General features: G+C 34.8%; 2 protein-coding genes and 2 long non-coding RNA genes across 5 annotated transcripts; 2 read left to right on the top strand and 2 right to left on the bottom strand.

Moving 5' to 3' along the window:
• Positions 1-3,979: 3,979 nt before the first annotated feature.
• LOC149414449 (uncharacterized) lies at positions 3,980-9,711 on the top strand. 2 transcript variants are annotated; one of them, XM_089643851.1, is made up of 4 exons: positions 3,980-4,157; positions 4,300-4,498; positions 4,596-4,657; positions 9,656-9,711. In XM_089643851.1, the coding sequence occupies exons 1-4, from the start codon at positions 3,987-3,989 to the stop codon at positions 9,659-9,661; spliced, it is 438 nt and encodes a 145-aa protein (XP_089499977.1). In that variant the 5' UTR covers positions 3,980-3,986; the 3' UTR covers positions 9,662-9,711. The 2 variants fall into 2 exon arrangements, with proteins under 2 accessions (XP_089499977.1, XP_089499976.1); XM_089643850.1 differs by lacking the exon at positions 9,656-9,711 and having other exon boundaries at positions 4,596-4,806.
• Positions 9,712-24,108: 14,397 nt separating this feature from the next.
• LOC149414448 (uncharacterized) lies at positions 24,109-29,947 on the bottom strand. Its single transcript, XR_016304047.1, has 4 exons — positions 29,765-29,947; positions 27,105-27,266; positions 26,601-26,789; positions 24,109-25,277 (listed from the first exon to the last, which is right to left on the bottom strand). It is a non-coding gene; the product is annotated as an uncharacterized LOC149414448 (long non-coding RNA).
• An 8,405-nt stretch (positions 29,948-38,352) lies between these two features.
• LOC149414447 (uncharacterized) lies at positions 38,353-40,835 on the bottom strand. Its single transcript, XM_089644176.1, has 6 exons — positions 40,584-40,835; positions 40,392-40,501; positions 39,985-40,222; positions 39,663-39,734; positions 39,434-39,550; positions 38,353-38,442 (listed from the first exon to the last, which is right to left on the bottom strand). Exons 1-6 carry the CDS (start codon positions 40,665-40,667, stop codon positions 38,353-38,355), a joined length of 711 nt encoding a protein of 236 aa, XP_089500302.1. The 5' UTR covers positions 40,668-40,835.
• Positions 40,836-42,414: 1,579 nt separating this feature from the next.
• Positions 42,415-46,402, top strand: LOC149414446 (uncharacterized). Its single transcript, XR_016304051.1, has 3 exons — positions 42,415-42,619; positions 43,865-44,014; positions 44,113-46,402. It is a non-coding gene; the product is annotated as an uncharacterized LOC149414446 (long non-coding RNA).
• Positions 46,403-60,948: the final 14,546 nt, after the last annotated feature.

Here is a 60,948-nt window from a genome sequence, read left to right as displayed (position 1 = left end):
GCAATCTCCTCACTCTAAACTCGGATAAAACTAAATTCATCTGCTTCAGTGCAACTCAAGCAGGTCAACCTAAAGAGATGCATAGCATTTTTGTACACCATTGCAATGCCATAAATGTATGTAAATGTAGTACCTTAGAATGTGTGGACAGTATTAAATATCTAGGAATTATCATAGACATATTTCTGAGGTGGGATAAACATATAGACTTAACTTCATCAAAAGTCAGGAAACTTACACATCTTTTCAGGGCTATTAGAAATATTCTCTGCATTAAAGACATGAAAAGAATTTACTTTTTCATGTGTAATTCCTTATTAGATTATACATCTTTAGGTTGGGGAGGTTGTACTCAAACAATACTTGATCCCTTATCAAAAGCTCAGAAATCACTTCTTAAAGTTATACTTAAAAAACCGTTCAGATACCCCAGTGATTCATTGTTCGAAGAGTTTCGTGTTCTAGATGTAAGGCAATTATACATGAGGAAAATCATATTACATACCCAAAGAACGCGTCACCAATACACTTCCGTACTCCATTATCACGATACTAGAGATGCTAAGAGGAACCCAGTTGTTCCTCCCACCACTTCTTCATCCTTAGCTCAAATACAATTCTCATACTTTGGCCCTAAATTGCTTAATCTTATTCCCGATGCATGGAAATCAAAAAGTGCTAACATTCTCCGAAATCTGGTAAATAATTGGCTTCTGATCTTGGGGAGAGATGAAAGCAAAAATATGCTAATTAACAGTCATTAAACTTGCTTTTCTTAAATTTCGTTTTTCGAACTACCCTGTATTTTATTTTATATATAACTATATATATATATATATATATATATATATATATATATATATATATATATATAGTTAATTTATGTGTTTACCATTGTTAATTAAAAATCTGCTTATAACCTTTCTTTACATCTTTTTATTTTATTTTTACTTGTTTTAGTTTCTCAACTCTCTTTTAAATTTTTATTTTTATATACCTACATTGATTCTCTAGAGCAGCGTTTCCCAATTTTTTTTCGCCCCGGAACCCTTATCGATCATACTTTTCTAGGCGGAACCCTATTTTTATAAGAAAAAGATAAACTTGTAGTTTGAATACTTTCATGTTTACCATGAAAAGAAAAATCAAAAGTTTTGGGTAAAACTTAATTTAATGTGAAGAGTAATATCTTTTTACATTTTTTTGTTAAAATAGCATTGAAATCAGGCTTTATGCCAGACAGCTGAATACGAAGATCTGGAGCTGCATCCAGTATGTTTCTGTATTTGTTTTTTGTCTAAGCGTAAGCCGAAAAATCAGTTTCACATCGGTAAGTGGTCACAAACGGTAACAAAACTGTGATAGCCTTCTCGACGACTTCTGGATATTCGTTTTTAAGTCCAATCCAAAACTCATCCAGATTAGTTTTTTCTGAATTAAACTTTTGTTGTAAGGAAGAAGAACACATGATATCAATCAAAGCCTCGTTTTCTGTTGCTGTAAGAGTCGACGGTGTCCTGTGAACTAGGAATGGATTCTGTACCCAGTCAATGTCCTGTAGGTTTTTTCAGGAAAATACTCTTCCAGAGATTTGTTGAGGGCCATCAAATGTTCGTAAATGCATTTTTCAACATCTGAAGTTACTTGCAACTCATTTTTTTCCAGAAACTCGTTTAAAAGAGTAAAACATTGGTACTGTTTCTGTTCAACACATTCTATCCAGAAGACAAGTTTCTTTCTAAGAGAAGAGATTTTGTCGTTTATTGTTACTTGCAAATTACATTCAGTTTATCAAATATGTCTGCCAAATACGCCAGTTTCATTCGCCTCTCATTGCTCGTCGTGCAATAGTTGAACAAGACCACTCAAATATGAAGAAAGCGATTCTTTGGAAAAAAATACCACTAGTTCGTTGCGCAATTCAAACAATCTTGATAATACTTTCCTTTGGAAATCCATCTTACTTCCGTGTGAAGAAGAAGTGATTGATGCTGACTTTCTATATCTTCACACACTTTTTTAAAAAGTCTCAATTGGAGCGGACGTGATTTAACGTAATTCACAATTTGTACGGCTTGATTGAGAACTTTCTTTACCTCGTGTGGTATTTTTTTACGACAAGGGTATGTCGATGTAAAACGCAGTGACTGCTGCTGCATTTAGGTGCAACATTCTTATTTCTTGTTACAGTACCTTTTATTTTGCCAGTCAAAGCGGCAGCTCCATCGCTACATACATCGACACATTTGTTCAAATGAATATTATGTACATTCATGTAATTATCAATGACTTTGAAAATTTCTTCTCCAGTGGTGTTGGTCTCCAAAGGAGCACAAATAAACAAATCCTCTTCAATAGATCCCCCGAAGGGGTATCTTACGAAAACAAGCAGTATTGATAGTCCAGCGACATCTGTACTTTTGTCGAGTTGCATTGCAAACATTTCACTACTTTTCAATCTACAAAACAATTCATCTTCAATGTGGTCAGATATTTTATGGATTGGATCAGATATGATATGAACTCGGAACTGCTGCAACTTTCTTCGCTGCGTCTTCGCCAAGTACACACTTGAAAATTTCTGTCATACAGGGTTTTATTAAAGTCTCTGCAATCGTGTGTGGTTTGCCAGCACGAGCAATCCTGTAACTTAACAGGAATGATGCTTCGGTGGCATTCTCAGTTTTAACATATTTATGTAAAATAGCCACACTGGTTTTATGTGCATCTTTGTATCTTTTAAAAAAGTCTAAGCTTTTGTCTTTTAATTGCGGGTGGTTGGTATTAAGATGTCGTTTTAGCTTTGCAGGTGCCAGAGAGCTATTTCATATGATTTTGTTTGCAGATAACGCATTGACCATCCGGATTCTCAAGCATTCCTATAGAAATAAATCCAAAGGACAAGTAAGATTCGTCATATTTTCTCTTTTTTGAAGAAGTGTTGTCCTGAGATTGCCCAGCCCCTTTAGTCGTTGGTGTATTTTGTCTATCCTGCTCAGGACAATATCCTTCAGTATTTACGATATCCTGGAATGAAATAAAAACATTAGTAATGTGACGGCAAGATGCAGTTTGGTGTTGGCTTAAAAGAACAGTCCCACCCCAAATCTTCTTTTGGCACAGTCTGGAATTTGACCCCTTTTTCGGGATGATTCGTGATTAATTTATATCAAAATTAGATGTCATTTGCTGTTTAAAAGGCTAGAGTCGAAACCCATGCGTCAGTTATACTACATTAAAGTAATTTGTCAGGGTTGTCACGGTTGTCACCAATCAAAATAGATTCATGAACTAGGCCTAAATGATTACTATTGCTAGGTAAGTATAATTTAATTACGGATAAATCAACAGCTTCTTCTGAAATACTTTCATTATTTGCTGACGATGAACTTGATGAAGCACTTATGCCACTTTGTAAACGCCCTGTTTTGAGCCAGTTATCCATTTTTTTAATAAAGGCTGAAATAAAAAATAACATGAATATGAATAAATCGTTTTTATTTGTTTTGGCACTATCTGCAATTGGTAACAAATAAAAAAAATACTTACCTAAAACGGATACCGTAAGTGCAAGATTATAAGAACAGGAATAACAATATCACTGGAATGTCACAGTTCTCTCATGTCACAGTCATATACCCGTATTCAGAATCGATCTTTCAAGGTTGCCTTACTCAAGTGTATTCCTTACTCAAGGGAAAGAATCGACCAACCTTACCTTTAACGCTTCAATTCAGAATCCACACATGGAACTTTTTTCATCAAGGTGTGTACCTTATGTCTACGCCGAAATAAAGTTGGGACGTCATCCGAAATTTGTGGATGTTGCGCTATAATAATCACAACACTCCCCGTTTTGTGACAAGTTGTACGTTTATCTATGCTATTCTCTATGGATTTAAATGTCTACGCCGAGTTGCATATTATCAACCCGCTGTCAGACTCCATAAGTTCGTTGTTTCGTGTTTTGTGAGTTTTTTTAAAAAATGAATTCGCGTATTGTGGTCACACCCAATGAGAAGAAATGTTTGGTTGATTTGATATGCAAATATCCAGCCATTTCTTCCATTGCCACAAATCACCAGCAGCTCGGAGATAAGAAAAATGCTTGGGACAAGGTGACGGATGAATTTAACTCGATCGCCGACAATCGAAAGGTATTTATCGTTTGTAATTACAATACCAACCAACCATCACGTCGTTTCATCCACATTCATATATCCATCATAATTTTCTGTTATTCCCACTCCGTAATAGTACCTATACTAGATTATAATACCGTATTGAATTCCTTTTTAGCGATCTCAAGCGCAGCTCAAGAAATGTTGGGACAACCTAAAAACAAAAAGGAAGTTGGTGCTCAAGACGGGAGGGGGCAGACTGTCACCAAGTGCTTCCCAGGAGCATCATCCAATCGACAGCGTGCTGGACTTGGTGACAAATGTCGAAATCATTTTCAGCAACGACAGCGATCGCACTATTTGCGAATCGCCTGATGGTTAGTAGAAAGTTATGTGATATATAATGGCACAACCAAGTTGGTTTAATTTGAAATTCCGAGAGGAAATGTTAACAAAATATTGTATATGTTTCAGATACCGCTGTGCCCAGCACATCTTACCTTGGACTGGTCAGTCGACAGAATTGCCTGTGTTTGGTAAGTCAGTTTTTGATAATGTAACTGATTATTTTGAATTTAACAAAAATGCATGTCTAGTAATTTTTATTTATATTGTTGCATTCATATTTAAAGCTAATAAATAATATAAGTTGATAACTAGCAAACAGGTCTGAAATTAGTTGCCTTTTGAAACTCAAAAATTATTAACACTAAATACATCAATAAGTTCACAGTGTTTGTTTGCGCGGTGGTGTATTCTTAGAATTAGTGAATAAAAAGAGTAGTTAGTATTGAGGTTATTGTTATATTTTAAAGTGTCTGCTTTGAGTTTGTCTGGCAGGTACATTCATATAAATTAATTCCAATAATTCAGGGCTTTCAATTAGAGATTTGATAATTTTGAATAAAAACTATATATAAGTTAGAAGTCTTCTCTCTAGAAGTCTGGTTTGGGTGCGTAAGTTATTGTAATTTATAAATTCGATGGAAATATTTATTTTAAAATTGATGTACCGAAGGAATTTATTTTATACCTTTGTAAGGCATGAGAATGGACTTTGTAGTACGGTGACCATACTGTTGAATTGTATTCTAATTAACTTGGTACTAATGAGCAATATAGATGTTTTAAAGTTAACACATTTTTAAACTTTGCCCCGATTCTCAAAATAAAACCGAGCATTCTCATCCCATCGCTTGTAGTTTTATCGATGTGTAAGTTAAACTGCAGACTCTCGTGGAATAAGACACCGAGATCTCGAATCTGTTAAACTCGAAGAAGATTAGCGCCATTAATTGAATAAGAACCTTTGCAGAAACTAATAATCTGCTCAGTTTGATACGATGGATGCGTTTAAGGCATTAACCATATCATTGGTGTATTATATTAAATCTGAAGATCTGATCTTCCTTTAATAAATCCATCTTGAAGGGGTGAGATTACTCGTTTAAATTGAGATATCAACTTTTCTAGTACTAGGCTTTCGAAAAGTTTGGGTAAAGAAGACATTACGCATATTGGCCTATAATTTGTTACTTCGCTCTTATTTCCTTTTTTGAAAATAGGTGTCAAATGACTGAACTTCCAAAGGACAGGAAACACACCTGATGAGAGTGACTTCATAAATATCTTATGTATGGGATGTGACAATGGATGCATACAATTTACTAGGAATCTAGGTGGAACTTTATCGGATCCTGCAGATTTACGGGAATCGAGACTCGTCAGCTTAGATATAACGTCATCTATAGTTACTGTACAGTCAGATATAACAAGGTTCTCAACCATGTTAGAACAAGAGTACTCACTGTCTACACTTTTACTAACATATACACCACCAAAAAACTCAGCAAACAGATAAACAGTTTCCTGTAGATTTTGTGATAGTTTACAATCGAATGACATAATACTCGGTATATAAGTTGATTTTCTTTTTGGGATTTAACATATTTCCAAAAGAATTTTAAGTCTTCTACGAGAGAGTCTTTGACAACACACACCCCCGCCTCCGAGTCGGTTACACCGGCTGAGAGCAGCGGCGTTAACGTCAAGCAAACCCCCCGCACCGAGCCGCCCTCCTGCCCATTGTTATCATACAGTGCCGCCTTACGCAATAAAAACAAAATTTTAGTCGTAGGAACCAATGACTCGAGTAAGATTAAAGTAATACCCAAACAAAAATTTATTATCGTTTCACGCTTAGATCCCGACACGACGACGGAGGAAGTCATTTCCCATGTCAAAACGAATACAGCTCTCAGCTGTAATGCTGAAAAGTTTATGGCGTTTTCTAAAGAATACTCATCCTTTAAAATAGGAGTCGACGAGCAGAACATAGATTTACTACTAAAAGAAGAACTATGGCCCCGAGGAGTGGTTGTCCGTCATTTTAGATATTATAATAAACGCATTTCAGGTCAAGAAAACGCGAAAAAGCCGACCGAATCAAAATGACTGCTACTATACCAGAACGTGCGAGGACTCAGGTCTAAGATGAATCAATTTCTAGAAAATGTTCTTAACCAAGAACATAAATTCATCGTGATTACGGAGTCTTGGCTAAACGATTCGATATTTAACGCGCAAATTTTCGACAGCAGATACACAGTTTTCCGAAAAGACAGAAGCACTCAACAAACACGAGGTGGTGGACTACTGCTCGCTTTACTAAACGAAGAAAACATGCGAGCCGAACGACTTTCCCATCTGGAAACGGGAGACGAAAATTTATGGGTCAAAGTCACAATTCAAGGCTTATGTTTATTTATTTGTTCTGTTTATATCCCACCCAGTTCAAAAACGCATATTTACACGACTTTTTTCGAAACTTTAATTAGTAACTTAACTTACCTTGTTGATAAAAAAATCTTAGTGATTGGTGATTTTAACATTAATTCTTCACAAAATCCACGTGCAGTGAACACTGAGCTTTTATATGTTATGGAACTTTTTCAATTGAAGCAGTTTAATACAGTACTTAACTCATGTAATCGTACTTTGGATCTAGTATTAAGTAACTTTAGTATGTTTACAAAAAAATCCGATTTCTGTCTTGTTCAAGAAGATAATTATCACCCGACACTTGTGTCAGAAATTAGTCTTGATCATGACAGACCGTTGAAAAGTCGTTGTTTACATTCAGAAAATAACTTTCGTGGTTGGAATTTCTGCAAAGGAGACTTTGAGAAGCTGTACAGCCAATTGCGTGACCACAATTGGCTGGCTATCTTGGAGATCTCCGATGTTGACGAAGCAGTTAAGTACTTCTACGATACCCTATACGCGTATTTTGACAAATGTTTTCTAAGAAAAAAAGCGCCGCGAAATGAAAACTATCCTAGATGGTTTTCGCGTGAGATTATCGGGGACATAAAGACGAAGCTTGTATACCATCGACGGTGGAAACGATCAGGTTTGGATAGTGAACACGAGTTATTCAAATCCTATCGTACAAAAATTAAACATAACATTTCAATAGCACACAAAAAATATATTGTGGAGGTAGAGAATAATGTTAAACACGATCCAAAGTCATTTTGGAAATATGTTTCTGACAAAAAAAATGACAGAGGCCTCTTAAATCATATTATTCTGAATGATTGTACTTACAAAGGAACTGACGTACCGGAAGCTTTCGCAAAATATTTCCAATCTGTCTATAATCCAGAAAAAGCTGATTTTGATTCTTACGTACCAGGACAGATTGGATTGACAAAAGCTCAAAACATATCTATAGAAAACGTTAATAACATGGATTTCAGTTTAGCAATAAGAAAATTGAAACCAAAAACATCATTTGGCCCTGATTTCATTCCACCCTTCGTCATTAAGGGTTGTTCTGAACCACTGTCTAATCCACTTCTACATATATTTAATCTTACGATTAAAAACGGAATTTTTCCTAAACTGTGGAAGCTGTCAAAAGTTACCCCTCTACATAAAGATGGTGACAAGTGTCAGGCAACCAATTACCGTCCTATAGCAATTCTTTCCGCACCTGCCAAGTTATTCGAAATAATTATTCATAAATATGTATATGCCAAGGTTGAACCATTCTTGATCGAACAACAACACGGATTTCGACGTGGCCGATCAACCACTACAAACTTGATGGCATATACTGATTACGTGGCGAGAGCGCTCGATAATAATGAGCAAGTTGACACGTCATACCATGACTTTGCGAAAGCTTTCGATAAGGTTGATCACTTAGTGCTCTTAAGTAGGCTTGAAGAAATTGGTTTTTCCGAAAACTTAATTAAACTCTTTGCTAACTATTTAAAAGAAAGGGAACAATTCGTTTCCTATGGTGGTTTTAACTCTAACGCGTATCCTACAAACTCTGGTGTGCCGCAGGGTTCCAATTTAGGACCCTTATTGTTTCTAATTTTTATAAATAATATTCGGGGAAAAATCAAATTCGTCCGTTTTTTACTTTTTGCAGATGATATTAAACTGTTCTTAAGAATAAGATCATTAGAAGACTGTAAAAAGCTCCAGGAAGATATAAATGCAATTATTGACTGGAGTATTGACAGCAAACTCGGTTTCAACTTCCAAAAATGCTCAGTTATGTGTTTTACGAGGTCACAAAAGATCGTATATTTTAATTACAAAATGAAAGATACATCACTAAAGCATACGGTGACTTATAAGGACTTAGGAATTGTGTATGACGCTCGCTTAACATTTCACGCTCACATTGAAAAGATCTGTAAATCAGCTACAAGAATGTTAGGTTTTGTCATACACAATTCAAAGGAACTGACAAACCTTGCAGTCATTAGGCTGCTTTACTTTAGCTTAGTGCGTAGCATTCTCGAGAGTGGATCTCAGGTATGGGGGCCAGAGGACACTGTCTATGTACTAATGGTCGAGAAAATTCAAAAGAAATTTTTACGATACCTCTATATGAGAGAGTTTGGTTTTTACCCATGGCTGTTTCCAACAGCATTTATCTCGGGAATGCTGAATATCTGCAGCCTTAGTTCCAGACGGGACGTCGCATTATTGATGATGGCTTACAAGCTTCTGAATGGTTTAGTATCAATTCCAGACATTCTGTCAAAAATAGGACTTTATGTCCCGGATAATTTCACGAGAGGCCGCCAACACAGGCTTTTAATTCTTCCCAGGTCCAGAACTAACTTACCAATGGTGATGCCCCTGGGAAGACTCACTAGGTTAATTAACTCCCTTCCAGCTAACTTGGATATTTTCCATATGTCCTACAACGACTTTAAGCGCGAAATATTGTATTTGTTTTAACTGTATACTTATGTATAATTTTTTTTCCATATTTTGTTTACCGCTTTTGCATATGTTTTAACTGTATACTTATGTATAAAATTTTCTTCAATAATTTGTTTACCGCTTTTGCAATGTATTGGTTTTTGTACTGTTTTTGCAAATAAATAAAATAAAATAAAAAAATAAAAATAAAATAAAATATGTCTATACATTATTAGTTGTCAAATTAAATCAAAGGTAATATTTGAGATACAAATATTATAAAAAGTATTTTCAATTTTCAGATATGACAAGAATACCGAGGGAGAGAATACCACTTTACGCATTTAAAGAGTCCATAAAAATTTTTTAAGGTTTTTATTCTCGCGGCTCTATGGACGTTACCCTTGGCTTTACCCATCGATTTATATATTAGGCATGACCAATTACCACTCCCTAGAGACACGTAGAGGTATTGCTTTGCTTAAATATTTTTTCCAACTAATAAACGGTCACTTATCTAATAATGAGACACTGGCCCAATTAATTTTTTTTGTACCAGAGTCTCACTCTCGAGGACGTCATCACAATCTTCTATATAGTAGAGCAAGCCGCACTAATTTATTAATGAACTCACCTGTAGGGAGAGCTACGTACTTTTTGAATGCGGTAGATAAAAAATTAGATTTTTTTTTTGTGTCCTATAGCGCATTTGCGAGATTTTTGGCATTGCATATACACTGCATAAATGGTACAATTATAACGTCTTAGGCTTTATTACCTGTAATTGTTATAAATAAATGTACAAATTATATATATAAATAAATAAATAAATAAAAATAAATACACCCCAGCTGCCAACACGTCGCATGATTCCCAAGAGAGGTGACTATGTTCATATTTTTATTTGCCACGATTCATTAGTAATTTTACAATAAAATAGGCTTAGACAAATTACGCCAGGTATCTTAGCGTAATTATTTACTTAGTTTTTGCCGGAGTAGCCGCTCGCATAACTGTGTCCTGTTTTCGGATTTTTTTTTAATCTTAGACAACAGTACATCACATTGTTCTTCCGAAATTCGCAAATGATTGCAATAGCCTTCGGTATCTTCTAACGCCATCTCTCTCAATATAGTTTTAGAAGCATTCAATTCGTTTCTCCTTATAATCCATTTTCTAGCCCTCATAGGACATTTTTCACGCTTTTTCATATTCTGAAGTTCGTTCCGGAAAAGGTCCAAAATCATAGGGACGCACGCAGCGATAACTTCACTTGACGCCATCTTAACTAACTAACTAACCAACCATCACGCCGTTTCCCCGCAGGGGTAGGCAGAGAGGACGGACCGCCAAACAACTCGGTCTTGGCACACACTCCTTGCCTCATTCACATTCATACATCGTCTCATACATACTCTTCTATTGTTCTGACTCTTGACATGGCCCGACTCAAGTATCTGATTCACTTGGTCGTGCCATGTCTTCCTCGGGCGTCCCCGACTTCTGCTACCATTCACATTTGCATCGTATATTCTCCTTACACTCCTTTCTTCGCTCATTCACTTGACGCCATCTCGATTAACAATATTGGTTCGAATTAAATTGAAACGTCTGAACGATATATTGTTCAACTAAAAACGCCCTTTTCTGAACGGGGCATAACAGAGAGGCTATATACAACCTCTTCCTGGAAAAGTTATACTTCTCAGGAAGCCTAAACCTATTATTTATATTGTTGACTAATCGGGTTTGTAATGTTGTCTTGTTTCAGACAGTGGGCAGGTGGTTCGGGACGAGGCAGAGATTCGCTGCCAGCGATCCACAAATTTGATGAAAAACGATGAAGAATATCACCAAATTAGAATGAAGATTGCCAAGGAACAGAGACAGGCTGCCCGGGAACAGACGGAGATTGCTCGGCAGGCTGCCCGAGAACAGACGGATATTGCCTGGGAGCAATTAAAAGCAGCCCGTCTGTAAACCAGATTATTGGAAATAAGTGTTCAAAAAGCTGAAGCTGAACAAATAATAAAATAAATAAAAAAATGTTAATCTCCATTAGATATTTTATTTATTTTCCATTTTAATTTAACTAGTAATAACATCCGACATGGTGTCATTTCAAAGTACATATTACAAAAATAAAACTTTTCACCAGTCGTTACTTATTTATTTATTTATTTGGAAAAGTTGACAGCAAATCTTTAATTAAAAAATGATACAATAATAATATTATTAATTATGCCAATTATGAACTTTCCACTGATGAATAGTTAATGGTGTTACAATGGTGTACAATGGCATAGAGATGTTCTCTTAAATTAATTTCTTGTTTAGTTAGAAAATATTAAAAATATTAAAATAAAGGAGGGTGGGGGGGAGGAGGGGGAAATATAGGATAAGGATTAAGAGGCAAAGGACGGAAATATATATGGAAATGAACTTCTAGTTTGAGTTTTGTTGATTATTGAGTTTTTGTTTTATGTCGCGTAAAGTCGAGTAAAATATGTCAATATGGTAATAATTTAAGTTAAAAGAGTGTGTGGATCTGTAGATAAATGAGTTTTGTTTGGAATTCGTCTTACAATGAGGGAGATTAAAAGTAAGCGACTGTCTGCTGTTGCGATTGGGAACATGGAATAATAGGCGTTGAAGAAGATCAGGACTATCGATTAAATTGTGTGTAATATTGAATAACATTACCGAATCTGCTATATTTCTTCGGAGAGTTAACGTCTGTATATTGAAGAACTTTGCAGAGTCTGCATTACTGATATGAGATCGAAAAGAGCGGAAATTAAGGTACCTTAAAAATCTATTTTGAACACTTTCAATTCTATTTTTATGTATTGCATAGCCTGGGTTTCACACTTGTGATGCGTATTCAAAGATACTACGAACGTATGAGAAATACAGTGTTTTGAAAGTAGCAATATCTTTGAATTGTTTACAGGAACGGATTATGAAACCCAGCATAGAAGATGCGTTAGTGACTACGTGGTCAATATGTTTATTGAAATTCAGTTTACTATCAAGTATTATTATATTACTATCAAGGTCCTTAATTTCTGATTTGGTACATAAAGGTTGATGATTAATTGAGTATTCGTGTATAAATATGTTTTTGTTTCTAGTAAAGCGTACGATGAAGCATTTGGATATATTTATTTCCAGACAATGGGCATTAACATACGCGTTTAAACGTTGTAAATCCTTTTGCAGCTTGTGACAGTCTTCGATTGATTTTATAGGTGAGAAGATTTTCATGTCATCTGCATATAGGATGGTCTGCGAGTGTAAAAAGCAGTGACCAATATCATTGATATAGATATTAAATAGTAACGGTCCTAACAGGCTGCCCTGAGGAACTCCCGATGTAACAGCAACAGAGTCGGATTTAAATCCAGCAACCACTACTATTTGACTACGGTTGGAGATATAAGAAGAGAGCCAACGATAAAGATTGCCGTGAATACCAATCTTTAAAAGCTTGTTCAACAAGGTTGAGTGATCGACCTTGTCAAACGCCTTACTATAGTCGGTGTAGACAGTGTCCACTTGTGTTCTGTTATCCAAATTATCCTGCAGGTACTCTGTGAAGGTTAAAAGATTTGTGGTTGTAGATTTACCACTAATGAAACCGTGTTGGGTCGTATTCAGGCTGGGCTTAAGAGCAGAATATAGTTGGTCATAGACTATTTTTTCAAAAATTTTGTTAAATATACAAAGTTTGGAGATTGGCCTGTAGTTTTTAACGTCTGTTTTTTGCCATTTTTGAAAATAGGAGACACATAAGCAGATTTCCATATAACAAGGACAGTGCAATCGGTTAGGGAACGATTGAAAATTAAAGAAAGGGGTAAGGCTAGATTGTGTGCACATTGTTTGATAAAGATTGAAGGTATTTCGTCAGGACCGGCACCTTTGCGAGTATCAATTTCCTTAAGGTATTTTAAGACAATTTCTCGTGTCACCTCAATATTGCTTATATTGGATGTATGGTTCCCGACGTCAGTTGGATCAAGGGTAAGTGGATCGGAGGGTTTACTGAAAACTGAACTGAAATATTTTGAAAATAAATTTGCAATTTCCGTTCCATTATTGGCTTTCAGCTCTCCAAAATACATACATTTTGGGACACCTTGGGATGCGTTAGAAGATTTGACGTGTTACATTAGATATGGTGTTATTTACCAGTTCCATTACACATCACAAAAATATAACTTTTCACTAGTCTTTACATTAGCTATGGTGTCCTTTCACAGTTCATTGATTTTGGAAATCATTTCCACTATGAAAAATGTCTTTGTATAAATGAATCTCTAATCAATCTGCCTGATGCTGACTGCACCACCGAATTCACAGGTATATTTCTGCCCTCATGCCGCCCAAAATGCTGGTCGTTTGAAGTTATACACATGTTGTGCAAAATGGCACAAGCAACTATAATGTCAGTCGTATTGGACAATTTATTTTCTAATTTTCTTCTCAAGCACGGAAATCTCCTTTTCCATACGCCAAATAGTCTCTCGACTACATTGCGGGTGGAAATTTGCGCTTTGTTATATTTCTCCTTAGCCTCATTAACCGGATTTAAAACTGGCGTGAAAAGGTAATTTGTCTGGCCATATCCACTGTCCCCGAGGAGAATTCCTGAAATTCTTTTCTGTTCAAACTTTAGGCAGCATGCGCTGTTTAGAAATATCCTGGAATCGTGGGTGGAACCAGGCCACCTGGCGACAATGTCCAAAAATTCTAAACTGGGGCAGAAACTGCTTGCACGTTGATGGAGAACCATCCTTTCCTATTGCGAAAAGATTCCCCTATTACTCGGCTTGGGCTCTTGATGGCAATGTGAGTACAATCAATGCACCCGACTACTCCTGGAAATTGAGCTCTCGAGTAAAAGAGTTTTCGATTTTCAGCGTAGTCCTCAGGCCGTCGAGGAAAATGAATGAACTCCATTAATCGTCGCGCCAATCCCGAGGAAATCTTTTGCACCACTCTGCTGGAGGTTGGTTGGCTTAGGTTATGAAGATCTCCCGCGACAATCTAAAGTAGTAAATAAAAAAGGTTAACATCTTGTTTTCCTCTGTGCATTCTTTGTTGATTTCAAGTCAGTATAAAACTAATATTTTTTTATTTTTTTTTATTTGAATATACAAACACATTACAATAATTTACAAATGTAAATATTTTGAGGCTGATTGCGAAAAAATTAGAATTTTTTAAAATTGCCCAACTCAATTGATAAATTATTTCTCGTGTTTGAGTTGGGGAGTGTTGTGAGTCATTATGGTTTATAGGTTGTAAAATTTCACTAGTTGATGTAGCTAAAAATTAACAAAATAGCTATAAAATTAGATGATAAATTTGATAACACTATATAATTAAGAAAATAAGAAATTTAATTACAAACTAAAAAATAAAAAATATAACTTAAATAATATAATAGTTACTAAACTTAGAAAAAATAAGAAATAAAAATGTACTTATTAGGTACGAAATAATAGTAGGTAGGTACAGTACTGGTAGTAAATTGTTCAAAGACCGAGCTGGCAATCTTGTATGAAATGGGTACTTAATAAAATGCAACTACAATAAACGCATATTAGCACATATTAGGAAGCGGATAATATAACTTTAGAGGATATGTATTTTTTTTTAATATTAAATTTTGTTTATATACATATTTTTTAATTAATCATTAATCAATTTTCCTAAATTCATAACGTGAATTTAGGAAAATTTAATCAATAAAAATTACAAATGAGTTCATATAAACAATTATTTGAAAAATGTATCCAATGAAATTAAAACTTGTGATTACCGTTGGGTTTATCTAAAAGTTGTTTGATTTGTGATTTGAAAGTTTTTTAATTTCTTTCAGTTTTAATTTTATCCGGAAGGACATTAAACAATTTTATACCTTGATAAGTACAATGGTGTTGACCAGCACTAGTATTACATTTAGGAATTTCTAAGTTACCACGTGATCTAGATCGGTTACTTATTTTTGTAGAAATTGTTGAATTGAAATGGTCTTTATGAATTTGTAACAGTGCATTCTTTTAAAAAAAAATTTTTAAGCTAAGAACCCTAAACGAGTCAAACAGCTCCGTGGTTGGAAACATCGATGGTTTTCTTAGGATGACTTTCAAAATTAACCTCTGAACCTTTTCTACAGGTGAAAGGTTAGTTTTGAAAGTCCCTCCCCAACCGATCATACCATATTGTAATATGGATTGGGCAAGAGAAAAATATATAATTTTAATCATATTATATGAAAGGATGTTTCTCAATCTAATGAATAAGTAAATAAGTTTTCTTACTCTGGTTGCCGTATTTTGGACTTGTTCGTTCCATTTTAAGTGTCTATCTACTATGATACCCAGATACTTTATACTATTTTTGCATGTTATTGGTAAACAATTTACATTACCGCATTCTTTTTTATTTTCACATTGTGATGAATGGATTTTAATGGTTATATTGTTTTCGAAATTTTTTTCCTGGAAAGAGAATGGGATAAAATATGTTTTCTCGGTATTTAGTGAGAGACAATTTATGTCGAACCATGTTTTGAGTATGATTATATTTATATTGGCTATCCTCATTGTTTCCTCCCATGGTTTTCCTTTTGTGATAACTGCAGTGTCGTCTGCGTAAGATATGATATCTCCAACAATGGGAAGAGTGAACATTTGATTTACATATATAATAAAAAGGATTGGACCGATGACAGTTCCTTGCAGTATGCCAAAAGATGAGGTTTTGGGTTCACTAAGGGTATTATTGATTTTGACATGTTTAAATCTCTCTTTTAGGTAACTTTGGAACCATGATAGAACCATTCCGTCCAATCCAATTTGTTTTAGTTTCTCAGTGAGTTTTGAGTGCGATATGCTATCAAATGCTTTGCGGAGATCAATTAAGATTCCAAGACACTTTTCTCCATGTTCTAATTTTTGCATTATTGTTGATGTCAATTTAGTGTTAGTAGTAGTGTTGTAGTTTCTGTGTGCTGAGATTGTCCCTAAATCCAAACTGGTTTGGGTTCATTATCTTCTTATCTTTTATGTAGTTGTTGAGTTGTTTTTAACAATTTTTTCATAGATTTTTGCTATATTTGATGTGAGTGCTATGGGACGATAGTTAGAAGTGTTTTTTTCGTCACCAGATTTAAAAACAGGGGTCACAATAGTCAGCTTATAGTTGTTCGGGAATATGCCCTTCTTCAGACTAACATTTATTATATGAGCAATTGGTTTGCTGATTATCTCACGTACAGTTTTTAATGTTTTTACAGTTATGTTGTCGTAGCCAGGGCTTGCTGATCCTTGTAAACTTATTATAGCGTTTTCAACTTCTTTATCAGTTACTGAAGCAAATGTGTGGAAACCTTCTTCAAAAGTTGGGTTTAGCTCTGGTTGTTGAGTTTTTTTTTGTCTAGGATAATATTATTAGCAAGATTAGCGCCGACATCAACAAAATAATCGTTAAAGATATCACCACAAAGTTTTGTGTTTTTTTCTGTGTCAGTATCACAGACATAGGAATTAATAGACGAGAAGATAATGGCGAGGGGTAAAATCAACTCTTGAAGAACGAAGGGAGTAAGGCTGACTGTGATTCGTTAATAAATCAATCTGACAGTAAATAGGCATCTCGCATTATAATATCACCATTTAGTTCTTAAAAGTAAAATCTGCTTTTGAATGAATAGACATTTCTACATGGGAGCGCAAATTACTCGCCACATTATGAACTAATTTGCGATGTCCAAATTCGGCAAAGTAAGACAGCTTCTATTTTCAGAGTCGTAGTTAGTTTCAGAGTATTTAGTTAAGACACTTTTACAAATGTCTCATAATTTACTTACCCCAGTAAACAACGATGAGCACACTTGAGAATCGCTACATTGTGATGTGATAGTATATGTTTCTAAAACTGATCCATATAATACGGTGTGAATAAGCTTAAAATAAAGTAAAATAATGCTTACTTATGGAATGTAATACGACAATTGGGTTTATTCTCTTTTTCACATCTATTTTTACAAGTTTTCATATCACAAGTCAACATTTTGCCGTGTTATTTCGTAAAATGAACCGATAATGCCTCGACCATAGTGCGCACAAGAATGATGACGTCACGTTTTCAAATTTCACTTGAGGCCATATGCGAGCCCAGCCGGCTCAATGGAACCGGTATGGGTAGTGGGGATAATACGCTTTTAATCACTTAGGGCAGGTCTACTAATATTCATATGTCTATGGTCAGTATTGATTCCTTGATGAGTAACTTCTTTTGGAAATTTTTGTCTTGTGCTTTTGTCTGTTATTGTTTTGATAATTTTCCAGAACTCTTTGCTGTCTTGACCAGCATTTTTTAATTTATCACGAAAATATCTTTCTTTAGTCAGTCTCATTAGAAGCGTAAGTTTGTTTCGATATTTCTTGAAGAAAGTAGTGATTTTTTCGTCGTTAAGGATTTTTTTAGACTGGTGATAGTATTTTTCCTTATTTCTGATTGAAATCACTAATCCATGGGTTATCCATGGCTTTATAAATCTGTGTTTAGATTTTGTTTTAGAAATAAGTATTTGTGTAGAAAGGTTTATGTGATTTAAGAAAACAGTTTCGAAATTCTCCGCACAAGTATTTGGATTTTCCCATTCAATTATTGATGCCCAGGTTTCCATCTTAAGATTTGTTTCTAAAGTTTTCATATTTAAATAATTTTTTTCTTGTTTTTTTTTGCCAGTTTTGTTGGGGTTGGTACTTTTTTGTCTATGTTGTTAACAAATATACAGGTGTAGTGGTCAGTTATGCTGGTTTTCCATAATATCGACATGTTTTTTTCAGTGTTATTTGAGTTGCACCATATGTGATCGATAGAGGAAGGGATTTGTCCGCTGATATTTCGTGTTGCATTATTTATAGTTTAGCGAAGTCATTACATTTATATAATCATCTTTCGTTTTGCTTTGTACCCAGTGTCCGATATTAATGTTAATGTCACCAACAATAATATTAAAGGTACTTTTTTGACTCAGTAATAATTTTTCGATTTCTATAATGAAATTTGTGGAATTCGATCCGTGCGTCCGGTAGATGACAATAAAATTAGACATAATGTCGTTCACTTTTACACTCAGTTGTAAACAGTTTGCTAATTGCATTTTAATTTCTGTGACAGCGACATTGTTATATTTGTAACATTAGTGCCAATGGATGGGTGATGAAAAGATTATTGTAATAAATTAATGATGGATCTAACGATTGTGACATTAACTGGTAATTATTACCAGTTAATTATTACCAAATACAATAATCTAGTCATCTCCACAACGCGCACTGAACACAATGTATGTAGGTAGAAATGAGATCTGAGAAGGAAGTTAAATAATAGAAGGTTTTAATCATCAACAGACGCTAATTTATTAAAATAACAATTATTAAAATATTTGATCAATAAAAATAAACATGAGACTCTAAAAACATCTTATCTCCGGGCGTGTCAAGAATGCACGTAATAAAACGACATCTTGATAAAATATGACCAAAGAGCAGGTAAATTTATTAATTTAAAACTTTAAGAATCTTGTAAAGAATGTCTGAGTGGGCGCCAGCATAGTATAAATTAACTATGCATGAAGTAAAATCAGTAATCCATAATTGAATGAAAAGTAACATATTTAAAATAAAAGTTAAAATAGAACTAGACCTTTCGTAACTTGCACAATAGACCCCCATGTTCCAGTGTCGCACGAAACACACCACAGTCTCCGGAGTCCGGCCAGCAACTGCCTCCAACGAAGTCCGCTCCGCAACATGAACTCGAAACAGTAGTGCCAAGCGGAGAAAATTAACCAATGATTATTCTAATCGGGTAAGAACTCGCCGCCCAGAGTAAGCACTGCTACATTACCCCCCTTCCAAAGAAAAAAAAAATTTCCGAACGACAAATTTTTTTATGTTTTTATTTTCTTCTTATGCCTCCAAATCCAAGTCCAATAAGTGGTAAAGAGTCCCAAAATGCAGATAATGCCTCAGAAGATGAATCCAGCACGTTCTGTAGAAGTCCGTGATGTGCTCGCTGAGCAAGGATTGAAGCGCCAACACCAAGGAAGTAGAAGGAAGAATTCTCTCTGATGTAATGTCTTAATGACCTTCTTCTGTCAGCAGTGAAGAAGAATGAACTTGCGTGGCGAAGATAATGAGCCCCGATAATTGTAACACCATTTTCCAATGTTGACAACAAAGGCAATCTTGAGAAGCTGCACCCCCTTTCTGATAGCAGTGAACGGCCAGGTAGTATCCTACTAAACTGTTCCCGTAGAAGAATGTTGCTTCCCAAAGAAACGATCTTGAACAAATTGCTTCCTCGAAGAATTGATAAAAGTTTGTAAATCTTGAAATTTGTATTAGCTTGAGTTATCTTGACGTGAAGAACCGAAAAGTGATGAAGGCGACTGACTTCCTTGAGGCAAGTGAAAAGAAAGGTATGCTATGCTTGAAAAAATGGATTACTGAGCAAGGAATTTATCAACTACTGAACTGTAAACAAAAACTTGAATAAAAATAACAATTGAAATGATAAACTGTATTAAAGACTAACCAAAATTTTTATTAAAAATTTATAAAACGAGTCTAGCTCAAAGAATAAGACAAAAGTGAAAGCTGAGCGCCCAACAAAAATTAAATTTGAAGCTAAAAAAACACAATAAAATGAAAATAATAAAGTCTAAACCCAATTTGAAGTTACTGCCCTCTGCGAGCAGAGATGAAAAATTATTAAAATTATCCCAGAAACAAACCCAAATTCAAAATAAGATCAAAGTGACCGGCTCAAACAGAACCATATATTGATGATACAAAATTGACAAAAATACAGCTAAATCCAAATGAAATTGATGCGACTTGTCTTGAGCTCAGAGAGAAGCCACACCAATTGCATGTGAAAACGCATAGTATTTGTTAAAATTATTTTCTAAGTGATACCGTTCGAAGCAGTCAAAATGAAGGGCGCGGTTGCAGGCCCGGCATCGATAGAATGCTGGATTTTTTTTTACATAGAGTACAACGAATTCGAGATTCGCCACGATATGTCAAATGAAATTCTTGCATTCGACGCACACAATTCCCATCTTCTGTGTCATGGCCTTCTTCCTTCACACGAGAATCTCCGAATTCGGCATTGACCTGATTTGGAAAAGACAATAAAAGAGTACGGGTAACCTCCACACGGAATGCCTTCTGGGAAGGTTTTCTCTGTCGCCTAGTCATCTGGTTTCCCATATCATGCTCGTACTTCCTAAAGAAGCATAGCAACTTCCATTCATTTAAAAGAGTGCTGCTCAGGCAAGATGCAAATAAAGGCCAGTACCACTTCTTTGACCGAATTTTGACCCGATAATTTTGTATACCATTATCATGGAGGTCTACCCCACCCATTCCCAATTTATAATTTCGTGTTGGCACGCTGGGCAAACGAATTTTTTGCATGCTTCCTTCAAAACTTTGCCTTTTTTGTCTTTCTTTTTCTGCTAACTCTGCACTTGACTTACTGGCTCCATTCGATCATAGTTCGTGGCCACTGTTACTTCACGGTTGTCCTAACCAACGGCATACAAGGATTTGGCTTTCTACATCTACCACTACATCAAATTCACCTGCTAGGTAAATGTTCGCTATGCGCAAGGGAAATATAGAAGAAAATGTTACCTTTAGGCAATTACTTTTTTGTCTTCAACTTGCCTGAAGCTTCAAGGTTAGGGAAGCGAACTGGCTTATATATGCCAGTAGCGTACATTCTCTTATCCTTCAGGATACACATCAAATGGTGAGATGTGAAGAAATTGTCCATAAATAACTCATAGCGTGCGGGGAACTCTATATATTCCATCATAGACAGTACGAAGGATAATCTTTGACCTAATACGGGGTCATATGTATCAGATGCTCAGGAATATGGCATTGCTTGGAAACAGGTAGCCTTCGGAGGAAGCAAGACACCAAATCTCGTAGCCAACTTTGATTGGCTTATTCTTAATGTACATCTTGCAATAATGTCGATGGAAAGTTTGTGTGCAAAAACATCAAATGCAAATAAAGATGGAACGTTAGTCATTATCATACCTTAGCCATTCTGTCGGTTATATCTAGATTGTTGTTATCGCAAAAATGTATATAGCGCATTATAAGCTCGAAATGTGGACGTTGGTTCCTTTTTTGATGACGCTTACACCCAAGGTCGGGTCAGACGAAATCTGTGGTAGATGGCAATAAATCAACGAAATCTGTGGTAGATGGCAAAGTATTGTAGCCGGTCAACACAGAAACCAAGAAAACGCTTCAATTCGGATATATCTTACTGGAATTCGGTATTGGTTTTAAATCGAGCGTATTTGATCATCCTCTCAAGAATAAACTGAATCACTTCGTCACTAAAGAATAATGAAAACACTTGAAAAGCATTATAAGACTTCAGCTTTTCGTACATATCTTTATGCATCACATTCAGCGGTTCAGGAACGCAACAGTTTACTGTAGTTTTAATTTTTTGGCTGGTGGTGCATTTGAAATAGATTTTCGCAAGGTAATACGACTCGCACCAGAGGATGTCGAAGGCTGATTCCAGTCAAGTCGTGATATGCCATCAAATCATCGTCAATCAGCTCTTCGTCCGTCTGTTCAACATTCTCTGTTTAAAAATATCCAAAAACTGCAGACTAACTATTATTTTTAATAAAAATCACCCATAAAAACACAACAAAACCGTATTATTTGAAGGCAAGCTAACCAAAAACACATGAAAACACTGTCACAGCTAACCTCCAAACGTTGCGCGCAGGCATCACCTGATTTCAGTGACATCCAGCGGTCATCTTATGCATATAATACTATGTTGAAACAGAAGTGTTGTCGACTATTTCATCTTTTGATAACAATATGTGATTCACACATGTTTTATTTTTTTCCGTTTTAATTTTTTTTTTTCAAAATGGGTCTATTTTCAGGGCTGTAGTAAAAAAATATTAAAAATAGAATAATTAATAAAATTTATCAAATTATGTTAATTATTGAAAGCTAACATACCAATCTGTAAATGCTGCATAACAACTTGGTGGGATTTAGCTTTATTCACAGTGAAAAAAATCATACTTTTCATCTATTTTTTTGATGCCTATAGACATCGTCATGGAGGTAATGGGTTAAACCTATCCGTTTAAGTTCTAAGTACCTTATTCAGATTTAACCAGCATTTTCCATGATTGCAAATCCGCAGGGTAATTTGAATATCTTCTAGTGATTTGGCGGTAAAATTTAAATATGTTATATTTATATAATATGAATAAGATAATATAAGTCACCTACAGTACGCTTCAACAGTGTGGAATCCTCATTTGAAGGAATATTCTGAAGGAATACATCTAATTTATTTTACATTGACACTCGCTTACGAAGTTTTGTTTTCGGTCCCTACAAATTCTGCAAAAACACGATTATTTCCCATTTAAAAAGATTCAAAAGTTTGGCCTTGAATCCATCATAAATAAAACGAGTGGCAGAATATAAATGTCCCCTTTTTTTACATATTTTAAATTAATTTTATCTATGAAATTTTTTTTTTTTTTTAAAGAAAAACAAACATTCCCGGGTTACGAATAACCTGACGATATTTGAAAATCTCTTACTACCACCACAGTAAGCTGAAAATGTTGCTTGTGTTGTGATGGAGGACTTAGCCAGCCGAGGAATTGAACACACTACGCCTGGGTGGGACCCAAACGCGATCTCAACTCGGCCACCGACCGGTCGACTCTGTGTACAATACTAGGAAAGTTTTTTTGTTTGTTTATCATAGTTTGAATAATGTTATCATTGGCCTCAAATATTGTCTTTTTCTGGCTATGGGGAAGGGCTTTTGAGCTACTTGGGCTGACCGTAGCCTTTTCTCCCAGGAAACAGAAGACGCGCTTGGAGATTTTGGGGATCAGGTGGCAGCTGCGATATGTCAAAGGAAACAATTATAATTCTTTAAACAAATGTATCTCTATGGAAACTCGCTATAGTTAACTGTTGTTCCTCTAATCAGGGCTATCCCTAAGCCAAGCGGCGCGTGGCGCAATTAATATTTTAGCGCTTCTTGTCAGAACTACAAGATGCCTAGGCCCTAGGTAGTAGATAGGTGATCACTGTTATCAATTATATTTGGATGATTTGTGTGTATGTTATAAATATTTTAATATGTGCATATCTGTGAGATTTCATTGTTCTTTTACTGCATTCCGATATTTTTATTTTTAAAATTTTTTTTTTTTGTGCCAATGAATGAACAATGTTCGCTAAGTGGAGTTATATTGTATATCGTCAAACTTTTTAATAAATGGCTTTGATATTTCTCTATCGTTACAAACTATCTGGACTGTACGTCCGTTTTATCTGTGGTCGTTTGTGGTTGAGTTGATGACAAACTTTTCCCCCACAAAAAGCCCAAAGATATCGATCTAGATAGTGGTTTATTTATGAACGGAATCGTTTAAGAGGAACCGGTTTCGTTGCTTTCCCAGAAACAAAATATCTCATAATAATATTGACGTCAGTTTTACAACAATTCATAAAAGATTTAAATAAAACTGGGAATATCTAAATATTTATTTCACAAATTCTATCGACGGATGTAAGGGAAAATCTTAAAGAAACGGATGAGAGATTTCGATTTAATGTATTTATTTAAACGCTTAGATTTCCCTTTATTGAATATGAATAGTTGCAGTCGGGACACTAAATCAGTTTTTCTCAAATGTGTGTCGACAAGTGAAGTCTTAGATATACCTTTCTTGAACATGAATAACTGCAGTCGGACATGGAAAAGGTTTTTTCTCCACTGTGGGTAAATATGTGAACTTTAAGCTGTCCCTTTTTTGAACATGAATAGTTACAGCCGAAAACGGTTTTTAACCACTGTGGGTCAGCAAATGACTTCTTAGATTTCCCTTTATTGAACATGAATAGTTACACTTGGGGCAAGAATACAGTTTATCTCCACCGTGGATAAATATATAGATTTTTATGTGTCCCTTTCTGGAAAATGAATAGTTGCAGTCGAGACACTAAAACAGGTTTTCTCCAGTGTGTTTCAGCAAGTGACGTCTTAGATATACCTTTCTTGAACATGAATAGTTGCAGTCGGGACATGAAAACGGTTTTTCTCCAATGTGGGTAAGCATGTGAATTTTTAGTTGTTCCTTTGATGAACTTGAATAGTTGCAGTCGGAACATGAAAACGGTTTTTCTCCACTGTGGGTCAGCAAGTGACGTCTTAGATTTCCCCTCCTTGAACATGAATAGTTGCAGTCCGGACATGAAAAAGGTTTTTCTCCACTGTGTGTAAGCATGTGAAATTTTAGTTGTCCCTTTGTTGAATATGAAAAGTTGCAGTCGCTACATGAAAAAGATTTTTCTCCACTGTGGATAAACATGTGAACTTTTAGCTGACCCTTTGTTGAACATGAATAGTTGCAGTCGGGACATGAAAAAGGTTTTTCTCCACTGTGGGTAAACATATGAACTTTGAGATTTGTTTTTGTTGAACATGAATAGTTGCAGTCGGGACATGTAAAAGGTTTTTCTCTAATGTGAGTAAACATATGAATATTTAGTTGTCCCTTAGTAGAACTTGAATAGTTGCAGTCAGAACATGAAAAGGGTTTTTCTCCACCGTGTGTAAACAAGTGAATTTTTAAATCAGTCTTTCGAAAACATGAAAAACGGCATTTGGAACATGAAAAGGGTTTTTCTTCATTATGGGTAAGCAAGTGCTGTTTTAACGATGAATTTTGAATGCAAGAATAGTTACAATGCGGACAAGAGTGTCGTTTTTCCCCAGGATGCTTCTTCAGGTTCACCAATAAGTCTGAAAAGAATGGGCATAAAGCTTAGTTAGTGATGTACAAATAAAAAATATAAATAAAAAAAATCGGACGAGCATGGTTAACTGATGGTTAATATTATTTTAATAATATTATTAATTTAATAATAATATTAGTATAAATATAATAATATTTTTAATAAATAAAAATTGTTAATTTTAAAAATTAAAAATCAGCTGTGTCGGCCGCCTGTTTAATTTTTTCAAAGCGTAAATATTAATGTAACGATCTATATTAATTAAAATGTCAATAATCGTTTGTTTAATATCTTAAGTCTCCGAAAGTTCTACACCGAATGCTTTAATATTTTGACACAAAGTTGAATTGAATCCTATAATTTCTATCCCCGCTATATCCGATTTTTTGACAAAATGATCTGAGTATGACATCTTGTTCACATTTTTGCGAGCAACAAGAGGAGCCTAAAATTGAGTTTCAAAACCCTCCTTATCATGACCAAAAACCATGTTAAAACTGCGAGTGAGAAACCAAATCCGCTATATCATACAGAAAGTTACTATCAAAACCCGCTATATCGGATTCAACGAATCGCAAGCAGTTATTTTGCCAAAATACAATATGGCCGCCGCTCTGACGCCACGCTCGTGTGTCAAAATGATCTACGCGTGAGTTTCTAAACCCGCCATGTCGGCTCAGTTGACTTTCAAAATCACGAAGTGAGTATCAAAATCCGCTATATCCATTTTATTTATCGAAATTACTTAATTATTGCTAGACATATATAGAAAAATAAATGCTTTTCGAAATTTTATTACTCCAATTCATTATATAAAAAATTGTAATGCATTTACTTATGTACGCTAGAGATGTGACAGTTTTTTGCGGTTTTCTCCAAATCAATGAAAGTTGATATAGCGGGTATAGAAATTACACGACTCAATTATAAAACGCGTGTATTTATATATTATAAAGATGTCACCTGTGATAGGAAAAAACATGTTTTTTGTAAACCAGCGCCATCTGTTATACAAACTTGTTTAATTAACAGTGCCTTTTGTTGGACGCAAAAGAAACACGCGCTAATATTTCACTATCTACACAGATATACTGAGCACAGCAATGCGTGTAGATAGTATATAAAAAACATGTATGTTACTTACTAGAAGAGGTCTTTTGAGAAAATGAGAGATTGTGTATAATAAATAAAAAGTTTGCTTTATTTGACAGTGAAGATAAATTTAAAGGAAAATAACACAATAAATAATGAACGGTTGGGACGTCATTAACAAGATAAACGTCCTGTCTTGGAAACAATAAAGAATTCCGAACATCTGAAACCAACATACCTTTGTAACCCAACTTGGAGGTTGTCGGAGTACTCTCCGCATACTGCAAACACTCAGTCTTCACGTCCGGGAGGTAGATATCTATATCTGTATACGACATTTCACATCCACCCTCTTCCTGGGACCCTGGTTCCACCTTGATGGACACACTGTTGGGAAGACCCATTGCCTCCTGGTAAATGGTCGCAGCTAAAAATAAATAACATAATAATCACTTACAGTTGGAACGGAATATGTAATATCTCGGAGGTAAACTGGAACACCTACAATAAATATCTAGGACGAAACATGACCTCGTGCATCAAAGACGTCAAATATCAAGATGGAGAAAGGTTAATCAAATTATACAGACAGTTAAACAAGTTATAATGTTATCACATAAAGCTTAAAACGCTTTTTACAAAAAGGTTAATAGTAATGGTTCAGTTGACAGTTTGTTAATTGTGTTTCCTATCGTATTAGTCATTCAATTACATGGAATTAAATTATTATGCAACTTCCTACTCGCCGCATACTGCGAACATTCCTTCTTCACATCCGGGAGGTAGATATCTATATCCGTAAACGGCATTTCACCTCCACCCTCTTCCTGGGACCCTGGTTCCTCCTTGATGGAAACATTCTCTAGGTTGGGAAGATCCATAGCCTTCTGAAAATTGGTCCCCGCTAAAAATAAGTTACACAAAAAGTTACTATAATTAGGTTAAACTCATCACGTTCAGTTGGAACGAAATATTCAAATTATTGGAGAGATAAATATCAGAGATGTTTTTTTGACGTCGTGCATCAAAGATGTCAAATATTAAGATGGAGAGCAAATGTTTAAAAATGTTATACGAGTAAGTGTAATTGAAATTCAAGCTTCCGGCAACCGTCGTGTTGGAAGGACGTATTGTTAAGCTATGTCGTGCAATGTATGTAATATCATAATAAATGAGTGCCTCGCGTTTATTCAAAACAAGGCGGGCACTCTCGATGAGATCGCCATCACGTAATTATGTACCTACGCCTTCTCGGAAAAGGAAATAAAGAACGCGAAGACTATCTTGTTCGACAAACTTCCGGACAAACGAAATCTGTGGAAAGGAGACGGCAAGATTAGATCTCCAGGATATCCTGAGGGCTTTGAAGTAGACATGACCTGATAGGCTACCTGTATTCGTCGCCAGACAGCTGCACAATTTACTCCCGTAAATTTTACTCCTAAAGAGACTTAACGCTATGAAAATGGAAATAACACTCATTAAACCCGAATTAAAAAACCCTTCAGTCACAAGAAATGACCAGTTAAAACAAGAACTGGCTTTACTAAGAGAAGAGAATACAACACTACTTGGTCCAAACAGACAAAGCGCTTTAGCCGAGAACTCGCAACCAAATTGTGGCAAAAATGTAGGTAATCCTCATCTTAAAAGTAAACAAATACCGACAGAAGAGTCCTACTCAACGGCTGTGACTAAGAACGCACACAATAATGCAACTACCACACACATGAAAAATACAAAAGAACGCACCGAGCGTAGAAACATTGGTCGCTGTGATCGTCCGAGTTTGCACTTACGAAAACGGATTTACATTAGTAACGCGGAAAGCTAACCGAAACATGAGAGGTAAAGCAACGTCAATAATATTAAAGTCGGCTGACTTAATCACGACGGTTTACATTAAGCGGTTTGCCGTGGAAACCACCGAGGAAGACATCAATGCCTACCTAACAGGAAAGGGTTTGGAAGGTACCAAGATTGAAAGAATCAAGCCTTTCTGCCCTACGCCTTTTTACACCTTTAATCTTTCTGTTAAAGCGATCGAAGTAAAGAAATTCCTGGCAGAAGAACTCTGGCCGGAGGGAATTGTATTTCGAAGATTTATAGAATCGCGCATATCAACTAAACATCAAAATGACAAGTAATAATTTAAGAATTATATCCGTGAACTGCAGATCGGTTCGCAGTTCAGTAAAATTTAAACATGATCTCTGCAAATTACACAATATTATAGTAGTTCAAGAAACTTGGTTACTCCCTACAGATATCGACTTCCTATCAAATATACACGCGAATTTCTACAGCTTGGGAACCTCTGCCGTTAATATCGCCGATGGGCCACTCCTGGAAAGACCGCACGGTGGAGTGGGGATAATCTATAGACAAAATTTAAGGGTTACCGCAATCCCAATGCATAACTGTCGGATGGCCGGAATCGAGGTTAGGTTGATTAATGAAACATTAAGTATTTTTACAATCTACATGCCAACTTGTTCAACTGACAACTTTGAGGAATATTCTAACTGCCTTGCCTCCCTACAAGCAATAAATGACGATAAAGATTACATTAACACAATTATTATCGTAGACTTCAACACTAATTCCGACTCACTCTTTGGAATGGAGCTAATCTTTCTGTCAGAATTTGAATATGTATGTGACGACGTCGAATTATTACCTGCGGATTCCTACACTAATATTAGTGACGCACACAGCTCTAACAGGTGATAAGACCATTGTCTAGTTACGAAAAATATTTTGAAGCAAATTGTTGATATAAAAATATATTACGATATTGATTGGACAGATCACCGGCCTCTCGAGCTGATCTTACAAACAGATGGAATAGCAACAACGGAAGTGTTTACATCTGTATTGAGGGATCCAGTACTATGGAATCCGAATAATACACTTGATGTCGGAAAATATAACTCTTACTCGCAAACCTATCTCGTAATGGTGTAGATTTGAGTGAGTCGAACCAGTTGCTCCTGTATCAACTGAGAGGTACTCTCAGTATCACCCTGGTAAAAGATCATCATTCAGAATAGAGAAGTTGCTTTAAATGGCATTAGCCGTGTTTCGTGACCAGATGAGTAAACGCAAGACAAAATATACTATGTAATTCCTAACGAAATTGACTGATAATTGGTATAAGTTTAAGTTTTCCGCTCAGTGGAGATATATACTAACTAATCACTCGGTCGGCATTTGTAACAACGGCTCTTAACCTACAATGAACAACCGCTTGAACCGTATGTTGCGTGTTAACCTGGTTGGTGTTGGTTAGCTAAACATATTATATCGCGAATGTGATTTATGTGATATATACTTATAAAAAACATGCACCAATTAAAGGGCTTAGGTCTTGAACAATATAACACGAACCAACTAACTTACGTGCAAGGCAACAGCTCCAAGCGTTTGAAGAAACGTCACTAGAAAAGTAGAAGTTCAAGAATGTGATTAACTTCGGGATAGAAATGTTATGTACACTGAAGTGACACTAAACTGTATAAATATAAAACAAATAGTGTGCATTTAATACGATGTTATTTCAGGAAAGGGGAGCAATAAGACTTGTGCGACAATGCAAGACGCAATGGAAATGTCACTAGAGGTGGTCGATTTTCCAATCCCAGTTACAAGGAACCGGTTTCGTTGCTGTCACTGGAACCGTCTAAATGATGTTTCTGAGGCACCGGTTATTGCTGGACTTGCTTCCTTTTAGAATATTTGTTATAACTCTACTTAAGGGAAGTTAATAATTAATATTATTCATATAAAAGATAAGGAGGAACGATTACAAAAAAAAGAAGTTACTTAGTTGCATACACTATTATAAATTTATTTAAAAAAAATATGTATAAAGTTAAGGGTTAGTTTTAGTCTTAGCTTAATACTAGTCTTAAATTGTAATTCTTAAAACTAATTGTCCTTTTACTTAATCCTTAATTATTGTTCATTCAATGTCTTAAAAGTTGGGTCACGTAACGAGTTAAATATGAAAAAAATTGCTCAGGCACTTCTCTTAGCGATGTTTCTGGAACCGCGGATCTCTACGTTCGCACTTATCACTGATACACAAAAGCGGCAACTTCGGCTGGTTCCGAAGGGCGGAATCAGTTCAGCCTGGGCCAAGGCTCCGAAGGGCGGAGTCGGCAGGCAGCGACTTCTGAGAGGGCAGCTTCCTGGGCGGAAGTCTGGCGACCACTTTGGCTTCCTGGGCGGAAGTTCGCGGGGTTACGGGAAGAGCCTCGACGACCGCTCCAAGGGGGATGGCAAGAGGTTTCTCGGCGGACGCGAGATGGTGACTCCTGAGAGGCGAGAGCGTGACTGTTGGTTGCGGAATCTGTTGAGAACTAGGCGAGATCGTGACCGCCGAGAGGGCAGCCTCCTAGGCGCCTCGGCGGCCGCCCCATGGGGAGGCGAGATGATGACTCCTGAGAGGCGAGAGCGTGACTGTTGAGAACTAGGCGAGATCGTGGCCGCCGAGAGGGCAGCCTCCTGGGCGGAGGCGCCTCGGCGGCCGCCCCAAGGGGAGGCAAGATGATGACTCCTGAGAGGCGAGAGCGTGACTGTCGAGAGGGCAGCTTCCTGGTAGGAAGCGCCTGGGCGACCGCCCCAAGGGGGGGGCGAGAGCGTGACTGTTAGAGCTGAATCAGTTGTATTCACCCGCGCGATCTGGCGACCGTAGCGCCTGTCGTGGGGTGCTGGAACTAAAGTGGTTCCGCTTTACCCCACTTCGGTACGTTGTCTGAATCCGTGGCGCTGGCATCGCCATCCTCACCGCTAGAGTTATTATTATTTTAAAAGATGTTAAAATTACATTTGTGCAAAAGACCTTCAAACAATTGCAATGGCCTAGCCTTGGGCGAAGGTTTTTACTGCCGGGTCGCTGGCTTAACGATACACCCATTTCAGATTTACGACTTTATGAGGGGCTAGAGCTAAATCTGCCGACTAATGGGTGTATTTCTAAGTTGGCTTTCAAATTTTTTATTGCGATTTCCGGCCACGCTATTGACTAAATATTTAAGGTCTAATAATATCCGACTGCCGCCTCCATCTGCGTGTAAAATCACAGAGACAGATGCGGGCGCACGTGTTTGCTTTGGCCTTTCTGTGAATTCAAGTCATGTATATACCTAGGGACATATCATATTATTTATCAAATAAAACTAGTTGACAAATTGTAGTAAAGTGCAACATATTGTTTGAAATTTTTGATGAACCTGTTCCCTTACTTGGCCCTTAGGGCCCGTCCCCACTTCCGTTTTAAAAACGGAGGCGGGTCCTGTTTTAAAATCGGATGCCCTAGCGGCTGTAGTGGATGTATGGAGCTGTTCACACTTGTCCGACACGATTTTAAAACGAATCTGGCATTTTTTGTCAGATGGATTGCCAGTGCAGCGCGTCCGTTTTAAAATCGTATCGGAACTCGCTCGCTCATAGTTTTGTATGGATCTGTTCACACTTGTCGCCTATTCGTTCCGGCAGAGTACCCGCCACACCCCGACCCCTTCTTGGCCGCTCCCAGTCGCAAGGAAGCAGGCACGCTGCGTGGTTGTATTTGGTTATCTTGTTGAGTAAATAAATTAAAACTATAATAATTGATAAGGAAATAAATCCCGAAAATTTTATCCCACTAGTCGAAGAAAGAGTTGGGCTGTAGGATAAAACGACAGAAGGGTTTAAAAAAAAATCATTAAAATTATGGGCTTGGCGAGAAATTTTCTGTTTATTCATGCCGGATTTTGAGAAATTAGAATAAAAAAAAGTAAAGATTTTGGTAAATTATCAACTTGTTTTAAAATGTATTTTCGTAAATCGTGCATCAAAATATATTTAGATGCACGATGCACGGAAGAGCGTATTAGTTTAATAAACACACTATAAAAATATTTGAGTTGTTATTGTTTTCTTACCTTAAAAATATCAAAAGCCTTTCTTCAAGACAAATGTACTCTCTAATTTTTAGTATTTTTATATATTAAGCTCTCTGAAACTCGTTCCAGTAGATGGTTAAAGGAAGTGATAGAAAGAGGAGGACAGGGAAGGACATTCTAAAATAATTAAAGAACTTTAGTTAATCACTTCTCAACTCACCAATTAACACTTGGAAAGTTCCTACGGAAAATCTTTCAGCTATGATTGGGTGAACCCAAAATTTTTTTTTTCACTTTTTTCCTTCTTTTTAATAAGTACCACATGACAACAAGAGCTTCATCGTCGTCCATTGCGCACGATCGTCTACTGAAGAATGAGCAAATAAAATGTTTTGATTGAATCGACAATTTTTTTTTTTTCGTAGAGTAGGATCCTTTTTTAAAACGGAGGTGTGAACAGGGCCGTAGGGCATCCGATTTTAAAACGGGACCCGCCTCCAATTTAAAAACGGAAGTGGGAACGGGCCCTAAGACCAATAAGGAATTTCGACTGGATCCTATACCGAGTATTATGATGCTAAAACTGCTAAACAAAGCCACGATTACATCAAACAAGGTTATTTAAGCTTCTTTGTTTAAGTTCAAAGTACCTTATTCAGATTTAATCAGCATTTTTAATGATTTTTGCTGACCACAAATCTGTGGAAATTATTGCAAACCCTTGCAGGCAATGATATATAACACCCATAGTGGGCTAGATGGCCAATCTCCCTACCTCCCGTATAGCAGCGCGCGAAGTGATTTGAAGAGCCGATCCGCCATCTTGTAAAGGTCAGCCAGCGTGATTTGCCTGCTTGTGTACAATGGAGAATTGATTGCAAGTTTATAAAGTTTAATGAAATATTTTTGATTGTTTGAACCATGGTTGTTATTATTATATGATACAGTACATGCAGATATATTACGCATTAATGAAGCTAAAAAAAACATATTTTTTGGTTTTTAAGTGACATTTTCAGCATTTTTCGAGTGCCAATATCCACTCACGGAATAATGTTTCAGTTCTTATTTGTTCACTCTCCTGGATATTGAACATTCAAACACTGAAAGTTATGAATATAATATTTTTTAAAAAGTACAGGATGCTTCATTTATTATTTATTTATTTACAAACTTAAGACTTTTACCAAAAATGAGTATTAATAAATTATATTAGTGCATTAAAACTTATTTTTATTCAAGAAATACAACAAAAGAGCCAGGAAATGGAAATGTGCAAAAAGTCGACTGTCCTCATAGTCTGATTGAAAGACATCTACGACACATATTTTATCCGTTATCACTGCTGAGATCGCTGATGAAAACGAAGTCCAAATATTTCAATTTTGAATTCATTCAATTGAAAGTTTCTGATTTTTTTTTTTTTAGTCACATAACAAACAATAAACATATTCTTATGTAGGAACTACAATAAAAACAAATAGGCAAACGACTAACAACAATAAATGTAATGTTAAATAGCGCACACCCATAACCCAAATCACGGGATATTATAATTTTAGGATTTTAAGAGCTGAAAGTATTTAAAAAAATAATATTTTACCCACGACAATCAACATAAATAATAAGCTCACGGCAAATAAGACCATCCAAAAGAAAAAATCTTTCTGAAGTGAGTAAACTTTAAAAATTACATTTATCAAATGTAGGTAACGAAACAATAAAAAAATAAAAAATTTCAGCTGAAAATTGAACTTCAATAATTTTACGCACCACGATTTTTTTAAATGAAATACCGCACACAGTCTCAACTGCTCCCAACCATCTGGAGCCAGTGAGACTATGGAATCCCCAATTGGGATATATTAGTATATTGTGAGGCTGAAGGTAGTGTGGAGGGGAAGGAGATGGAGAGGAGAAAGAGAGGAAGGAGGATGAAGGAGAAGAGAGATGGTATGTGAGTATCTATTCAGATCTGATCACCAAACACGGCTAGAGCTATTTCAATTTTTATGGTGGTCTTTACCCCATATCTTCCTCTCTGGAACATGCCGCAAATAAACTATATATTATTTTAAATGAATAATTTGTGAAATAACATAAATGAATCAAATAAAATTTACTTGCGCACGCCGGGGTTTGAATCCGCGACCTCCGGATTTCTAGTCAAAAGTACGACTAGACCACGGAGGCCGTAATATGTACGGTGTAAGAATTTTTCACATCATGCATGCACCGACAGCCGATAGTAGTATATTAGCGGTAGGTACCTTTGTACTTGTGCATTTTTTCAAACTTCCAAAATATTGGATGATTTATATACAGCAGTTTTTGTGAAAAATCAACTCAAGGACTGTGTTTGTATATTTTAAAGTAATTCTTTAACTCAACTACTAACTAAGATAAAAGTAAAGTATTTGAAATCTGAAAATCCCCCTATATATACAATTTACCACTAATTGGCTAATTGAACAAAAAATACCTTAAACTTATGGGAGCCGAATTGTTCAATCTCCAGACGATTATGTTCAGCATCCAAAATAATCATTCATCATTTTCATGCCATGTTCAACGTCCACCTTTAAAGTCATAATATGGGCATTTTATAGCTTCAATCTTCGAAAAATGATCTTTAAAAATTTCCTGTTACACATATGTACTAAACGAAATGACCAAAATCGAGAATTTTTTAGAATTTGCCTGTAAAAACAAAAAAAAACGTCTCCTGTAAAATTTGCTAAATGGTCTATTGACCATACAAGAACTAAGGCAGCGATTGGTAATTGTAGACAATCAGCCTTACTCATAATCGAAACACTACGATAATACGGACAGGTTAAGTGAAATTTTTACTCATAATAGCGCCAACTCGCGCGCATGCGCATTGCCTAATCTGACCGTATTAGCAGACGTCAAAATTTAACCCACCCGAAGAGTAGGATTAGGCAGTATTATGAGCGTATTAAATTCGGAAATGGCTGACTTTGACAATTTTGACGTTTTGACTGGAGCTTTGGCAAATCTTGACCGTATTCATCCACCACGGGCACGGAAAACATACAAAAAGCGGTATGACCCATTTACGGCGCTAACGGAAGGAGATTTTAGGTCCAAATATAGATTCACCAAAGCAAATATGAGACGTTTGATCGACTTGGTACGGCCATATTTGCATGTCAATAACAAACGGGGTGGAAAAATATCTACCGATCTCCAAGTTCTTTGTGCCATACGATACTGGGGCAGAAACGAGGTAAGGATAGTGTTTATAGTTGCATTCCTGTGAAACAAATCAGCAAAATCGATAACTAAACCGTTTTTAAATTATTATAACATTTTTTTCGCAGATACAAGATGATTGTGCAGATTTACATGGATTTAGTCAACAGACAATGTCCCGTATTGCCAAAAGGGTCGCAACTGCATTTGCCCGCCTTTCTCCACAGTACATTAAAATGCCACAATCTATTGAAGAGCAACAATCAACAGTTGCAAAGTTCCAAGGAATAAAACGTTTTCCTGGAGTAATGGGTGCCATTGACTGCACGCACATTAAAATAAGGAAAGTTGGGGGTGATGCCGGCCAATATTACATCAATAGGAAGGGGATATATTCCTTAAATGTCCAGGTTTGTAAAGTGATAAACCTCAATACGTGTCTGAAATATAAACATTAACCAACATTGATTGCATGAATAAATTCATTCCAGGTGGTGTGCAATGCAGAACTAAAAATTATGGATATTGTTGCTCATTGGAGAGGCAGTACTCACGATGCTCGTATTTTCCGGGAAAGTTCCATCAAGCAGAGGTTTGAAGAAGGTCACTTCAACGGACGACTGTTGGGAGACGGAGGTTATGCCTGTACACCATATCTGTTCACCCCAGTTAGGAACCCAAGAAACCCCAGAGAAGTGGCGTATAACAGGGCTCAAATATCTACTCGCAACACGGTGGAGAGATGTTTTGGGGTATGGAAACAGAGATTTCGTTGCCTGCTGCGGGGTATGTCAGGATCTCTCGATACCATCAAGACAACTATCGTAGCTCTTGCTGTTCTCCATTGTCTTGCCATCGATATGAATGATCCTCAGTTAGGTAAGAAAACAACTCAAAATAAAAGATGTGTTAAAATGAAACATAATATAATATGTCAGTTTTTAGATATTCCTTACATTAGAGTTTTGTATGTACTAATTGTATGATTTGTAATTTGGAATAGATGATGATGGATGAAGAACATGATGAGGATGCAGGAGCAGAAGCAGGTGGTGGTGGTTTCATGGAAGTAGCCCCAAATGAACAAGTAGCCCCAATCAATCGTATTGGAAATGCCACTAGACAGGTGTTCATTGATCAACATTTTTAAATGTATTAGTATGTACTCGATATGATTGTATCTACATATATAATTATATTACACTGAAAAAATGTACATACTCAGTAGTATAATGTACCTGCGACACAAATGCATATTACACAATAATGAAGATATAATAATAAGACTAAGGTATGATCAATATTGTTTATTTATTTTTATTTTAGGGAAATCAGTTTACAACGTGCTTAATTTATAGTCATGTGTAATTCACCTAACTGAGAAACCATTTATAGATTTCCTCATTATGTTTACATGGGCGTTGAGCTGGTCTATTTATATTACAAGGAATTCAATTCAACTTAACTTTAAAATGAATGTGTATGATTAATGGGTACTTTATATTTAATAGGTAAATGAGAGTGTATTTGGGAAGCATGTTTATGAGAATTGACAAGGTTGTAGAGATATTGAAAGAAGGGATAAATGCAGATAACTCGATTAATGGTGGACTGACATGCTTCGCTCTAACTCTCTTAACGTTCCAAACTCTTCTCCCATTAGCTTATTCGGAGAGTCATTTGTCATGTTTTCAGTTGGTTGTTGGTCATTCACTGACCCATAAGGGTTGGGAAATGGAAGGTTAGGTACATTTATAAATTAAACAATCTCTTCTTGCTATACAAATGTCAAGCATGGCTAAAACCATAGTATATTTAATGAACAGTTTGTGGAATAACACAAAGTAATACAAATATGTGTACTTTTTAATCTTTCTTTGGTTTGCTTTCATGTTGCCCACATCTTCGAGTCTCTGTTGCCGAGGGTTACGACTCCCACTCCAAACGCTCTGATGAACAAGGATACTCCACTAGATGCGCTCCTTCACGGCATAGAGAGCTGCCAACACCAACGTTCCGGATGCCTGTGATTGGTCACTCCGGTTTATTGGTGTTGCTTCCATACTATGTTCCTATAACATTCCATACTAACACATTCCATACTATGTTCCTATAAACTGTAAACTATTCTATTATTTATGTAAAACTTGTAACTTTCTGCCTAGTTTTTTAATGCTGAATCTTTATGTGGATGATGTTTTTTTCTGTAGTTTTATCAAAGGTTACAGTTAAGAGTTTAGATTCAAAAAACCTTCATTAACAAAACAGTTTTTTCTTTGTTTTTTTTTTTTTAATTTCCTGAAAGTTCAACCTCGTAACACATTTTACGTCGAGTACTGAATATTTAATATTTGCTCATCAAAACCTAACAAAACTGCATGTATTTTCATTGGCCGACAGTTTAGAGAGACATGACAGCAAAAATAGATTTAAAATCAGTAAATTAACTGCCAAATCCATCCACAAAGAGAATAAAGCTTTTTCTAGTAGCGTGGATTCATTTATTGCAATATATGAGACATTTGTATAGCAAGAAGAGATTGTTTAATTTATAAATGTACCTAACCTTCCATTTCCCAACCCTTATGGGTCAGTGAATGACCAACAACCAACTGAAAACATGAACAAGTCATAAGTAATGTGCGCTTTCCAGCTATTGTTGAACTACAATGACAATGCATTGACAAGCTTTTGGATTCCACTACGTAATGGTAGTACTAAAAGTGAGGGTTACGAGAAATCAATTGGGATGTATACAAATTCTAATTAACCAAACATTGCACCCTTCCTAGAAAGGTTACGCAGAGAGGACAGTCTGTCAAACCACTTGCCTCGCCCACAATCACACCATATATCATACATACTCTTAAAATAAAATAATTATTTGGCTATCCATCCATCTTTCAGCATCGACATTTTAATTTTGTGTTCCTCCTCCATGAACCTAATCCTGGTCTGCGACTCTTCATCCTGTAGACAATTTTTAAGGTCACTTTCCTTCTTCATCAAGCTAACCCTGGTCTGTGACTCTACTTCCTGTAGACGAATTTTAGCCCTGGATTCGTCTTTCATGAGCCTGAACAAGTACTCCATTTTTTTTGGTGCTCAAGGTGCATTATTTTTTTTGTTTCTTCAAAGACGTTCGCCTTCATTTGGGCTAAGTCGTCTTCCTGAAAATAAAAACATTAAATGACAAAGTTTTCATAACTGGTTTAACATAATTATTATTAATTATTCTATCAGAGATCATTTCAATGTAAAAAATCAAAATAACGAAATTCGTCAATTAAATAATGTAACGTCATAAATCGTTAAATTGTACATTGTTGATATACACTTATATTTTTAATATTCTTAACTCCTTAAATTATTAATAAGGATACTTATATAAATAATGTTCATCTCGATACTCAGCATCTCTTTTAAACACAAGCGTCTGCTTCCATAAAGGAGAAACATAAAAAAAATTCAAAAAAAAAATTGTGAAAACTAATTTTTATATATCATTATTGTTAGCAAATATTATTATACATTGTAAACTGTAATTATTACATAATAAAAAAATTCCAACTTTCTATTATAATTTTTCCAATTTCCAATCCAGGTAAGTATGTTTATGTATCTTTGTAAATAATAAACTTAGATAGTGCCTATATATAACAAAGTGTACAGCAGAGGTGATTTCTCACAAAAACGGCGCTTTACAATTATTATTTTTATTAATCCATATGTCAACACTACATACAAAATAACTATATTCAACTTTAGTCACCATGAAACAGGCAGTCACCTAGTACGGTGTTTTAATCTATTCTCTGCAAATCTCTTAATTATCGTGCATTTTATACATAAAAAAATAATATTCATATATGAGTTATTGTTTTTCTTAGTAAACTTTCAGTTTTGGTACGACAATAAAGTCAGTTGAGCAAACAAAAATGTGGTGTGAAGAAATACTTACTTTATGGCGTGGGCGCCTCCGAGGTGGAGGTGGAGGGCAAGCATGCAGCGGGACATGCTGGATGGTGTATGCTTGTGGTGATAGTGGCGGTGGTGGCGAATCAGCTTCACTTGTTTCCTGTTGATATAAACAAAAGATTATGTCCAACTGAAAAGTTACTGCTTTAAATATTGCAAATAGTTAGCACTCATTGTTGCGCTGATCATTTAAGTAGGTTTAGGTATATTACCTCAAAAGACAACTTCCTATTGGGAACAGAGTGTGGCAGTGTGGAGTGAGGGGTTGATGTAGGAAAATTCATCTGTAATAATAAAACACAATTACCAATATAACTCCCACAATTAAAGCAAGATTTACATGAGTTTAAATATAGACAGAACCATCAATATTTCAATAATATTACTATCAACTTATCTTTTGAAAAAAAATGCTGGTTGGCTGTTAAATATTAATTCATATAAAAAGTTGTGTTTTACAAAGTGTGTGTTTTCCATTTAATATATAATGTCACACCACAAAGTATTTGCTTCCTTCGATAAAAAGATATTTACCTTTGCTTTAAATGTTGAATCGCTATCGTCAACATTTTTGTCCGTTACGAATTCATGTGGTAACAAATCCACCATCGAGAGAATATCCTGCGAAGGACTTGGTGGTTGGGGACCTCCACCTGTTGCCATCACTTCCCTCCTATACCGGCTCAATTGGCTCTTACAAGCCAATTTGAGCATCTTCCATTGAGCTTGTATCTGACCCATGTCTCTTTTTTGGTCACTTAGTGTGTTAAATCTGAAAAATAGTGTGCTATTAATTATGTGGTATGAATACCTTTACCTGATTAATTTTATACTATGATATTTTTTTATTTGAAATGGATGTCAAAGCTACGAAGCGACAAACTTAAAGTTTAATCTGTAGAAAAGTTAACAATGCGGATATATTATGGAGGTATACTTACTTTAATAAAACAAGCTTCCAAGCTTCCCTCTTGGCAATTAGGGTGTTACCGTCCGAGTTTTTGTTCTCTACAGCCCTCACGTGTTCAGTCACACAGTCCTTCAACAAGGCCTACAAGGAAAACAATCATTATACTTACACTAATTTCAAACAAGTAAACAAAACATTAGAGCCAAGATAAAAGTTAACAAACCTTTTCAACGTCACCCCAATTTTTGTTACGCTTGCGCCTTTTTAATTCTACCTCTTCAACAAAATTAATCTCAACATTATCCATTTTTAGGTTATTCGAAGATAAACAAACCAATTCTTGGATTACTTTTTTGACATTTGAATAAACGTGAAGTTGGCAACACGCCGCAAAATGCCAAATTTTTCAAGTGTTGCTACTGTAAAAAAATCATATTCCATAATCCAGCGGTCGAGCTATATTGGGAAAATTTATGATTATGAGTAAATATTTTTAATCTGACCAGTATAGGCCCCCACCCCTGTATAGCTAATACGGAGTATTATCGTCGTATTAGGGATTTCATTATGAGTAAGGCTGAATAAAATTATCTTCCTAATTTAATACAATTTCAGTGTGTTAAATGTACTAAATATAGTAATTTAATTCATTACATTTGGACAGTCCGTGATCAAATTCTTTAAAATATTTTTTTCACCTACGATTTCTGAAATGCTGTTTACGATTAAAATGAAATCTTTTTTCCATACACATGTATCTTTCATTATCAAGTAAGCCACAGACAACATACATAAATATAAAATATTTTAATGATGACCTCAAAAAGTAGCTGTCACGGCAGTTTCAAAGTAACAAACACGCAGGATTCACGCGATATTAAACTTTACGATTTTTTTTATATTTTTCTAAAAATTCTACAAAAATGAAACAAACGGCAAAATACAGGATAACTCATTGGCTATATAGCACCATAACAATTTTGTATGACTCCATGTAAAAATTCTAAGTAATGTTTGCGAAAAATGAAATAAATGATCGTCTGGATATCTCGAGCAATCGAGGCAAAATTATTTATTTCGCGTGGCCGATCCAGTGGATGAATAAACATAAGCGATTAACTATAAATATTAATATTTTTCCGAAACTAAATCGCTAATTTTGAGATGTGTATTGACTATGCAGCACCGGAACGCGTGGATTTTATTTAGCACAGTAAGGGAAAGGTTAAGAGTGATGTGCAATGTGCACTACGTGCGATGTTGACAATGTAGATATAAGGGTAGCTTTAGACTTGTAAGTTTTTTCGTAAATTTACGACTTCTAGCCAATGGGCGTATTGGATTTTCAAAATGCAATATGCCCATTGGCTAGAAGTCGTAAATTTACGAAAAAACTTACAAGTCTAAAGCTAGCCTAATAATAATAAAATAATTGATATTGGATGACTTGTATAGCGCCGTTTTTGTGCAAAATCACCTCAAGGGCGATATATAGTCACGCGTAATCCTACAATTTCATTTCCGATTGTGTTTTGCGTTTGCTAATCAGTTATGGTTAGGACAGCGCTTTGTCAGATGGGACTTTGTTGTCTTGGGTGACATTTCACTTATGTTTTAGGCTAATAAATTGAATTTTCGGTAGGTTCCGAAGCAGAATTATATTGTCTATAGTTGAGCCTTTTTATAAATTTCTTCTACTCTTTGTCGATGGTGTGGTGGGCCGTCACCGATGTCAGAAAATTTGTCAGATCTAAGGTTAAAATCTTGACCAAACCAATTCTATAGAAGGTCGAGTTGTCAATCTTTATGAATTAATGCATTTGTGCAACGACCCGTGATCTCTGTTTTACTTCAGCTTATTGTATTGTATTTAATATTATTAAATTTTGTTTGCTTGGAATATTCTGTCAAAACAATGATATTTGAAATAAGGGATACATTTTGTGACTATCTTGACCTTGAAGTTGACACTTCATATCTGTTGATCTAATCGATAATTTAAATGCTTTCGTGTGCTCGTAGGAATACGTTACAACTTTGTTTGTTTCAGGTATATATATTTGTTTCGGCGTTAACCAATTACCAAACCCTGCGACAGCGGTGCCATGGATCTAGTAAATCCAGAAACTGTTTTCATCAAAACGGAACCAGGGCCCCAGGAAGAAGGCGGAGGTGAAATGCCGTACACGTATATGGATTTCGACCTCCCAGATGTAAAGAAGGAATGTTTGCGATATGCGGAGAGTTCTCAGACAGCCAGTGAGTTGCATTGCTTATGTTAAATAAATTGTATTAGACCGGTCGGTGGCTGAGTTGACATCGCGCTTGGGTCCCACCCAGGCGTCTTCCCTCACAACACAAGCAATTTTATCCGCTTACTGTGGTGGTAGTTGGAGATTTTCAAATGTTTTCAGGTTATTCGTAACCCGGGAATGTTTGTTTCTTAAATAAAAAAATTAAAATACAAGTCCATTTTGGATTGCCATGGCGACAGAACATTATATGTTTGTTAACGTTTTCCTCTTTAGTGGCAGTTATTTTAGTTTTTACCAGATTTTTTTTTATCTTTGCAGGAAACAGCCAAAGTTTTGTGTGTTACGTATAGTTTTTATTATTTTATGTTTTAAAATTTTGGTAATATTGTCTTTTTGGTTCTTTAATCCATTTTGTAATTTTGTGTCTGAATTTATTTTTGTTTTCCTCAATTTTATTTTCAAGTGGTAGACTGTTGAAAGCTTTTATAGCATGGTATTGATAGTGTATTTGTCCAAAACTTGTATTTACCGTCAGAGTTTTTATGTTTTCTTTGTACGCTTGTCTAACTGGTCTGTTAGTGATATTTTTTGCATGTTGAAATTTGTTTTTTTGGTCAAAAATGTAGTTAAGTAGTGTTTTAACGTATAATTGGCGTATATCTAGTACGTCACAACTGTTGAATATTTGGTCTGTACCAGTCAGTCTATGTTTTTTTAATATTACCTTTCAGATCGGTTTCTGTGCGATTTCTAATGAATCGATAGCCGAGTTTGTTGCTCTTCCCCAAGCATTTATTCCATATTTTATAAATGATTGGCAAATTGCCAAGAATATTATTTTCAATTATTTTATTTTATATAAATTTCTTATGTCTAGGAAAATATGTATTGTTTTGAGGAGTTTATTTGTGATTTGTTTGATGTGACCATACGCTACGATCACATAAGCCGCCAAGGCTTACAATAAGTGCTCGATTCCTCAAGTTTCCACCTCATCCTCATTCGTTAAAAATACATATTATCATTTCATTGATTTAAAAACAACAACTTCATACTGAAGGTACTCAAGAGCAAATGCTTATTCCTTCTGAAGCGGACATTCGGGGTCGTTCTTATTGATATTCTTAAAATAACCTTGAACTCTCTCCACTTATTTCTCACTTCTGCAGTGATTTATTTTATTGTTTCTATTTTAAGCTTTTTTTTAAATGAGTTTAATATCGATGATCAATGTACGTTCATGTTATAGCTTGCATTAATGTGGAGACTATTACCGTCAAGGAGGAACTCGGACGCCGAGAAGATAATGATGGGGGATTCTCTTGTATGGAAATTGACATAGACCTGCCGGATGTTAAAAAGGAATGCTCAGAACGCTTTCAAAGAATTGTCCAATCCGGTAAAATCACTTTTTTTCTGAAATTTAACAATTCTGCCATCGTTGTTATCAAGTCGTATTATGCCTTTATAATCGAATTACTTTCTTTTTTTCTACAGATCAGAAGACGCATCCTGTGGAGAAACAATTATTTTGTTCTCATTGTAACTATTCCAATTCTCATAAGTCGAATTTCAAAAGGCACTTACGCATCCATATTGGAAAAAAACATTTGTCATGTTCGGTGTGCAACAATTTATATTCTCGAAAGGGCAATCTGATGAGACACATGCTGAATCACAGCGGAGAAAAACCTTTTTCATGTTATGAGTGCAATTATTCATGTTCTCAAAGTGGCCAACTGAAGAGCTACATGTTGACTCACAGTGGAGAAAAACCTTTTTCATGTTCTTAGTGCAGTTATTCATGTTCTCGAAGGGGCGATCTTATGAGGCACATGCTGACTCACAGTGGAGAAAAACCTTTTTCATGTTCCGAGTGCAACTATTTTATTTCTCGAAAGTGCGATCTAAAGAGGCACATGCTGACTCACAGTGGAGAAAAACCTTTTTCATGTTTCAAGTGCAATTATTCATGTTCTCAAAGTGGCCAACTGAAGAGCCACATGCTGACTCACAGTGGAGAAAAACCCTTTTCATGTTCTGAGTGCAATTATTCATGTTATCAAAGTGGCCAACTGAAGAGCCACATGCTGACTCACAGTGGAGAAAAACCTTTTTCGTGTTCCGAGTGCCACTATTCATTTTCTCGGAAGGGCTATCTAAAGATGCACTTGCTGACTCACAGTGGAGAAAAACCTTTTTCATGTTATGAGTGCAATTATTCATGTTCTCAAAGTGGCCAACTGAAGAGCCACATGCTGACTCACAGCGGAGAAAAACCTTTTTCATGTTATGTGTGCAATTATTCATGTTCTCTAAGTGGCCAACTGAAGAGCCACATGCTGACTCACAGTGGAGAAAAACCTTTTTCATGTTCTGAGTGCAATTATTCATGTTCTCGAAGGGGCGATCTTATGAAGCACATGCTGATTCACAGTGGAGAAAAACCTTTTTCATGTTCTGAGTGCAATTATTCATGTTATCGAAGGAGCGATCTTATGAGGCACATGCTGACTCACAGTGGAGAAAAAGCTTTTTCATGTTCCGAGTGCAACTATTTTTTTTCTCGAAAGGGCGATCTAAAGAGGCACATGCTGATTCACAGTGGAGAAAAACCTTTTTCATGTTCTGAGTGCAATTATTCATGTTCTCGAAGGGGCGATCTTATGAAGCACCTGCTGACTCACAGTGGAGAAAAAGCTTTTTCATGTTCTGAGTGCAACTATTCATTTTCTCTAAAGGGCAATCTGAAGAGCCACTTGCTGACTCACAGTTGAGAAAAACCTTTTTCATGTTCCGAGTGCAATTATTCATGTTCTCAAAATGGCCATCTGAAGAGCCACATGCTAACTCACAGTGGAGAAAAACCTTTTTCATGTTGTAAGTGCAACTATTCATTTTGTCGAATGGTCTCTCTGACGAGACACAATCTTAAACACCATGGAGTAAAACGAACTACACACGAAATAATTTACAATCGTTAGTAAAGCTAAGGTTAAGAAGCTTAATTTTATTCAATATTTTTTGGAAGCAGCTCCGCAACTCACACAGCTCGTGCATCTGAGAACGTTAAAAGTGCATCTCAATTTTGAAGAAAAGGTGAGAATACGGCCAACAAGAACGAAACTATTTATGTGGTGAGTAACGATAATGCCGGCCTATTGGCCGTGTCTTAGTCAAATTAAACTAAATGACTGACATTTCGCAAAAAAGATACTCAATATCCAGGCCAGCTATCCTGGTTTAATAGCCAGAAATGATAAAACTCTACTACATCGCAATCAATTAGCTGACTCTCGCAGTGAACTCGAGCCGGGGATGTTTTTTTTATTTTTTTTATAGTGAATACCTCACAAGAGTCCCAACTGCTCCCGTCTGGAGCCAGTGAGACTATGGCATCCCCAATTGGGGGATGTTGTGAGGCTGAAGGTAAGTGGGGAAGGGAAAGAGGAAGGTGGGGAAGTACCTGGCTATTCAGGTCTAGTCACTTAACACGGCTAAAGCCATTTGGAGCAACGTTTCAATTCTGAATGGTGGTCTTACACCAGGGCGATACTGGTAGTATCTTCCACTCTGGAACGTGCCGAAAATATACTATATATTATTTTAATTAATTAATTGCACGATGAAACTGATCTCTCAAACAAATATATTTATTCATCATCAAAGTTTCGCTTAACGAGAGCGGATGCGCTGTAACCGAAGGTACATAAAACTGAAACATACCCATTATTCTCACTAAATATTGTATTTATATTCGTTTTTTAAGACATCTTCTGAAAGTAAAGCAAAATGGGTGAATTGTTATTAACATAACAGCGATATAACTAAATATGTTATAACTTATAAGTGCACATTTTTGTTATTTGTTTTTGGGGTGTTATGCCGTGTTGCGCTAACTCTTTCTTTAGCCTACGTTTCGGACAACATTGCAGTGTCCATCATCAGGGCAGTTGTGTTATTTTAAATAACACATAACAAATAACAAAAATACTTTTGGCCGTGAAAATCTTATATCATATATCAAAAACACTGACGTTATTATATAACACACTAGTCTTAAGTGTACTTGAATCAAACTCGATCATCTGGGCTCCACATGAATTAACATACACTTTACGTATTGAAAGAGTCCATAAAAAAATTTTAAGGTTTTTATTCTCGCGGCTCTATGGACGTTACCCTTGGCTTTACCCATCGATTTATATATTAGGCATGACCAATTACCACTCCCTAGAGACACGTAGAGGTATTGCTTTGCTTAAATATTTTTTCCAACTAATAAACGGTCACTTATCTAATAATGAGACACTGGCCCAATTAAATTTTTTTGTACCAGAGTCTCACTCTCGAGGACGTCATCACAATCTTCTATATAGTAGAGCAAGCCGCACTAATTTATTAATGAACTCACCTGTGGGGAGAGCTACGTGCTTTTTGAATGCGGTAGATAAGAAATTAGATTTATTTTTTGTGTCCTATAGCGCATTTACGAGATTTTTGGCATTGCATATACACTGCATAAATGGTACAATTATAACGTCTTAGGCTTTATTACCTGTAATTGTTATAAATAAATGTACAAATTATATATATAAATAAATAAATAAGTGCACATATTTCAACTCGATTATATAAACATTATAAAAAACACTTAAAATAGAAGTAGGTCGAGTGGCCCAGTTGTAGCATTGTGAACCATGTCATTTTACTTACTTCATTATTAATTATCTTTTTCTTAATAAATATAAATTTAATTTGTTTTTTTACATTTTTTTTTTAATAATCATATTTCCTCAAATCATTATCGATTACAAACACTACATATTCTTCATCTTGGGGCTCACCACTCTTTTAAACACAAGCACTTGCTTCTATAGAAGAAAAACATTTAAAAAATGAAAAGCTGTGAAAAGTAAGTTGACGAATTATTTTAGTTAACATTTTATTAACTTCTTCTAACACAGCAAACTTATTTTGTGGCACCATTTTAATTGAAATTAATAAAATACTTCGTTTTTACCACTTTTATTTTTTATTACCAACATGTTTAATGAGCAACGCTCACTTCTTTATAAAGAAGTGTTGCCCATGAAACATGTTGGCAATAAACAATAAAAGTGGTAAAAACGAAGTATTTTATTAATTTCAATTATATTAACTGTTTAAAGTTTATTGTTTTCAGTATTGCCAACTTTAACTTTTTGGTAAAAAAATTCATTAAGTACTTTATCTACTAACAATATTACTATCACAAAATCCTTGTTTTGGAATTCAACTAAACAGTGCCTGTAATTTCCGTACTAAAAAATATAAATCTTATATTCTTGATATTAACTCTAAGTGTCAGAAATTTTCTACTGTTTTTATAAAGGCCACTGAACTGTATATTGTTGTTATTGCTTTGAACAACTGTCAAAATCCTTCTCTATTTGTACCTACAGCAGAAATTTATGGCACAAATTATTTTAATAGTATTCAACTCAACTACATGATCACTCATAAAAACAATATTATTGCAATTGCTGTCAACAGTGAAAAACATTATTTTTTGTTCCTTTTAAAATCTATTGATTTTAGTTTTGCCAAAATTTACTTTTTTAATTTAATTTTTAATTTAATAGTTAGATTATATTATAAAAACTATAATATATCTTCAGTACTTTGTATAATTTTCTGTATATTAATTCCCAGTAATTTACATATCAATTTATTTCCATTTACGAAAAACTCTTATACTTTACTAGAAATTATAATATCGTTGAAATTCTTCAAAACCTTAAATGTGATTAAATAAAACGTTTCACAACCGTTTAAAACTATATACAGTACGATTACAAATATCAGAATATTTTAAAAATATATTCCTTCGCTTCACTGAACAAAATTGCATCAAACGCTCATATATTATTAACCTTTAATTATGGACGTCGGGTCTCAGAGGCCCAACCCCTTCTTCAATTTTTCGGAATAAACACCTTCCCCGCGCGTGCCATCCCCGCGCGTGCCATCCCCGCGCGTCTCAGTAGCTTCAGTTTTAGTTGTGTTATGACCAAGGAGGCAGAAGGTCGCGTCATCCGGCACTTATTACGTGAGTAATAATCATTTAAAGTCTGATCAGGGCCTGGGAGCCCGTTGACTATAATTTCCATACAAATATACTCGGCCCTATGTGACCCGTCTACTATAATTTTCTTACATTTTAGTATTACAAACTTTTTTAATTTGTTCTAGATTTAAGTGGAGTAAATGTTTACGTCTTGTTCAATCAGGAACAGGAAAAGAAAATAGAAAGAGGTGATTTTTTGAAAACTTTAGCGCGGTCTCTAGTCCTGCCACATGCTCAAAGACGAGTTTTATGCACAAAGTTGCCTAGAGAATTGAGGTTGACAATTACTCGAATATTAGGTGCAGATGTGCCCCCAGCGGCAATACAGGCTGAAGAAGTTGGTCCTTAAAATCGTAAAAGATGTAGATTTTGCCCATCAAGCTCTCTAGAAAGACAACCCATGCCTGTATTAACTGCAAGAAGCCAGGTTGTCTTCAGTGTTCCAAGCCTCTATGTTCTGAGTGCCAGTAATTTTACACAAGTTTGATCCTTGTGAGAATTTTTATTTTATTTCTTTCAGAAGTTTTTTTTATGACTTTTTGTTACTGTTTCTTTTACTAGCTAGGAAAAATTATTGGTTTTGATTTTTGTAATACCTACTATAATTAAGGAGCCTTAATATGATCTCAAGTCAATTAAGACTGAAAACTGACTAGGTTTGTTAAATTTGGAGATAATTATTAAAATATGAATAAAAGTTGATTATTTTTATTATTCGATCTTTTATTTATAAATACTTTATACATATAAACTCCTTGCTAAAGTCAGATTGGTCCAGGTTTGAAAATTATAAGAATTTTATGAAGGGGTCTGTGTGACCCGACGTCCATGGGAGTGTGATTTTTTTTTCACGTCCATAGTTAAAGGTTAAATTTAATCCTTTTGCTAAAACTAGAAATGGATGACTACATTATTCAACATCTGGAAAAAAAAATTATGTAAAAAAATAATTTGTGACAAACTCAAATGACTGTAACACAATACTTCAAATGACTCCAGATTCCTTTACCATATTGCATCTAAACATACGATCTATAAAGAAAAATTTTGATCATTTTCTAGTAAACCTAAATGTATTAAATAAATATCCTGACATAATCATATTGACTGAAGCCCATTTAAAAACCAACTCAATCATCCCAACTCTCCCCAATTACAACTACTTTCAGAGCTCACATTATATTAACAAAAATAGTGGTATTGTTATATACACAAAGACGATTTTTAAAGACGTAGGTACTCTTTACTGAAACGAATATGACTAATGCAAACTGTATTATTATAAGATTGAGCATTAATACTAAATTACCTTTACAAATAATATCAATATACAGGACACACTCAGCTGTTACATCCACTTTTATTGCAGAATTAAATAATATTATTTTAAATAATACATGTACAAATTATTTTCTAATTGGTAATATTAATTTTAACATTGCTGAAAATAATCACACTATTGAAAAGGACAATTATATCAACATAATGACCGCTTTAAATTTTAAACCCTATATAAATAAATATACTAGAGAATTTAATAATCAAATACCATCGTGTATTGATCATATATGGTGTAACTCCAACTACACTGATAATCTTCAAACAATAATATCGAGAAACAACATAACGGACCATCATACATGTATTCTTAACTATAACATAGAAAAAAAAACATTAATAATAGTAATAAATCTAACATTCCTAAAATATCGATAAACCAACAAACCCTTCATAAAAAACTGTCTCACTAAACATGGGAATCTATACTCTGCACAGAAGATGTAAATAGAAGTGCTTTAAAATTTCATGACACCTTACAAAAGCATAATAGGTATAAAGGATTCAAGCTATGAAATCCACAAAAAATATATATAAAAAAAATTGAAAAAATAAAACCATGGATTACCAATGGTCTAGTGGTTTCCATTAGAGAAAAAGAAAAATTATTTAAACTAACAAAAAAATTCCCACTAAAAAATTCAATTATTTTACACTTTAAAAAATACAGAAATAAACTAACGGCACTAATTAAAATGACCAAAGAAGAATTCTATAAACAAAAGGTGTTAAATTCAGGTAACAATGGTAAAAAAATTTGGAAAACAATAAATGAAATAATTGATAAAAAAAGAAAGACAAGCGACATTTTCAAGCTATACATTAACAATAATATGATCCAAGTTTCTGATAACCCAAAACTATGTGCGAATGCTTTAAATATATTTTTTTCAAAAGTCGGAAAAAAACTCGCAAACGAAATAACTAACAACATAGATAATACCACCACATTAGAAATTCCAGTAGCTTCGTTAAATAAAACGGTCAGAACATTCGAAACGATAACTGAACAAGAAACTGTTGTTATAATACAAAACCTAAAAACTGAGTCAGCACCAGGTTTTGATGGGATCACCGTTGAAATTCTGAAAAAAATCTTAATTTTTTGAAAAAACCTATTACACATATCATAAATAATCGTCTTAAAAAGGGAATCTTTCCATCTATATACAAAAAAAAAACTATTATTTCACCGATTTTTAAATTAGGTGATGCTAAAGAAGTTAATAACTACCGACCTATTTCAATATTGTCAAATATCTCTAAAATTTTTGAAAAGGTAGCAAAACTACTAAAATTTATTGAAACTAATAATATATTGAGTGACCAACAATTTGGATTTCGCACAAAAATAAGCACACAGGACGCAATTATAGATTTAACAACAAAAATACATCAAGCACTAGACAAAGGCAAACAATCTCTTGCAATATTCATAGACCTAAAGAAAGCCTTCGACAGCATAAGTCATAAAAATTACTGAACAAGCTTAACAAAATAGGAATTATAGATAATGCTAAAATGTGAATAGAAAGTTTCCTAAACTCTAGAAATCATATGATAGAATATGTAAAAATAAATAACACTCTCAGTGAACCGAACACAAGTGACTTTGGAATACCACAAGGCACCATTTTTGACCCTCTTCTATTCATATTATATGTTATCTTTAAATTACCATTAACAGGAAAACTCATTTCATATGCAGATGATACTGCAATTATATTTCAAGCGAATTCATTGAATGAACTTGAAATAATTGCTAACAAAGATATCAATACGTTAAAAGAATGGTTTGATAAAAACTTATTAACATTAAATATTGAACAAACATATTATATAATTTTTAGTTTAAGCAAAAACTCTTTTGTTACCTTAAATATTAAAATACATTAAAAAAAATGCACATTCAAAAAATTTACTTGCCAAAATAATGACTATTTATGCATAACAAATAAAAATGAAATTAAATATTTAGGTGTAAAAATAGATAGTAACCTTAAGTGGAAAACTCACATAAATAATATCATAAATAGATTAAGAAAACTCATTTACATATTTATTAGTCTAAGAAATATACTTAACTTAAAAATTCTTTAAAATTTTTACTACGCTCTAGCCCATTAAATAATACCAATTCAATTCAATAATAACAGTATGGTATTGTTGCATGGGGGGGAGCTTACAAATCATCACTTTTACCGCTGGAAATCACTGAAAGGCTGTTAATAAAAAAAAATATAAAAAAAACCATCAGACTACCCAACCTCACAACTTTTCAAAGACTTCCATGTCCCACCACTAAAAAATACATAGGTATACAAAAAATACGCTGCTTCAAACCCGCAAAGATCTGTATAAGAAGTCACACCATGCCATGGTTCGTGTTGAGAGCAATAGGCAAAATTCTATAGGTCACTTATGCACTCCATTAATGAACACTAGTTTTGCACAACACTATTACACGTATACTGGAGTGGTGTGGTTTAATCAACTAACGACAGAAATAAGGTTAGAACCGTTGATAACGTTAGTCCCGTTGGCGTCATGTATCTTTTATCAGGAGATTTTTCAATGTGGATGAGTGTTTCAGGCTAATAATTATTGCTTGTAAAATAAGGTTAGAACCGGACTATAATAACCACAAAAATAAAATAAACTTCACTACCTTAAATAATTTAGCGAATTAGAGTGACGATGACATCTCACTATATTACTTTATATATTATTATTTAAAAGAACAAAAATCACTTCACTTGATGTGTTTTTATAATTTAAATTTTTTCCCTTCACACACGTGTTTTTGACTCTTGTAAAGAAAAGCATGTTAACTTTGATTATTTTTATTTGAAACTCTGTCTTATAATAAATGTGTCTTATGCTAAAAAAATTTTTTTTTTTTTTTTTTTTTCACTGATTCAATCTGTATTGCAATATGGAATTTTTGGCTTAGGTGGTGTATTGAAAACCTCTCTCTTGCCTGTAGAAATCATCCAGAGAATATTAATAAAAATAATTTTAAATAAGACATGTGACTACCCCACCACCAGATTATTTATAGAATTTAAAGTCCCTTCTCTGCTAATCATTTTAAAAAAACATTACTTTTACAATTTCATAAAGATTCTTTCAACAACGAAAAACAAATACTTTTTTCAAACAGCAACATACCAAATGTTCTATAACCTCCCCGTGCTGCAAAACCACCACAGCCCAAACATTTTATAAATATAATGTAGTGAAATGGTTTAACGAATTATCTCTAGATGTAAAATTACAAAAAAAAATTGTTGAAATTCAAATTCAAATGATTATTCTCTGTAAATTGATTAATTATTTATTAAAGAATAAAAATTGTTTGAGACAAATATTCATCTTATAATATTTTGTTGCATGCACCTATAGTCCTTTAGTATTTTATGTACAAATTTTTAAAATTACAGCTAATTCATCAGTATAAGTGAACGTATGTCTGTAGGTATGAAAGAGACAGGCATATCTGAGTGGGACAGCATGACCGAGACCTATAAAAAGGCATGTCTGTTGTAATTCGTCCTCTCTTCATTAGCAAACTCTTATATTGTCCATTGTATCAATACTTGTAGCTACCTGAATAAAACCAAATAGTAACGGAGTACCCACATAATTTTATTACAAAGGAATCTGGATGATCAGCACGGATAAACACCACAGTTATATATTTTTTTATAACCAAAAAAGTAATATAATTTTCAAAATTTTATTTATATCAGATGTAAAAAAAATCACAATTTATCTCAAATTTAGCCCCGAAAGATCAACATCAAAAGAAATCAATAACAATCCAAAAAGTTTTAAATTGCTAACAAAGACTCTTTTAAAATGAAAGCGTATTTTTTATCAATTAAAATAAATGTTCCCATATCGAAATATGGATTATGCTTTAAGGCCACGTTTAATAGGGACTCTCTTTTGGCTGTTCTTTTTGTAATAACTTCTCGTTAAGTATTGGTTTTTAATCCTCTCTCCTCGTTAATTGTTATCCGAAAATATCTTTATTTCATTCGTCCATAAGACCATAGTGCTCATCAAAATATGTTCCGTAGAACTTTGGTATAAAATATACAAAGCTACGAAAGCACGAAAGATGTGTTCGGTGTTGACCCTTTGAATATTAGGAAACCAAATTCATAGATGTTTGGGACCAAATTTGGTCTCCTAATAATTAACGGGTTGAAATTAAACTATGTAACCTTTTGAAATAGATCCATTATGTTGCCGGGATAAAACTGTTGTGAATAAATTTTGACAATATTTTATATATCACAAAAGTAATTAATCATAACTGTACTGGACGGGAGTCCGCACAAGACTGTAAGTTTGGGCGCCGGTTCCAAAACGTGTCTTCAACCGATGAAAATGCTCCTTTACGGCCGATGATGATGATAATAGTACAAATTTATGAACAATCTGCCTCCCGCACCCGGTGCTCGGTGATTGTTGGGCACTGGGTGTGCATTCGTCTCTGCTCGCTTCTCGTGTCGGTGGTTTTCCTGAGCAGAGCCGGCTGGTCTTGATGAGGTAATACCAGAAGGTTATGGAGCAGAAGACTCGGCGAGGTGAGGCAGTTGATGGGCAGGAGTCACTTGTTGATAATAAAACGCTTGTTTTGGTGGTAAAGATGAACTGATTTAATATTTTTTGTGTTGCTGCTTATATGCAATAAGCTTGACTCGCAGCCGACATTGTGCTGTCAGCCAAAAAGTGGTGGGGATTCTATCCGCGCCAGTAATGCGTTTATATGCCCCCGCAAAATGTCGCATATTCATTTTGCCGGTGGTATAGCCGAAGGCAGACGCTTAATTTTGGGAGTTTGCAAAGATTTTGCAAGCTCGCCTTAATAACAATTACATAGTTTAATTACGTAGCAGTTATAAAAATGTGTACCTTGACAACTAGATTTTTAGTTTGCCAAGATACGACAGAAAATAGGAAAAGTTTGTAAATAAAAGTGTAAAAATGATCTTGAAGCGATCAAATTTGTAAAAATGGTTATGTTAGTATTTTTATCAGGTCCCCCGTGACATAGCGCTCAGAAAGAAAAAAAATATTCACTATGCTACGAGGTTCCTGGATTTTTGTGTAGGCAAAAAAGGTAAAAATAATTGTACAAAAATGGTTATACAAATATGTTAAAAACAGCATTTTTAATATGTCCTCAGTGGTAGCACATAGCAAATAGTATTTATTTAACTACCGCCTAGGAGATGTACAAGTAAAAGAGGCATTTGCAAAATAATATAATATAAAATAGGCATTTGTAAAATAGATTTGTGAGAAAGTGCTTAAACATAATGCTTATTGAAACTAGATGCTATCTGAGTTATGTTCAGAGGAGTCATCAGATGGCAAACATTGTGTTCTTGACTCGGAGTTGGGTGGAACAAGTAAATTTAACACTTCAGAGGGAAGTGAACTCGATTTCTCTCTTGGATCCTCTCTAAAACTATTTATTATTGGATCTGATGTAATTAATAGCATGGTTAACATCTCGGTTTGTTGATGTTCGGTCGATTTTTCTGGTATGCAATTGCCTAAATCTTCTACAGTCTTTATTTCGCACCTCTTGCGCCTCTTCTGCCAGCTGCCCAATAGGTACAATCCACGAACTAATCACATCAAATGAATGGTATAATAGTTAATGAACAGTTGGTGGCGTGGTATACCAATCATATAGGTTAAGATATAACTCCTTAGTGTCATGCACATACTGTTCGATGTTAATGCTATACCCAGAAGCTATTGTACTTGGAGCTTAGGGCTTGGTTTTGTCAAATTAATAAATTCGGATCATCATTCAGTTTTATTCATCGTCAATTTTAGTCGAGTCTCCCGTTCGTATATGAAGAGACGATTCGCACGTCCCTACGGCGAACTTCCTTTGTCGTTTCCCGACTTAGTGCGCGTAAAAGAGCACGACTGGTTGCATTTGTAAGCCTTATCTCATTATTTTCCATGAAAAAAACAATGTCCACTGTTGTTTTGATTGTTATTGTTCCTGCCGCGTGACCTTGACCTCGGTCTGTTATTATAATTACGCATCGATGACGAAAGATGATGCCATTCGCGGCGGGGGCTCTGATTACGGTGATCTTGATAATTCTGCGTTGTTTTCAGTTTTTTTACTTCTTGAGTAAGTGTGACGATTTGTTCTTGAAGATTTTGATAAATTAATTTATTTTTTAAAAGGATGTGAATTTATTAATCAAAAATGAATAACTAAAAACTGTGACTAATACTGAAGCATTCGCCATTTTTTTTTTTTAATTTGTACACAAAAAAAAAGATTATTGGTGCATACAACAAACTATTATAAGATGATTTTTTTATTTATTTATTTTATTTATTTAATATTTGAAAAAAAAAAAATTTTTACATAGATAAGTATACAGGATATAAACAAAATATAAAACAATAGAAATTAAAGTAGCCTTTCCTCACCATAAAGAAACAATGCTCTTGTGTTTGGTGAGGGAATTCTAGTTTTTTGAGTCAACAATTTTTATTAATTGATTAATCAATTTACATAGTTTAACCATTAATGTTTCTTAAAATATTTCGTTAAATTAGTTTACACCGCTTTTCATTTTTTAAATGTTTCTCTTCTACAGAAGACGAGTTTGAAATAGTGGTGAGCAACAATATAAAGAATATACAGTGTTTGTAATCAATGATGATTAATTAAATATGATTAAAACAATAATACATGTAAATAAACAAATTTAAATTTTTTAAGAAAGGGAGTAAATTAACAAATTTATTTTAATGCCCGTGGGGCTTTTACATACATGGATACAATTTTTTTTAATAAAGAACTATAGAACATTTGGGGTTTTAATAATCTTATAATAATAATAACAAACTGACACAAAGATTCTAACAGAAAAGAAGTAAATTTGATTTTTAGAGGAAGCAATTTTCTCAAAATCCGTTATTAATTGTAAATTGACAATGTAATGTGACAATTCGGGTAGTTTAAATCTAACATATACTACACTAAATCAATGTAACTAAAAATATCAATTAGAATAATTAACTTATTTACGTGCCTTAAGAATGTATGCTGTATTCTTTAAATTTTGTGAATGTATTTGGTATAAAGGTGATCATTGTGAGGAATAATAATATCCAAGAATGCTTCTGACCAGCGTAATGTAAACGTTTTCATTATATATATTTTTATTTTTTTAATTGTTTTTGTTTAATTCGTAGAACTCCATTTAAATTTTTAACAGCTGTAACAATAACAAAAACCAAAAATACTATAGAGAGATAGAATTAACGAATAGACGTTGATTTGAGTCGTTATTATGATAAAGATATTCATTCAATAGAATTATTATTTCTTCAAACCCAGCAACTGAATTACAGATATAATATTCTATGTTTTGTTTGAGTAATGTGATGATGTGATGTTTATTTATTTCAGATGCTAATATCTTCCCTGGACCCAGCAGCGGGCCCATTGCTGCCAAAATGGACGTAGAAGCGTATACCTTCATACGCTTCTATATACAACTGTTTTATTTTTCTCTAAAGGAAATAATATTCTGTTTTGGTGTGTTAACATTTTATTGTCATTTAAAATGTGTTTTGTGTTTACACAAGCTTGTTTGTGTTATCTTTGTTTGAGTAATAAAATAATTCATGCAATTACGAGTTTTTCATTTATAATATTTTAGGCTAATAAATTGGGGCCGTATTTATATTGTCTATGGTAGTACCGTTTTTTTTTTTTTACTTTCCTTTATCTTTGGTCGATGGTTTGTAACGTCGTGATAACATATTCCCTTCTCTTTCTTTTTCTCTTAGTTCCAAAAAAATCCGTCGGACGAAATATGTTCAGTACTAAAAGCACGAAGATGACGATCTAGGTGTAGGTTTATTTATGAACCAATTCTCTAGAAGGTCGAGTTGTCAATCTTTATGAATTAATGCTTTTGTGCAAGGACCCGGGATCTCTGTTTTACTTCAACTTATTGTATTGTATTTAATATTATTAAATTGTATTTGCTTCGAATATTCTGTCAAAACAATGATATCTTTTATGAAACTGATATGTAAAATAAGGGATTTATATTCTGACTATCTTGACCTTGAAGTTGACACTTCATATCTGTTGATCTAATCGATATTAAATGCTTTCGTGTGCTCATAGGATTACGTTACAACTATGTTTGTTTCAGGTATATATTTTTGTTTGGGCGTTTACCAATTACCAAACCCTGCGACAGCGGTGCCATGGATCTAGTAAATCCAGAAACTGTTTCCATCAAAACGGAACCAGGGCCCCAGAAAGAAGGCGGAGGTGAAATGCCGTACACGTAGATGAATTTCGACCTCCCAGATGTAAAGGAGGAATGTTTGCGATATGCGGAAAGTACTCAGACAGCCAGTGAGTTGCATTGATTATGTTAAATAAATTGTAATAGACCGGTCGGTGGCTGAGTTGACATCGCGCTTGGGTCCCACCCAGGCGTAGTGTGTTCAATTCCTCGGCTGGCTTAGTCTTCCATCACAACACGTTAGTAATATTTTGTGAATGTTCAAATTTATTTTTTTGGTCAAAAATGTAGTTTAGTAGTGTCTTAACGTATAATTGGCGTATATCTAGTACGTCACAACTGTTGAATATTTGCTCTGTGTAAATCAGTCTATGTTTTTTTAATATTATCTTTCAGATCAGTTTCTGTGCGATTTCTAATAAATCGATAGCCCAGTTTGTTGCTCTTCTCCAAGCATTTATTCCATATTTTATAAATGATTGGCAAAGTAACAAGTATATTGTTTTCAATTGTTTATATAAATATATATTTCTTATGTTAACAAAAATATGTATTGTTTTGAGGAGTTTATTTGTGATTTGTTTGATGTGATCATACCCTACGATCACAGAACCCGCCAATGCTTACAATAAGTGCTCGATTCCTCAAGTTTCCACCTCATCCTCATTCGTTAAAAATACACATTGATGGAAGAAAACATCATTCCATTGAATAAAAACAACAACTCCATACTGAAGGTACTCAAGAGCAAATGCTTATTCCTTCTGAAGCGGACATTCGGGGTCGTTATTATTAATTTTCTTATAGGTATTCTTTAATAAAAGTCATTTAGATTGAATAGATAAGGCTTTATTCAATGTGATACCAGATTGACATTTTAGATGTTGCGTTGCCGGCTGTCGGTAAGAGAGAGCTAGTTCTTCAGACCGGAAACTCATACATAGATAGGACCATAAATAAACCACTCTCTAGATCGATATCTTCGGGCTTTTTGTATGGCGCCATTTTGTCACCCCCTTAACCACAGACGACCACAAATAAAACGGTCGTTTGGTCCAGACAGGTAAATATATCGTGAACCATAAATAAATCTCAAGGCCATTTAAAAAAAGTGTAACCATAAACAATATAACTACACCCAGCGAACATCGTTCATTCAATAGCCTACAAAAATTATATTTTAAAAATAAAAATATTGGAATGCAGGAAAAGGAAAATAAAAAAAAACCCACAGCTATGCACACATAAAAATACTTTTTATTTTCAAAAAGACAATGGACAGTAATACAAAACAGAGTCAGTACAACCGATGTATTGAGCATTGATTTATCATTGAAGTAGAAGATAAAACTAATACATCTAAACAAAACATGAAACAGAACAAGACACAGAAAAATAAAAAGTAACGGTCTCAACTAGGAATCGAACCCAGTCTTACTGCAACAACTTAATAGAATTTAATTTGACCTTGCACAAAAATACAAGAATATATACACAAAATACATATTCAACAAATTTAAGTGTTCATTATTATTGCCACAGCACTAGAAGTTATTCAAATTCTCCTGCAAGGGTTTTATATAATTTCCACAGCTTTGTCGTCAGCAAACATCATGGAAAATGCTGGTTAAATCTGAATACTTACATGATGCAATTCTGGAGAGGTTTAAATGACCTTGTATGATGTAATCGTGGCTTTTTTTAGCAGTTTTAGCATCCTAATACGAGGTATTGTATCGCGTCGGAATACGGATAGGTCTGAAAAGGGAAATTAATTAAATTATTAGCCAATGAAGTACATTCAGAAATCGGGAACATTGTATCAAAGAACGAAAGGTTAGTACCTGTATTTTACAACGGGTTCGGGTCCTTCTTTCAATTGGTGGAGATAAACCGGATAACACACTTTAACACAACACGGCATTAATTTATCACCTTGAAGAATTCTAGCACGTAACATTATTTTTAGATGGGTGAAAGAAAATTCAAAATATTTACGTAAAAACATCAACTGACTTTTCAACTTACGAAATGGCGTCTTAGAAATTACCGTTAATTTTTATCGGAGCATAAAGCATGCTTAGCTTCTCTTTCTGTTACACAAGTCGCTATGGTAGAGAGCGAGAGATCAAACTACAATTTTTGCTCTAAGCCAATGAGATCTGAGCTTTCAGCCACAACAGCTTTGTCTATAAGAATTTGGGTATTGAATAACTCCTCCCATCAGGGTTACAAGGTCATGCGGGAGTTATACGCCCCTGGATAGGACAATACCATAGACATTGCATAGACATAGGCATAGACAATACAACACTACAATAGACAACAATAGACAATGTAACAAAAAGAATTATTATTCATTATTTCGGGGAGAGCAGGAGGGGAAGAATTACCATTAATGGCACACCCATTGGGCGTCTGGGATTTGGCATTCCCATTCGGGCTGGCCAAAATATTATTCAATTGTTTTTTATCAAGGTAAGGTGTATATTTTGGGTTGGATTTGACTGGCTTGAGAATGGTTTCTCTGTGAGAAGATGACGTTGAATTTAAAAAGGTGGT

Source organism: Hesperophylax consimilis, chromosome 20, assembly GCF_061612785.1.
Source record: "Hesperophylax consimilis isolate HC1 chromosome 20, BYU_Hcon_1.0, whole genome shotgun sequence".
Classification (NCBI taxonomy): domain Eukaryota; kingdom Metazoa; phylum Arthropoda; class Insecta; order Trichoptera; family Limnephilidae; genus Hesperophylax; species Hesperophylax consimilis.
Note: the sequence above shows the minus strand (reverse complement) of the source record. Positions and strands in the feature narration are given on the sequence as shown.

Coding starts and splice junctions, on each gene's coding strand:
- LOC149414449 (XM_089643850.1), top strand. CDS start 3,987: ATGAATTCGCGTATTGTGGTCACACCCAATGAGAAGAAATGTTTGGTT. Junction 4,158..4,299: donor CGATCGCCGACAATCGAAAG/GTATTTATCGTT, acceptor ATTCCTTTTTAG/CGATCTCAAGCGCAGCTCAA. Junction 4,499..4,595: donor TATTTGCGAATCGCCTGATG/GTTAGTAGAAAG, acceptor TATATGTTTCAG/ATACCGCTGTGCCCAGCACA.
- LOC149414447 (XM_089644176.1), bottom strand. CDS start 40,667: ATGGATAATGTTGAGATTAATTTTGTTGAAGAGGTAGAATTAAAAAGG. Junction 39,551..39,662: donor ATAGGAAGTTGTCTTTTGAG/GTAATATACCTA, acceptor TTATATCAACAG/GAAACAAGTGAAGCTGATTC. Junction 38,443..39,433: donor GGAGGCGCCCACGCCATAAA/GTAAGTATTTCT, acceptor AATTGTCTACAG/GATGAAGAGTCGCAGACCAG.